Here is a 72,089-nt window from a genome sequence, read left to right on the forward strand (position 1 = left end):
CAATAATAAACAAAGAAGAAAATTAAGATGTCTCGATGCAAACTTTCTCAAAATATATTTGTTTATTTGAAAGCAAAATACGTTTTAAAACAAATACCCAACTTCAAAATCGAATTCTAACAGCTCAAATGTAGCATACAAAATATAGATTAACTAATAAATCAATCCATCAATAAATATATATATATATATATTAATTAGTAAAAATAAAATCTTAAATTTTTTTAATAAAAAAAAGTAAAATTTTCCATATTCAAACTTTTAGATTCAATACACTGATCAATTTAAAATTAGATTTAAATTTCATTAATTTAGAGGGTAAATTTCTACCAATAATATTATTTTATTTATTGAAAATTTTAATAATATTTTAGACTTATTTTTTATATTACTAAAACAATGTATGTTATAAAATTTTATAATGTGTTAATAACATTATATTTGAATGTTATAAATATTGTGGTAAAAACGTAGAATTAACCCTATTTACAAAATTTTTCTAATAAAATAGCTTCCCATCTTGTGAATTTTACATTAAATTCATGCTAGTAGTGTAAAGTATATACTAAAATTAAAAATCTTTTTGAGGATTTAAAAAATCTAGTTATTCTTAAATTAAATATAATACAATTAAAGGTAAAAATAATTCAACTAATTTAGATAGGTAAACTTTTTATATTTCAACTTTTCAAATCATTTTAGAATCAAAATTAATTATATAAGTTTTATTAAAAGGATTAAATATATAAGCAATTAATTAAAAATAATTATCGATAGTGACATGTTGTCCTTAAGAAAAAATAATAATAATTGTCTAAATTAATGGTAAGTGACATGTTTTCCTACTCATAATAATAATTCCAAAAATATAAATCTGATTATAGATCTATTTTTCTCTTGTTATATAAATTAAAAATTTTACTAAAAATAAAACAGTTTTTAAATGGTAATATTTTAATGTATTTTTTAGATTTAAGTTAAATATATAAATTACTAATTAATAGTACGGCAAGTGGCCCATTTTGTAATTTAAAATTTTACGGTAGATAAAATAGTTTAAAAATAGTTTTCAAAAATCGTAGCTTAAATATATTATAATTATAATTATATATGATATATTATAAATATAGGTTAATATAGATTACATCAGATAATATAATTCAGAAATATTTTTCAAATATTGTTGTTTTTAATATATTATTTATTTATCAATATAATTTTATTTTTAATATTTTTTTAATCTTGTAATCAACATGTTTTCTTAATTGAAATAACCTACTTTTAAAATGTTTTTGGACAAAATGTCATTAATTATACTAATTTTTCAAACAAAAAATTATAGTAATTTTTAAAATTTATCTTAATTATAATATTTTGATTTTTAGACCATTAATTCTTTTAATTTGTTGGAGGTTTATATATTATTAGTTTGAAAAAGAAAATATTTTCTTATTTCATATATCATATGAATTTAGTATTATTGTATCTAAAATTTGTGCTTGTAATTTATATTTATGTGTTTATTTTTTTTTTTAATTTTTTCTCGATTATATATAAATATGATGGTAAGGTAGAAGTTTTGATAAGTATTTGCTATTTGGCCCTCGAAAATTTTTAAAAAGATATAGTAGGTCTATTTTTCAATTGGACAAATTTTTTTATTATTTTAATTTCACACATGTTAAGTGTATATTTGACATTTTCGTAATTTTAATGCAAATTCATGTTTAAAAAAATAAAAAATAATGAAAAATAGATAACCACATTCAATAGCATTTTTATTAAAAAAAATTAATGATAATTTTGTAATTAAAGTAATGTTTACAAAACTTTAATGACCCGTATATTTTTTAAAAATCTCATATTTCATTTATTCGTGCAATCACCATACCAAATGTCAATCTCTCACCCTCAATCTCTAGTCTTCTTCAATTGCAGCCATCATTGCCATCGTCCTATTGTTCGCTGCCGCCACATTGGTACTCGCCGCCACATTGGTCTATCCAAATCGAATCAAACAATTTAAAGATATTTGTATATTGAATATATTGAATAGTTTATGTAGTTTTTTTTTTATTATTTTAATTTCACATAAGGTAAATGTATATATTTGACATTTTAGCATTGTTCAAAATGTCGATGTCGATGGATATTTCTGGAAAAATAATAGAAATCATGGAAATTGATGGAATTTTCTTGAATTAGCAAAAAAAACTTTAATTGTAGCTTAATTAGTCTATAATTGATCACCTTTAACCATCAAAGGTAAGAATATGACTATTTTACTTATGAAAACATCGATGTCGATGGAAATATCGAAAAAAGATTTTTTCCTTCAATGAAGATTGATGGAAATTATTTGAATATGTAAAGTAAACTTTAATGGTAAACTTTTGACTACTTCTTTACTGTTTTTCATAATAGGATTCATTTGGAAATGAGATAATTACCAACTTGGTTTCCAAACACATTTCTAAATTCCAATTAACTCGTACATATTTACTTTTTACCTACTTTTCTTTTCAAATTTGAATTTACACATTTTTCAAACACATTTTTAAATCAATCATCAATCAAACTTTTCAATCAAATTTACACAATTTCCAAACACCTCAACCTCATGATTGTGTCATTCATCCAAATTATCTACCATTGGGATCCATATGTGCTTCATATTCTAATCATTTGAGTAGCTACCTTCAAAACTTTCAGTCTAGGATGACTCATTGTAATTTATATCAAAGTTATCAAGATAGTGCACTAGATCCTCCAAGATCATCTTTTTGGTATTAATTAAGTTACCTATTATACTTCATATTTCACCACTATTTGTATATAATAATATTTTATTTTTTAAAAATTCTAAGATTATTTCAATCTTTATATATGTCAATATTTCACATATATTGTTCAATTTTGTAACTAAGGACTAGATTAGATTAGAAATTATCAATAAAGCAAATTCTAAATCTTATTAGTTATACTTTATACAGTATTAAAATGCGAATGTTTCATTGAATAGACTAAGATTACAATCATCGGGTTGTGAGAAATTATAGACTATAGTGACATAGTACGAAGAGGATGAAAATAAAATAACCTTAAAAAAAGAATAGAGAAAAAAAAAGATATATCGACATATCGACGACATAGGGGGAAAATCGACTTTTCCCCCCTATGTCCATGTCGAGCGACATTTTGAACCCTGCATTTTAGTAATTTTAATGCAAGTTCATGTTTAAAAATCTACAAAATAATATATGAAAAATAGACAATCACATTCAATAGCATTTTTTATAAAAAAAAATTAATGATAATTCTTGTAATTAAAACAATGTTTACAAAACCTTATTGACCCATATTTTTTCTGAAAATCTCATATTTCATTTCTTTGTGCAACCACTGTACCAAATGTCAATCTCTAGTCTTCTTCAATCGCAGCCATCATTGCCATCGTCCTATTACTCGCTACCGCCATATTGGTGTTCGTCGCTACTACCCATGAGTGCCATCATTTTTTGTAGCAACTTAGTCACTCTTGTTTTTTCAATAGGAAAAGAATCTAAAACAAATTTAGTAAAAAAACATAGATCAAAAAAATGTAGAGAAATTGCATATTGGTGTCAATTCACTAATTTTAGATTAAAAATTAGTTTGAGTTTATTTATTTGTAAAGATAGGTAGATTTAACAAATTGAGAAACAAAGAGACTCACCTTAACCTGTATTTTGTATTTAAGAGTTGTCGGTTTCGGTTGTGAGTTCGAATCTCTTCCCCAACATGTTGTGCTTTTGGTTTCACCCAAAAGGCCTCGTACCGAGGGAGATAATTGTCCTTCTTTATATACCCATGATCACCTTCTTCCCTAGCCAATGTGGGACAAAATGCATTGTTAAGTACACATATTATTTGTTCCCCACATGTTGTACTCAAAAAAATAAATTGGTTGCAAGTCCTTTTGAGTTATTGCACTTTGATATTTGGGGCCCTTATTTTTAGGATTGGTGGAGCCAAAATGACGTCGAAACAAGCTAGGGATGAGCCGAGACACGTAGGGATCGAAGCAGGGATGAAAAAAGGAAAGCGGGACGCTGCAGGCCACACGGGCCGAGAAGGCAGCGACGCGGCACCGCTGTAGGGCGCTGCGGGCACGCTTTTGTGTCTGTAACTCCATGGTGCTGTTTCGAGTCTATAAATTCGCAGTTTCAGGTTTTCGGGTTTTCTAAGCCAAACAATGGGTTTTAGCAGCCGATTTTCAGAGGGTTTTGGTAGCTAATTAGTGGCAGCGGCTCGGGTATTGACGTTATCGAGGTAATTGTATCATTATTCTTGTGAGTTTTTCATTTATGTACCTAAGTATTATTTGTGTTAAAATACTTAGAAGCTATGGAGCTTTTGTTGGGACCTCTAGAAGGTATTTTTTAGGAGAGCTTTGTATTTCAATCCTAACATTATTAGTGAATTACCCACATTTGATTGGAAGATTGAACATAGCCTTAGTAGTGAACCGGTATAATCTGTTGTGTCGTTATCTTGTGCTTTATAGTTTTCTTCCTCATTTGCATATTGTGGTTGTGTTTGGATATTTTTTGTGGAAAGGAAAATTATACAGGACCATTAATTTTCCAACACTTATCGGGTGCCTGGACCATACTGGATATTATTCTTTTCTTACACTTCTTGATGGTTGCACCTGTTATACTTGGCTCTCTCCTCCGACAAAAATAAGATGCTTTTAATACCATTCCTTAATTCTTTCAGTTTTTGAAGAATCAATACAATTTGGGCATTAAGCAACTTCTTTCTGACAATGCTCTTTGAGCTTGCTTTCACATATTTATTTCAAGCTAATGGAGTGATACCTTAGTTTTCTTTTGATGGTCGGTCAGAGCAAAATTGTGTCGTTGAAATTAAGCATCAACATCTCTTGAATGTGGCACGAGGTTTGTTCTTCCAATATCAAGTCCCTATTCGTTTTTGGAGTCATTGTGTTATCAATGCCGCTAATTGAATTAATCGCACTCCCTCCCATATTTTAAATTAGAAAACTCCTAATGAGCTTTTACATGGCAGCCTTCTTATTCGCACGATTATAATTGCAATTTGGTCATGTAGTATTTTGCCCCGAGTTTATGATTTCACTCCCTCATCCATGATTATTTGTCTTATTATTGTGAGGTGTGTCTTATTATTGTAAGCTTTCACCTCTGTTTCGTGTTTTTGCTTTGAATGTCTCGATTCACCACGAACCTCAACTTTATCACTGTTGATGCATGGATTTTGACCCTCCGACTCTTCTTCTCGCACACACCTAACTCGATGGTAAGGGAACCGATACCTGCAAAATCAAACCGATCTAAACCGGTGCAACCTTAGTCAAACGGGCTCCGACGCTTAAGTTAGCGAAGGAGAGTTGAGAAAATAGTTAGCTAGGGATAAGTCACTTGCCTCCTCAGGGTTGGATCTCACTACTACTTATGGCCGTGAAGATGATTCCAGAACCTCCGTAGCCAAACCCTAACTCAGCGTTGCAAGGCTCGAGAGATCGTTAATCGCAGGCGAGAGATTCACGGGCTGGGTTGTGGGCCTAGCAGGGGTCGAGACCAAACAGGGGTCGGGACCGAGAAGGGGTCGGGACCGAGCAGGGGTCGGGACCGAGAAAGGGTCGGGACCGAGCAGGGGTCGGGACCGAGAAAGGGTCGGGACCGAGCAGGGGTCGGGACCGAGAAGGGGTTGGGACCGAGCCCTCTCGGCCCGGTTGGTTCTTCGCTGGTCACTTTCCTCGTTCTCTACCTCGATGCTAGGTCGTTCTTTGGGCCAACTCGTTATGTCGCCGGCTGGTCTCCCCCAATCGATGATCTCAGGCTTCAACTCCTTGTCCCATTTCGGGTCGTTTTTGTTCTCTATAACAATGGCCCCCACTCTCAAAACAAAAGAAGAATAATTGTGTCAAGATCTTTGTTTTGAGAGTACTTGTCGCTTGTCGTTACCACGAGATCATTGTATATGAGTGGCTAATAATGTCAAAGTTTCTAACGCACAGAGCTTCTACCAAAAGCTTTTGATCCAATTTTGGATTTTAGTGCTTGGTTCCTGCCACTGGTTTTGTGCCTTGAGCTTGTCGATACTATTCATGAATTTGAAGTTTTTTCCAATTTTCGTTGACCACAATCAAGTCTTGTTAGCCTAGTTTTATTCTCATCTGAGTTTAAACCATTTACTTTTGACCTTGGGATCTAACTTTAACCGAACTAATGTTGATACTTTGGGTTTCTAACCTATTTGGCTTTTGCCCATGTTTTATACCTCAGGGTTTACTCTCGGGTTTCTAACCCACTTGGCTTTTGCCAATGGCTTTTATACCCTTAGTTTAGTCTACCTTTAGTTTAGTCGGCACCCTTAGGTTTCTAACATATTTGGCTTCTGCCAGTTTTTTACCCCAAGTTAAATCAACACCCTCGGGCTTTTAGCCTATTTTGGCTTTTGTCGTATGGTTTTCTACCCGTGGGTTTCATTGATTGGTTAGGCTTGCCTGTTTTTTGTTTTAACCTTGATGGGCCTATACGCATGCCTTTTTCAGCACCTCGGGATTCTTTTCCCTGGTTTACTGATTGGCTTTTAGCTTATCAGCCTGCTTCTAAGTCCGTCACAATTTAGAGTTTCTTGATTGGTCGTAGATATGTAGATATCCAGGTCGTAGATATGTAGATATTCATATGATGCCTCCTGCTTGAGAAATTTATTTCAGAATGCACATAAAAACTCAAGTATCACGTCGAATGTCAAAGATTTTATTAGTAGGAAGATCCCCCTGTCGAAGATTTAGTTACAATAACCTTCGAGTTGTAGTATCGAGCTATTCGACTTTTGTATTCAGTCGTTTGTAGCCCTGCTGTTTCTCGATGTTCTTCTAATAGGTCGAGGTTGAGCTGTACGGATTCGTTGTTGTCAAGTAGACTAAACTGCTCTACCCGTGGGGAGGGGAGTCCAATTTCGACTGGCACTACCACTTCAGAGCCAAATAATAGTGAAAATGACGTTTCTCCTGTCGAGGTTCAAGGTGTTGTTCTGTAGGCCCATAATGCGTTGGGAAGTTCCTCTGCCCACAACCCTTGGAGTTTTTCTAATCTGGTCTTCAGAGTTCTTTTGATAATTTTTTTTTACTACTTCAACCTGCCCATTAGCTTGCGGATGTGCTGGCGAGGAACATATGTGCTTAATGCCCAACTCCTTGCACAAATCTCGAAAGGCAGCATTGTCAAACAGCATCTCATTATCACTGATAATGGTGTAGGATATTCCGAAGCGGCAAAATTATGTTCTTCCAAATGAAGTCGGTGACCTTTTTCTCAGCAATTGTCACTAGGGTTTTGGCTTCGGCCCATTTAGTAAAATAGTCGACTACCACTACTGCAAATTTGGTCTGGCCCTTTCCTAGTGGGAGAGGCCCTTTAAGGTATATTCCCCACTGAGCAAAGGGTCAAGGACTCATTATGCTTGTTAGAGGCTCTGGCGGTTGTCTAAGTACTGTTGCAAACCGTTGGCATTTGTCGCATTTTTTGGTGAATTGCTTCGTGTCGTTCAGCATGGTCGGCCAGTAGTACCCTTGTCGAACTATTTTGTGACTTAGGGATCGTGCTCCAGGATGGCTCCCACAAACACCCTTATGTATCTCTCTCATGACGTAGTCAGCTTCGTCGGGTGTTAGACATTTTAAAAGCGGCAACGAGTAGCCTCTTTTGTACAGATTGTCGTCTTTAAGCACATATCTGGCTGCTCGTCGTTGTAGCTGCTGGGCCTCTATCTTTTCAATAGGCAGGATCCCGTCTCTAAAATATTTGATCAAAGGGCTCTTCTAGTTTTCTTCCGGTTGCCCTTGCTCGTCGATATCCATTGCTTCCTGAGCTTCTATGCTTGGCTCGGGTAGAATTTCGACCGGTACAGTTCTGCCTAGGTCGGTTTCATAAGCTGCATCTAGTCGAGCTAACGCATCGGTGTTGACGTTTTGAACACGTAGAATTTGTCGAATCTCATATTTTGAGAACTGGTCGAGCTGGTTTCTTACCTGTGAAAGGTATTTCGCCATTCGCGGTTCTCTAGCCTGGAACTCCTCTTTCACCTGACCTATAACCAGTTGTGAATCACTTAGTATCAATATGTTCCTAACCCCAACGTACCTAGCCACTTTAAGTCCTGCTAGTAGAGCTTCATATTCGGCTTCGTTGATGGAGTTGACTTTGTTGCTTTCATTTTTATAGGTTTCTAACCCTTTGGCCATAGCCACTGGTTTTATACCCGCTGTCGTTTTTACTTCATCTCATGTTTTAACTGTGCTAGGTCAATCGACCCACTTCTGGTTTGGCCGTGTTGAGATTGTTTAATTGTTCTTTCCAAATTTGTCGATTAATGTAGATTCTGCTTTCAAAATCTGTCGATTAATGTAGATTTGTGCCTCATTGCACCTGGTCGGCGCCGAGCAAAAATGTGCTTGGCTGGGTCGGACCCGAGCCCTGCTCGGCCTGCTCGGCTGGGGCTAGTTCTACCAAGCTTGCGTCGCTGAGTCGGTCATGACCTATTGCCCCCTACTCTCAAGGTAGTGTATTGTCGATATCCTTTGAGAGTATATTTGTAGACGAGGCAAAGTGTTTTATCAAAGTCGCTTGGCATCCAGTTTTGGATTTAGAAAACAGAGTTGGTAGGGAACCAAGCTAATATATATTGAAGGGAGTTGGGCATCCATGAAACTCAATCTTTCATGTCCTACAGTGGCATCAACCAGTTGATCTATTCGAGGCAAAGGAAAAGAATCCTTTGGATAAGCCTTATTTAGGTTCGTGAAGTCGATGCACATTCTCCATTTGTCATTTGGATTCTTTACCAACACTACGTTGGATACCCACTGGGGATAATGTACTTCCCGAATGAAGCCTACTTTCAGTAGCTCCTGCACATGTTCAGTTACAATCTCGTTCTTTTCTTGGTTGAACGCGCAACGCTTCTATTTCACTGGCTTACAACTCTCGTCGACATTGAGTCGATGTACCATGACTCCTCACTCGATTCCCAACACGTCCTCCAGCAACCATGCGAACACGTCGGCGTTGCTTCTGAGGAAGTTTATAAGGCTTTCTCTTTCCTCATTCCCCAACCTGGTTCTGATGTTGACCCGTCGATCTTCGGCTGTCAGAGAGACAAATTCTACCTCCTCAACCGGTCTCCCCTGTCAAGGGTGGTCGAATTAAGTCGATGACCAAGACTCGGTGTTACCCCACCCGAGAGGTTGATCGCTTCATTCAGGCTCGTCATTGGTTCTCCCCTGCCAAGGGTGGTCGGATTAAGTCGATGACCAGGGCTCGGCCTTGCCTCACCCGAGAGGTCTGTCGCTTCATTCAGGCCCGACGCTGGTTCTCCCTTGTCAAGGGTGTCCGAATTAAGGCGATGATCAGGGCTTATTCTTACCTCACCCGAGTGATCGGCCACTTCTTTCAGGCTCTTCTTTTCGAAGCATTAATAGCTCTCATCAGGATTCATGTCGCTTTCAGATCAAGTTGATAATCAGGGCTCGGTCCTACCTCACCTGAATGGTCGACTGTTTCACTCTACACGCCTCGAATCAGAATTTCGCTCGAATCGGGATTTCGCCTCGGATCGGGATTTTGCTTCAACGAAGCTTGCTTTACTGTATCGTCCCCACAAACGGCGCCAATTGTTGATGCATGGATTTTGACCCTTCGACTCTTCTTCTCGCACACACCTAACTCGATGGTAAGGGAACCGATACCTGCAACATCAAACCGATCTAAATCGGTGTGACCTTAGTCACACGGGCTCTGATGCTTAAGTTAGCGAATGAGAGTTGAGAAAATAGTTAGCTAGGGATAAGTCACTTGCCTCCTTAGGGTTGGATCTCACTACTACTTATAGCCGTGAAGATGATTCCAGAACCTCCGTAGCCCAAACCCTAACTCAGCGTTGCAGGGCCCGAGGGATCGTTGATCGCAGGCGGGAGATTCACGGGCTGGGTCGTGGGCCTAGCAGGGGTCGGGACCGAGAAGGGGTCGCGACCGAGAAGGGGTCGAGACCGAGAAGGGGTCGGGACCAAGCAGGGGTCGGGACCAAGCCCTCTCGGCCCGGTTGGTTCTCCGCCAGTCACTTTCCTCGTTCTCTACCTCGGCGCTAGGTCGTTCTTTGGGCCAACCCGTTATGTCACGAGCTGGTCTCCCCCAATCGATGATCTCAGGCTTCAACTCCTTGTCCCGTTTCGGGTCGTTTTTGTTCTCTATAATAATCACCATGTTGTTATCCACGAGCATTGGCGCACTGCTATGGCTTCTGAATTCGAGATCACTAAGGTGAACAAAACACATGGTCTGTTGTTCCTCTTTCGGTCGAACATACTCTATTAGCTGCAAATGAGTTTCTAAGGTCAAGCACAAGTATGACGGTTTCAATGCTACAAAGCTCGTTTACAAGCTAAATGTTATACTCAATAGAGGGCGTTGATTTTATTGAAAACTTTTCTCCTGTCGCAAAATTGGTGATTGTAAAGGTCTTTCTCACCATTGCCGCTTCTCTTAATTGACTTTTGATTCAACTTTATGTCAATGCTTTTCTTCATGGTAACCATTTTTTTTATAAAGTTTACATGAACTTACCTCCTGGATATAAATCTCGCGTTGCTGTTTAGACTAATGGGGAGCGTTTGGGATGTCATCTCTATAAGTATCAGACAATGGTTTTCCAAATTCTCTCATGGACTATTATCACTCTAAGTTTTGTCAACTTCGGTTTAATTATTCCTTATTCACTCGTGGAAATAGTTCTTCATATACATTGATCATCTTGTCTATGCCAATGATATCATCATCACTGGGGACGATCTTTCATATATTAATTCTTTGAAGGATACTTTTCATATACCCAATTCAACTTAAAGGATTTGGGTCCTTTAAAGTATTTTCTTGGTCTCGAACTCGCCAAATCAATTGACGACATATCTTTATCTCACCAACAATATGAAATCTTTTCACAAAATGTGAAAGTATTGCTTTATTCCCACATCATTAATTCATTGATACACCAGAGTATTTATAGGAAAATAATACAACAATATATAAAACTGCTATTAAACTAATTTTGTAACAGAAAAACAGAACTGATAATACATCAGTTAATATCCTACCGCAAACGAATAGCAGCTAAGCCATGAGTTTGGACCGTAGTAAACAAAATCGAGCAAAAGGAAGAGGCTTAGTGAATATATCAGCAAGTTGAGAAGCAGTGGGAATATGCTGAAGAAGAATATCTTTACGAACAATACGTTCTCGAATGAAATGATAATCAATCTCGACATGCTTCATCCACCCATGAAATATAGGATTATGAGCAAGTTGTATTGCAGATATATTATCACACCAAATTCAAGGAGGTTGTGATCCAAAAATACAATGATCACGCAGAAGCTGTCGGAGCCAAAACAACTCAGCTGCAGTGGAAGCAAGCGCTCGATATTCAGCTTCAGTAGAGCTCCTCGAGACTGTAGATTGCTTCTTGGCTGCCCAAGATATGGGATTATGACCCAAAAAAATGATAAAACCAGTAGTAGAGCGCCGATCAAGAGAATCCCCGACCCAATCAGAATCAGAAAAAGCAGTGAGACTAAAACAATTCGAATGACCCTTTCTAAAAAGCAGTCCAGATGATAAGGTGCCATTTACATAAAGTAAGACTCGTTTGGCATCAATTAAGCTGGCAGCAGATGGAGAATGCATGGATTGAGACAATTTACTCACACAGAATGCAATATCTGGGCGAGTAAACGTTAAATACTGAAAGGCACCAACAATAGAACGAAAAGATTTTGCATCCTCATCAGAACAAGGACATTCAGCACCATTTACAGCAGAGGACAAAGCACTGGGAGTGTTACAATATTTAGCAACAGCCATACCAAACCTTGCAAGAATATCTTTTGCATACTTGGTTTGAGATACACTAATTCCAGCAGTATGGGAGACCTCAAGGCCCAAAAAATACTTGAGACTTCCAAGATCACTCATATCAAATTTAGTTCGTAATTGAGCAATCAAAGCAGAAATATAAAAGGGACTATTACCAGTAAGGATGATATCGTCCACATACAAGAGCAGATAAGTAATAGTGTCACAAGTATGCCGAATAAACAAAGATGAATCTGCTGTGAATGCAACAAAATCAAGAGACAAGAGATGAGATGTAAAGCACTCAAACCAGACTCGTGGTGCTTGCTTTAGACCATAAAGAGACTTAAGCAACTGACAAACATGATTAGGATAGGTAGAATTGACAAAGCCTCGAGGTTGTTGCATATAGACTTCCTCTTGAAGTTCACCATGCAAAAAAGCATTTTTGACATCAAGCTGCCTAAGATCCCAACCATATTAGCAGCTAATGAAAGAACGATACGAACGGTAGGTTTCTTTACAACGGGGCTAAAGGTCTCTTCATAGTCAATACCTTCTTCCTGATGATACTCCTTAGCAACAAGCCTTGCCTTATAACGAGCCACACTACCATCTGGATGTCGTTTGACCCGGTATACCCATTTACAACCTATAGCAGTTTTACCAACAGGAAGTGGAGCAAAAAACCATGTACTTTGTCGAAGTAAGGCATCATGTTCCTCAATCATAGCATGCTGCTATACATGTAGTTTAGATGCCTTGACAAATGAAGTAGGTTCCAAAATGGGATCAGTAGAAGAAACAGTAGCAAGAAAGACCTTCTTCTTAGAGATACCGGACTTGCCTCGAGTTTGCATAGGATGGGCATTAACAATAAGAGGAAGAGAGCCACCACCACCATTATCAACAACATTATCAACATTAGCAACACCAGCAGATGAAGAAGTAACATGTGAAGGTGTTATGGCAATAGTATCAGAAACATGAATAGTAGTATAAGGGGCAGAAGATGATGGTGAATGAAGAGTAGTGGCTGAAGATGTATTAGAATTAGTACACAAAACATGACCATCACCAGACAATTGTGGTACAGATATTGTAGGAGGAGAAGGGGAACTAGAGTGAGAAGTAGAGGAGGCAAACAGAGGAATTGGAGAATCAGAGGAAGGGAATAAAGGAGAAGTAGACGGAGGGATAGATTGAGAAGATGTAGCAAATGGAAAAACATTTTCATCAAAGATAACATGCCGAGAAACATAGATTTTGCCATTGCTCATGTTATAGCATAAGTATCCCTTGTACTCTAATGGATAACCAATAAAGACACAAAGAGAGGTCTTGGGCTGCAACTTATGAGAGTTATATGGTTTGAGAAGGGGATAGCACACACAACCGAAGGTTCGAAGGTTCGAAGGTGAGAATAATCAAGAGGTTTATGAAACAAAATTTCAAAGGGAGATTTGTGATTAAGAAAGGCATAAGGGAGTCTATTTATAAGAAATGTGGCTGCAGCAAAGGCAAAGGACCAGAATTTTAAAGGTATAGTAGAACGTGTCATAAGAGATAAAACAACTTCAACAATATGACGATGCTTTCGCTCGGCGACACCATTTTGCTCGGGAGTATATGCACAAGACTTTTGGTGGAGAATACCATGAGTATGAAGAAAATTAGAGAGATCATGGTTAACAAATTCACCACCTCCATCAGAACGAAGAGTTTTAATGTGCATAGACAACATATTTTCAATGAAAGGTTTAAAGCGTTTAAGGACAGCAGATACATCAGATTTGCGTGCAATAGGAAACATCCAGGTATATTTAGAGAAATCATCGATAAAAGACACATAGTACTTGAATCCATTAAGAGACATAACAGGAGCAGGGCCCCAAACATCACTATGTAACAGTTGTAAGGGAGAAACAGAAAATGTCTGCGAACGAGGAAAAGGAAGTTTGTACATTTTTCCATACAAACAAAATTCACAGACACAATAAGCATTACAAGTAGGTATATGTAATAGCCTAAGAACATTATTAAGAGCTTGAAGATTGGGATGGCCTAACCGGTTGTGCCAAAGAGTAAAAGAAGACTTAACTCCAACATGAGCAACATAACCATGACCAGCAAAGGGAAGATGAGGTTGAGATGTTAATGGATAAAGTCCATTAACACTAGGCCTGCGGAACATAATTTGACCCGAATACTTGTCCTGGATAAAAAAAGTGGTCAGAATCGAAGACAACAATGCAGTTATTATCGACACAAAAATTATGAACAGAGAGCAAATTTGTGGCAATTTGGGGAACTCGAAACAAAGAAGAAAGAGAGAGTAGGGAAGAAGATGTTTGAATCATACCACAACCAAAATGAGTGATGGGAAATGATTGTCCACTGCCAACAGAGATGTTTTCTTCACCATTATAATCAGAAGCAATAGAAGCAATAGAGAGATTGCTTAAATCTGCCGTCATATGAGTGTTACATTCGGAATCAGCCAACCAAGTAGTTGGAGAAGAATTCCCAACAGCCAAATAGGAATTATTTTGGACAGCAACCATGGCTGCCAATTGTGGTGGAGGATGCCTTCCTTGAAAATGAAAATTCATTCGATTGTAGCAGTCTAGCGCCGTGTGACCAAGCTTACCACAGATTTGACAGGGAGATCGATTATCAGCTTGAAAAGAAGTAAAAAAATTGCCAGAAGAACGACCTCTTCCCTGATTAGTGAAAGTAGGAGCAAAATTAGCTTTACCACGCCCATTGTTCTTGCCACGACCTCTGTCGTGAGACTGATTTGGATGAAAAGCAGATGTACGATTCTGAGACTGCGGCGAAGAGGCGAACAAAGCATTTGGTTGAGTAACAAGATCTTCACGCTTCATTTGTTTTTCGATTGCAGATTCTTCAGATTTCATGAAGACATGAAGTTCCTCAAACGAAACAGATTGAGCTCTGGTTCGCATAGAAGTGCTTAAAGTATTATACTCTGTAGAAAGACCATTTAGGGCATAGATGAGCAGATATTCATCATTGATTGTAATAGAAACATTAGCAAACTTATCCTTGATTTCCTTAATTCGTTTGACATATGCATCAATAGATTCTTCAGTCTTCTTCACAATCGATTGTAAATCAGATTTCAAATTAACAACATTAGTTCGAGAATTTGACGAATAGTGCTTCTCGAGAACTTCCCAAACCTGTTTAGAAGTTCCGCTGCGAACAACATAAGCTAGGGCTTCAGCAGAAAGAGTAGCATTGATCAAGGTCATGAGTGCTTGATCTTTTGCAATCCAATCTTCAAAATGAGGATTGATCACTGGCAAGGAAGTAGTGGTTGTTGGTTGAGATTCAGTCTCTGATGAAGAAGCAAGAAATTGTGACGGTGCAGATACTGATCCATCAATAAAACCAAACAACTTGTGTGCCTTCAAAATAGCAGTAAGTTGAAATTTCCATAGAATAAAATCGGTTGAATCAAGACGAATCGAAACCAAATTGCAGATGTTTGATAAGAGAAATATGGGAGAATGAAGATCTTTCTTTGTGTTTGTTGAAGAAGACGTCATCGCAAAAACGCTTGAACGAAAGAAAGATACACGTGGGAATTGAAAAGTGAATGAGAGAAACATGGAAAAGATCTAAGTTGACGTGTGTCAATAATCCTGCTCTGATACCATGAAATCTTTTCACAAAATGTGAAAGTATTGCTTTATTCCCACATCATTAATTCATTGATACACCAGAATATTTATAGGAAAATAATACAACAATAGCTATTAAACTAATTTTGTAAGAGGAAAACAGAATTGATAATACATCAATTAATACAATACACTCTTCAGATTTTGGAAGATGTTGGCCGTCTTGGATATGTCTAAGCCATCTGCATTGCGTATGGATCCACGGCTTAAGCTCCAAACTAGTGATGGTGATCTCTTATCAAATCCATGCATTTTTTGTCTACTAATATTGGTCTTCATCCTACCCTCTCTCGACTGGACATCACTTTATAAGTCGCTCACAAGTTAGTCAGTATGTTTCTTAACCACGTGTCCTTCATTTATCCACCGCTTATCTTCTTTTCTATCTCAAATCTACGTCGGGTCAAGGTATTATGTTACACATCGTCATCCTTTCAATTATGCACATTTGCAACTGATGATTAGGGCTCTAGCTTAGACTCTTTGCAAATCCACAACCACGTATTGTATCTTCTTTATTTAAAATTTTAAGATAGTTGTCATATGTTTCTGTTTAACAAAAATTAGAAACAAAAAATATATATCAAACACAGTTTTATTTCTATTAATTAAAAAAATTGAAATAAGAAATGAAAAACATAAGCGACCGAACAAAAAAACTGAGACCAAACGAACCATAATTAATACTAGTATTGAATTTTCCCACCTCTAGAGGCAAAATAATACATGAAAAAGAAAAGAAAGATATATAATTCAATGGAAAGTTGAATTTTAAAACAAAGAGACAACACAATTTCTATTTTAAATTGTTAAATGATAGATGAATGATGTAACTTAGCTGGCAATTAATTTGGAAAGAAAGCAAGTACAGAGTACAGACAAATATTTCAAATCAGATAATCAAATCTGGCATTGATTCACCTACTTTCCAAAAACTATTGTTAATTAAAATCATTACTTTCATTGTCAACTCTCAATGAAATGAATTAAAGTGAAATTGTAATCCACACCCAAAAATAAATTTTTATATATTTCAAAATATATCATCTATTTTCTTTATTTTTAAATATAACAAGAAAATTTACTTATATCAATAATATATCAAACACTCACTTCGTATTAGATGTATATTAGACACTCATATCAGTAGTATGTAAATATATATAATATACATATTGAACATACACTCATATATATCACATACATATATCGTTAGTCAGATATATTACAGATATATTACAAATATATATCATTTTGGTAAAGTTGTCATTTTAAAATTAGACCTCTATTTTTTTGTAAGTGTTATATTTGAAAAAACTAAATATAATTATTATTTTACTAATTTTACAAAATATTTTTGTCATATTTGCAATTGTCCCTCAAATAAATGCCACCTTTTTAAAATAGGGATTTTTTTATATTTCATACTAAAAAATTATAACTAATTATTAGAATATTCTAATCCACAGACTAATATTAAAAACAATATATTATTCATTTGCGTGCCTGCCCTTTTAACTTCGTGGACTAAAACCAATAACGCGTAGCTTTTATTTTCTTAATTTTTCATTTGAACCCTCAAATCTGCTTCCCCTCCCCCTTCAGATCTCTCCCTCTAATCCATCATTTTTTAGAAGGTTGAAATTACATAATAATAATAAATAAATAAAAATGGGAAAAGTGGAAGATTTTAAGGAGTGAAAAATATATGATTTGAGAGGATTGCAACTCTCAGACCCACATTATTGTAAAATCAAAACAAAAACAAAAACAAAAAAATACGGAAAAAAAAAGAAATAGCTTTATATTTGAGTGGTGGTTTATATTTTATAAAATATAAATATAGCTTTTCTGCGTCTTTTTAAACAAATATAGAATAGGGAGAAGAATGAAATCCGCAATTATTTTTAAAATTAGTTTATAATTTGTAACATTTTAATAGTTAATTTTCTTTTTATGAATATTAAAAAGAAGGTCCTCTAAAATAGAGATGAAAGACAAAAATTATATTTTTTAAAATATAGCAGAAAGTTAAATTTTTTTAAAAAATAACATTGTTCACATTAGAATCAAAATATAATATATTTTAAAATAAAAATTGTGACATATTTTAAACTACATATTAAATTTAAATTATGCAAAATAGAGATAATATTCTATTTCTAAAATTTTTGAAATATTTTTCTTTCAAAATTTGTAAAGGTATAAAGTCGGTATATAACTTAGAATATAGTTAAATTTTTTAAAGGTATAAAGTGCCAATATAACTGAGAATATCTCATCCAATTTAAGGGTTGAGCTCACTCTCCTAGGCAATTTTGAGAGATCAACACACTAAAGCACATATCTCCGATCAAAATTCTCCTCACCTATTGTGCTTAAAAAAAAGTTAGTATAATAAATTAATTTATTACTAAAGAATCAATTGTTTTTTTTTAACCTTCACAATTGACGAAGACGTACTACTATTAAAATTCTATGAAATAATTTATTAAGAAAATTAAACCACAAGAACAAGAAAATTTATTTTCTAAAATTTAAAGAATAAATAACACATTTAAAACTTAAAAAAAATTAAAATAAAATATTTACTATATTATAAGGTGAGGTAGTTTAGAATAATTTTTATCTATTTGTTCTTTATATAATTTAAAAAATTTCCTTAATAATGATGGCCCATAGTTTTACCTTTTGTATTACTTTTTATTGAAATTAAAAGATTAAATACATGCTTCAGTCCATTTTTGTGTCTTTCTTTTTTTTCAATTTAGTTCTTCTTGTAAAAAAAATTTCAATTTAGACTCTTATTTTTTAACATTTTTTTCATTAAATCCATCCCAGAAAATTAAATTTGTAATTCTTCCTCCAAATTTCTAAGAAATTAGTAACAATTTCAAGTTTGTTCTCATGATGCTTTTTTTCCTTCAAAATTTCCACAAATTTATTAAGCACCTAAGTTTATTATCGGTCAATTTTAATATTCACCAACAGTATCTAAATTAAAAATGTTTGAAAATGTTAAAATTGAAACATTTTTTTTTCCAGTAAAATCAGAGCAGAGGGATTTCAACTCACAACCTATGGTTGGAGATAAAGTGTCAATACTGTGAGCTTAAATTGGAAAAACTAATAATATTTAGCTCTTTTAAACAATAGAGACTAAATTGGAAAAAAAAAAAAAACTCTCAAATAAATTAGTGATTAAAACTCATATTTAGCTAAATTAAAATAATATTGACATTCTACAAATTAAAATAAACCACATTAAGTTAAAAATATTCATAAAATTTTAATAATAAAAAAAACATTAATTCCAAAAACCTATATTTTATTTTTCAAATTGGCTAAAATTTTAAAAGTAGCTTTTAAAACAAAATATCAAACGGATATCCAATAAACTTTAGGTTAAAATACTAGTTTGGTCCCTATATTTTAAGTTTTGATTCATTTTGGTCCCTGTATTTTCAACTTTTATTTCATTTTGGTCCCTATATTTTTAAAAAGTAATAATTTTGTTCTCTTAATTTCATTTCTTCTATCACAATTTTAACACGATATTACATTCAATATATTTCTTAAAATGTAACCATAACTTTACATTAAAACGTTCCCATTATAGGTAGTATTTATGTTAAAATTTTGAAAATAGAGACCAAAATGACAACTTTTTAAAAGTACAATGACTAAAATAAATATTTTGAAAGTATAAGGACTAAAATAAACAAAGTTAAAAATATAGGGATCAAAATGAAGCAAAGTTAAAAAGTACAGGACCAAACTAGTATTTTAAACTAATTGCTTCTTGAACTCCAGTAGGGAGACAAAATCCTAGGAAGACCCGTACAGAGAGAGAAAAAGTTCCAACGCTAGACAACCCGTTTATTCACTCAAGAGATGAGTAAATAAGAATTGCGTATTTACGTGGGTGAGTCTCTATGTTTATATAGGTGTAAAATAGTGGGTCTCGCTCACCTGTTACTTTCGACAATCGTGTAACTCCTGACCTGGATTTCGCGATCATGATTAGTGTACCGTTAAAAATAGTTTTTGGTCATATCTTACTTGTCCCTTATCAATATCGGCACCGAGATGAGGTCTTGAAACTTTGCTCCTCGACCTAGAGGTACAAGGTATTATTCTTTTGACTCTTGAGATCTCATCTCCTTTTGCCACATGTTAGGTGGTTTTGCTCAATCCAATAATCTTAAAAGAAAAAAAAATTTAATCGATGATATATATTTAACCTATGTTGGAAGATGAAAAGTGCCTTAAAAACTAAAAATTTAAAAAGGAAATAGAAAATTGATTATAGCCATCAAATTTCGTTCACTGGGCAAATGATTGAATGTGAAAGGTCCCATTTATTACCAAATCAACTACCCAACTCCACTTTTTTTTTTTTTTTTCTTCATCTAATTTTTTTGCCCTTTTTTTTGGTTGTTGCTGTTTCCCTGTCTCGGTTGGTGTTTTTGCTTCTCTCGACCATCTTTCGATCTTCTTCCATTTCCAAATACCGACATTTCCATTCTGGAAGTTTCCCAAATCTTCCCATTTTCCTCCTCTCCGCCAAGATCCTTCAACGGAATCTGAAGGTAAATTTTCTCTGCCTCTGCAACTTCCAACACAACTCCCCCGCTGCATGATTTCCTTTTTCTTCCGATTCAAATTGGCGAAAATCCGCCGGTTTCTGCATTTGGGGTTCCATTTTTTTCCCACTTATGAAGAAACCCTCATTTCGCACTTCGACTATTTCCTTTAATGCGTTATGGAACAGTTAGATGGTAGCTTTGTGCTTAGATTTTACGCTGGTTCTAGGCTAGGACTCGATCAATGTTAGTTTGGAAGGAAATTTTCTGAATCTTTAAGCACGATGGTTGAGATGATGAGTAATTTGAGTAGAACTATGTCGTTTAATCGGAGTGCTTCATTCAGTAGGAGGGGTTTAAGTTCTGCAAGCCCGAGGAGTCGTGTGGGGTGGATCATTCGCTGGTATCATGTGTTCGTAGTCATTGGATTTCTGGTTTCATCTCTTGTAGTGATTACTGCTGCTTATCTTCATGTGCTCCCAAGTTTTGCTCTGTCTTCTCATGATAATGGTGTTCGGAAATCGAATTATTCGATGAACGGGAGCTGCAATGTGTATGAAGGAAGCTGGATTTTGGATGATAGTTATCCGCTTTACAATGCTACAGAATGCCCTTTTGCTGAGAAAGGATTTGATTGCTTAGGTAATGGTAGGGTGGATCAGAACTATCTGAAATGGAGGTGGAAACCCGTGGATTGTGATGTCCCGAAGCTTGATGTGCGGAATGTACTGGAAATGCTGCGGAGCAAAAGGATTGTTTTCGTTGGAGATTCGATGAGTAGAACGCAGTGGGAATCATTGATTTGCTTGCTTATGAGTGGGGTTGCGGATAAAAGGACTGTTTATGAAATGAATGGGAATAAGATTACAAAACGGATTAGGTACTTAGGCGTTCGGTTTAGTTCGTTTAACTTCACTGTTGAGTTCTTCCGCTCGGTTTTCCTTGTGCAACAGGGTCAGATGCCAAAACATGCACCTAAGAGAGTGAGCTCAGCCCTTAAATTGGATGAGATTGATAGTATTAGCAGCCGGTGGATAGATTCAGATGTTTTGGTGTTCAACACTGGACACTGGTGGGTGCCCGGGAAGTTATTCGAATCGTAAGTTCCCTTTTCGTATTGTGATGTTTGTTTGAAATTAATATCAACTTTCTGATATGATTTATATCACTGCAACTTTAAGAGTAGAGAATAACTATAATTTTCAATGTCATGAAAGAAGCATGGTGGCTTTTTCTACTAAAGCGAGGATGAGTTTTTCTTTTCTAGCATCGAAAGAAAATGAACCTTGAAATTTTTGTTTCACTTGTGCACATGCAAGAGAGTAAGAGCGTAAAAAGACCATTTGATCTGTGGACAAGATTTATTCAGTATTTGGTTTGATTATTTGAGATTTAGGTCTCTGCCACACAATGATTATTTATGTGAAATGGTTTCGATATCCAACAGTCAGATTAGAGCTTGTCCTTGGATATCATAGGTTAATAATCCTTGGTGTGTAAAACATGCATTCCTGACTAAAGTAAAGGGAGAATGATAAGGGGAAGCGGGCATATGGGTGTGAAGAAGATTCTAGTTTCCCGAAACTTACCATTAAATTACGCATCATTTTTCCACACATTGGGAGTCCCATGATTGTCTCATGCACTAAAAGTCAAAGTTTAGAAGCAGGGTTTGTGTTTATACAGAGAGAACAGAAAACTGCGATCTTTACAATTTTTTTGTTTTGGTTCATATGACATAAATAATCTTACCATCTTTAGAACCTCTTGAAGGCTTCTAAAGGTTTGTTGGACAGTGGTTGCTATTTTCAGGTTGGAAATTCTCTAAAACTTGGAATGTCAATTCCCACAGCTTTTGAAGTAGCTGTTCGCACATGGGCATCCTGGATTGAGAAAAATATCAACACAAACAGAACCCGTGTTTTCTTTCGCACTTTCGAGCCATCACATTGGAAGTATGTGTTCTTTTTTTCTTGAATTAATGTAATTTTCTCAAAATTGGGTTGAAGAACTGGAAATGAATTTTTCTTGATGCATTTATTAGGTGCATTTAAGGCAAGTTATCTTGTTAAATGATGTTTTCTTGATGCATTTGATGTATTTATATCATGAAATTCAGTGTCTTCAGGTTGGCAACTCTCCCAAGTTTGGAATGTCGAAAATATTCTTGATGCATTTGATTTTGCTACTTGCAGTTTTTTAATCAAACTTATAGCCTTTACGGAGTCTGGTCTAGTTAGCTTTTATGTTAGTAATTCACTGACTGTAAAAGCGTCAACAAGTTGCAGTTTCTTAATGGAATTAGATATTCGATGGCAAGTGAAGTCATGTAGAGAGAATATGTCATCTTGATGAAATACTCAGCAAGAATGAAGGGCTTCCTCAACACTGGTAAAAAGGTTTGGAGGATTAATGGAGAATTTAGTCAACCTGCCCCAATCGAAGGCGAGAAACTGATATGTCAAAACTCTGTTATAAAAGTTGATGGCTGATCTTTGATAATTTCTTGTGATAGGGCATTAGTTTGCAATTTGCTTGACATAGATTCAACATCATGTAAATTAGGTGCTTGATCTGAATCTTTAATTGATTGTTGACCTGCTTTATTCATGCATCAGGGACCACACTTTCAAATATTGCACTGTTACCGATCAACCTGTGACTGAAGCCAATGGAAGGGACAGAAGCATATTTTCCGACACCATATTAGAGGTGGCAAAGAATATGAAAGCTCCCATTAATGTTTTACGCATAACTTCCATGTCTGCTTTCCGAAGCGATGCACATGTCGGTAAATGGAGCGCTAATCCATCTGTTCCGGATTGCAGTCATTGGTGTCTACCCGGAGTGCCTGATGTGTGGAATGAAATTTTGCTCTCCTACCTGCTTTATGAATATAATTTTCCATCCAAATGACCAAAACATATACAAGTAAGTTGCTTATCTCGACCTGCAAAAATAAACTCTCAAAAGAATCATTTTCGGTTTCGGTTCTGAAGAGTGAGTTCATCTTTTTCAAAACTGAGGTAACCGTCTCCTCTAAAACTTATGCAGAGTGGATTAACAAGAATTTGCTAACATCTGAGAAAAGCTTATGCCGAGGATGGAGCGACGTGAATTTATTAACGTCGGAGAGTAAGCCATCCTTCAGTGACAAAGAATGGTAATATCGAGTCTGGCTTGTTGCGTATCCTCTTCCTCGGCCGTGTTGTTTCTTGAATTCTTTGAACATCATTCTTTTATTTTCAAGGGAAATGAAAGTGCATTGAGAGTTACAGGAAGTTGTTTCTTTCTTGCCCCTTACTTTTCATCCATTCTTTGGGAGAGGCCAAATTATGGCCTTGATGTGTGTATCAGTATCTATTGTCCTTGTATTAATCATGAGTTTTTTTAAAGGATAAACACCAGTGTTGAACATAAATAGCAAAGATTATTCTACTTCATCATCTTCTCTACATTTAATGCTTTGCTCCTAAGCCTCACTCTACTGCTTCATACTTCTTAGTGGGTTGGTTTTTGAGTTAATTTGTTATTATCAGTGATGTGACGATTGTCGTTCTTTTTGGATTGGAGCCCATTTTTTTAGGTTGGTCTCTCTGCTTTTTGTTTTTGTATGCTTTTGGTACGCTTTATCAGGATGTATACAAGTAGGGGTAGAAGTGGTATTTTACATGTCGACAGCTAGTTAGATCATTAATGGGCGTGGCTGGCAGAGTGAGAATTTTATGTTTTCATGCTTAGTTTGAATAATGAGAAAATTGGAGTGGAGGACCAGCACTGTGTAAAGGGCTGGAATTGCTATTTTGCGGTGAAGCAAGAAGGAACTGTCGCTGATTATCGTGTTGATAAGCAAGCACATTCCAAAACGGGGTGGACCCAGTAATAAGGGCTGAAGTTTTGTGGTTGAGTGAATGATGAAAATGGCCCAGCTTATTGAGGCTTGCAAATTGGCTAAATCCTCGAGTATGGGGGCACTCTCAACCCTGACCCAAACCCTAATCCACCAATGCCAACCATCACCCTTTGTGATACGAAAAGACCCAGTTTTCAAACACGGAAACACAAGGGGCTTTGTTACCACTGAGAGGAGAAATTTACTATCCGCCATCGTTGCAAGAGTAAGGAACTTCGAATACTCCTCATCCACGGACATGGAAGTGGAAACCGAGATAGCAGAGAATCGGGTGGAAGAGACACTGGCCATGCAAACGGCACAAGTCCGAGAGTTAGCGGAACTGGCCTTGGCGTTGAATTCCGTTGTCGGATTCTCAGCTCCGGGTATGATAATTAAAGTCAAACGAAGGGTGGAAAACGAAGAGGTAGTTCCTCTAGTCGACTCTTCTCCCAGCTGGTAGACAAGTTGAAGATTCCGATTGCAGACACCCTCGGCTCTCTTTTGTTAAATTTATTTATTTATTTATTATTATTATTTATTTTATTAAGTTTTATTTAATTGTTTTGGTAAAAATAACATAAGTATACTTTTAAGTTTAAAAGAATTTGATTTATAATTAAAATAAAAATAAATAAATAAAAATATTTGATTTTAAATAAAGAAATTTGTTTTAAATAAAAAGATTTGTTTTTATTTTAAAAAAGGATTTTTTTACTAAAACTGATTTTTGATTTTGTTTCCTCTTTTCACTCGTCAAAGTCTGCCAAGGGAAGGTTTCACACGGAACGAAACATAGGCAACACACACAACAGAGAAGGCAAAGTACTGGCCACTTAGAAAAACTCAATAATTTTATTCCTCTCACTTAAAAAGAGTTACCTTCTTTTTCATCTTCTACATCTCACCACTCTCTCTTTCTCATTCTTCATCTTCTACCTCTCACCCTTCCCCCTTTCTCACTCTACGATAAACTCCAGCGACGAACCCGCGAACTTTGGCATCAACACAATAGAACTCCAGTGAAGCAAGATTCGGACGAACCCAGATTGATGCCAACTTCACGTTCTGCTAGCAGGTACACCCTAATACGAAGGATACTGTACATACTTCATTTTTCTAAAAAAATGTTTAAAAAAAATCGTGAAATATCCCGGATTCTTCCTTTCGAAAAAAAAAATGTTTTTTTTTTAAAATGATTTGTTTTAAATAAACAAAACTTGTCCTCCGAACAAAAAAATAAACAAAACTTTTCAAAATAAGAAATAAAACCTTTTAAAATATGTTTTAAACGTGTTTTTGAAAAATAAAAGATTTCGATAAATGAAATTTCTTTTTAACGAAAAGATTTTTTTTTATTGTAATTCAAGGTGGGACTTAAAAGGAAAGGTTTGTTTTAAGTTTTAATCTTTTTAAATTTAAATAAACTGAAAAGTTCCTTTTTTAAAATAAAGGATTTTGTTTTGAACGTAAGTTTCACTAAATAAATTTCTTAAAAAAAAAAGAATAAAAGATTTTTAAAAGTAAATTGTGTTTTAAATTACAAAGTGATAAAAAAAAGTGTGAATTTTAAAATAAAAGCTTATTAAAGTTATTTTTTATCTTTTAAATTTCTTTTTGGATAATAGGAAAAGGTCTTGTTTTGGTTTTTAAAATAAATGTAATAAAGTAAAACCAAAGTGAGCAGAGCTCAGCGGTAATTTATATATATCTGAATTTTTTTTTAAAAGTAAATGGAAGGTTTTAAAAGAAAATAAGACTTTGTTTTAAAATAAAGAAATTAATTCTTTTTAAATAAATTTTGTTTTAAGTTAAAATGAATGTCAAATTACAAATTAAGTAATAGTTTGTTTTTAAAATAAAAGATTTGTTAAATAAGTTTTAAAAAAGTGAAGAGATTTTTTAAATAAGTTTATGGTTCTCCTAAAAAAGACGAATTTCAAACTCCAAATAAATAGAATATTTTTTTTAAATAAAAATTTTCATTTTTTTAGTTTTTAAAAATAAATTAAAAGATTTGTTTTTTAAAAGAAAATAATATTTACACCTTTAGGTCCTGGTATAGTGGTAAGAAGCTTGAGTGTCAACATTTATGTCTCAATGTGCCCTAATTTTGAAAATATAAATTTTTATTTATCATTTTTTTTACTAAATAATTACTTTGAAAACTCCCATGACCGAAATTGAAACCTTCCAATATTTCTGAGATGATAAAATTTTCTAATGACCTTCGTGCCACTCATAATTATTAGTTCATATTTTATAGTAAATATAAAGTAATAAAGTATGAGACATTTAAATAAAACAAAAAATATTTTTTTGGACCAAATAAAATAATAGGATAGTTTTTGACAAAATGTGGTACCGTTTTCGAACGGGTGTCGTAGGGTGTTAACAGCTTCCCTACGTTCAGTCGACTCCCGAACCAACAATCTGTTTTCGCAGACTAAGTTTTTTAAATATGTGACCAATCACACATCGTAGATGATTGGTAGCGACTCCAAACCGTTATCTCAAAAGAAACCATTCAAGGGATGCCATCGGCCGCTCCGCATCGCGATGACGTTGCGACAGCTTGGCGACTCCATTGGAGACTATTGAGAGTCAAGCCATTTATTTTTGCCATTTACTATCTCTTATTAAAATATTTTGGTCCATTCCTTTTTATTGCACATTTGTCTTTTAATTATTTGCTTTTGTAAGTTTGCATTATCCATGCATCTAACACAAATTCACAAGCTTCCTACCCAGATTTTACCCTTATGATTAGATCAGAGATTGAGTAGTGTGACTTTTGTGAAATTTCGGTTCCCGTGCAGGCGCATGGAATTCTCCACTCAAGTCAACCATACCGTCAAAGCAGATGGAAAGATTTAGGGGTCATTATCCTCTATGACGCATTAGTACATAACTTCACACCATATTCATATTGCATTTTATGTGAGTTGTTATGTTGTTCATGACATATTGTTTTTAAATAAAAAAAAATAGGGCTGATTTGGAGTTTTAAAATGAACCAGTTTTTAAAAATAAAAAGGGAAAACATAAAAAATTATTTACCTTTTATTTACTCCCATTTGTTAATTATTTATTTGTTATCAACATGCATCTAAATCACATTTATTTTACTTTTTTTGAGTCACATATTTAGCCTACATCTAAATGAATTTAGAAGTGTTGCCTTTCAAAGAGATTTTAAATGTTCCTATGTAGGCCCACCAAAAACTTTCAAATTCATTCATTTTTCGATCCGAAACTTAAGAGTTAAACCTTAACCCTAGAATTAAATGTCATGCATATTCGTGTCTCTCTTTTAGGGTGAGTTAGAGTCTAGTATTGCATTTGCATGCACTAATAATTGCGTGAAATATTGTTAAAAAAAATAATAATTGCATGAAATATGTATCATATCATTAAGGAACTTTGTAACATATTTAAATGAGTTTTTTTTCTTCCTGTAAGGAAAATTAAACTAAAAAAAAAAACTCTATCATAAACTAAAAAAATATATCTTCCATACATCATTCCACATGTCCATGACATAAATTAAATAAAAAAAAAAACATCTATCGTTCTCATGCATCCTTTCATCTGTTTATATATATATATATATATATATATATATATATATAAGGTCTATATTTCGTATAACATCATCTCATGCATATCAATTTCATCTGATCACATGTTCATAATCATTTCAAAAATTTCCCCATAATTTATATCCAACATTGGCATAACATCATCTCATGCATATCAATTTCTATTTTAAAAAAAAATCTAAATTTTGTGCATTCTCCATTATATCATCATCAAAAACTTTTATTTCTGTCTTTAGAGAAAATAGCTCAACAACCACATATTTTTCATTCTAAGAATACATGGAAAAATACGGAAGAGAATATTTGTTAATTAGAGTTTATTGAGACGAGCCATGAAAAATCAAATTTTAAGCTAAATGAGATGAGAGATGGGATTTAAAAGCATGTGAGGATAATTCAAAATGTTGAACTAAAGAAGTTGAGATAAAATATTGATAAAATCCAGGAGCAAGTCAGGAAATTTTTCAATGTTTTGAAGAATATTGTTAGCTGGGGCATTTCTCAAGTTAACAATTTAGTTGAAGCTTTTAATTCTAATCTACTTAGATTTGATCTTAAAAAGAATGTGAGTATGTGGAAATCAGACTATTTTTCTTAAAGAAAGAAAAAGTCAAAATCATACATTCACCCATGCATCATTCATATCATATAATTTGTTAAATAAAAAAAATTCTTTGACAATCTTTTGGATAAAATAAAATTACATGTTTTGAGATTTTCAATAATAGTTTTTATAAGGTATACTCTTATCACTCTTGTTAGTTGAGACCTTAGCAAGAATCATAAAGCAATTATAGTAAGTCACTTCGATGAAACAAAAAGAATATATGAAAAATGAAAAAGTTGTGAAAAAGGAAAATGAAAAATGTGAAAAAAAAAGAAAATGGAAAAAAGGTGAAAAAAGATGAATGCCTTTAATATCTTCAGTGGGATAGAAAGCTTGTACTCAACCATTTTACCCCCCTTTTCACAAGATATTTCTCTAAGCTTTGTAGTAAGGTCAAATCCTTGGTTCAAATATCTTGGCCTTCCTATTCGTGGTAACCAACAAACCACCAAATTTCATGCTAGGGCAGGAATGTCCTTTCAGATGAGAATCCATAACTGTTCATTCTTTGTAAAACCGAGCCTAGCCAACTTTTAGACTAGCCTACCTTGAGCTACCAACCAGATATGTGGTAAATATGGTAAACATTGAGGATTGACCATTTACTGTAAAAAATCATTTGCTCAATCCGTCGCATACAATTTTTGTAATGAATATCAATATTTGTCTACTTACCATAAAAGTCTTTTACTAAGTCTGCCACATCTAACTGCATAGTAAATGTCCAAAATTATCCACCTAATGTTACCTTGAGAACTTTAAAAGTAATAAAATAACACTGGACTCTTATGATTAACTGCTTCATGAATTGGTACTTGTTGTTGCTCAAAATTTCCCTACTTTGACTTCCTTCTTTCACTTTCTATTTCGTATTGTTCTCATATCTCAATCATTTGTCTCCTCTTCTTTTGAGTAAAAGTTATTCCAAAACTAAGGATAATAGTTTTGAGAGTTGGAAGTTAGTGACCTGACAAATAGTCCTAAGATCTCAGTCTCTTTTGATGAGTTTCGTTTGAGAGCAGTTTTTACTAGAGCAACAGCAAAGACATAATTTGGAACAGCAGTTAGAGGCGACTATGCATGATCAAATTTTTTATATGTGATTGCACTCTATTTTGTTTATAAAAAAGATTATGTCCGACAAAAAGAAAAAAAAATAAAAGAGAAAAAATAGAAAAGAAAAAAATAAAGATAAAAAGGCCGTGACAATCCTTTAGTTCAATGATTGGGGCAATTAATATAGATCAACAACTACAGTTTCAAAAGCTTCAAGGTCCTCTTTACAAATTTTCAAACTGGGGCAAAGTCGAGAAATGCTACGTTGGGGCAAAATGGTAGCTGCATTGTACAAAGCTTTGAGACAAAGGCCATATTCAAACTGAGATTGTTACATTGCACAAAATCTTTCAATTTTGAGAAGTCTTTCAACATTCACAAAGTGTACTCTACAATATCCATAAAGAGCTACACTTTGAGAAAATAGAGGTCCTTTGCATTCAAAATTGAACTGCATCAACTGCACTTCAGAGAAAAGGCTAAAAAGTAAGTCTTTTAAATTCAAGAGTGGACCGCAACAACATTTCGGTGAAAAATAACATGCGGCTAGAAAAGGGAAGTTTGTCGACTTTCATTCATTGTTAATCTTTAATGCAAAATCATGATCTCCACTCCCACTTGCTCCTATTTCGAATTCGTTGTCTCGTATCCGACCTTCTTATCAATTATAAGGCCGAAGTTATAAAGTAGTTTAATCAATCAATATGTATAATGTTATGAGTTACCTTTGATTGTTCTCTAAACTGGCACACGAGTTACCTCTACAAAAGAAACTCACCAAGCCTGATATGGTTGAGAAATTACCTTGATGTATACATCTCTCATCAAGTGAAGGCATTCATTAAAAAAAAACCAAAAGAAATAAAAAAAATAAAAAAAAGTTGACAAGTTTCCTTCAATGTCGACATTATTGTTTTCCTTTGCTAAATATTTGCTAATAAGAGGGATGAGAGTAGATAAAAGATAATATCTTTGCAAAATATGGAAAAACTTCTTGTTCTCTCAACCATATTTTCACAAATCATGCATTCACATCACTTGCATATATATTCTTCAAAAAATAAATTGTTTTCATATCATGGTTAGATTATGAAAATTTAAGTATCATGCATTGTTCATTCATAATCACATTTCATTGAGCAAAAACAAAATGAGTATCATGCATACATGCTGCAACCATCTAGCTTTCAGAAGGCGTATACATTATTGCATCATGCATACACAGTAAAATAATTGGTTTAAGCTAAATATATATATATATATATATATATATTTTCTTTTTCAATTGCATGGTTTTATCATGATATACATTGTCAATTGCATTCTCGCTCTGCAAAGTTAATTAAGAAAAATCATCACTGCTTATCATTCATGACATTGGGGCAATACACATTTGTATATGCACCCATCAATCATAGGATATAGTTGCGCCAGAGGTTGCGCAGCAGCTTCCCGTGGAGCCTCCTACAGATCTCTTTAGCTTTACCTCGACCTTTGGAGTTAGAGCTAGTTGATAGGCCACACTCAATTATCAACGATAGGGTACCCGATCTTCATTAGCTATTTCTGGCAGGAGCTCTTTCGTTTACAAGGGGATGCAATTTAATATGAGTACAACTTTCCACTGGCTCCATTCCTATCCCATTCTTTATGATCTCTGGGCATTCTAGTCGTTAACTCCTCACGTCGCTGCGGTCGTTTCTAGGACCAACCGACGCCTCACCTACACAGCTACATACGTAATGTAGTGTCGGTTGTCTGGATGAATTGGTTTGGTCTGACCTCTCGCTCAGATATAAATACTGCATACTGCCATTGGAAGTTCGTATTCGCATGAACATGTGGTTTTTGTTAGTCTTATCGTCATGCGTCAAGTGTGCATCTCATGCATTTAGGCAAGTTTAATCCTCCTAAAATGAGAAATTGCATTTTAATCTGTTGGAGCTAGTTTTCTACCTCACACGTGGCACATCCTTATTGGAAGAGACAAATACGTGTGGTTTTAAGTTTGTGAAGCCAAGTTTATCACCTCGGTATTTCGACTATCTACCGAGCCAACGTCCGTTATGGCCGAGCCGACCCATATCTCCTTTGGTCGTTCCCTTTCTTTGTTTGAACCGACTTATATGTGCTTTGATCCTATTCCAACAAACTCTACGACAGCATGCCGTGGTCCACGCTTGCCTTAAAAAGTCGTTGAGCACTTGGGGGGAATCCTATCGGAGACCATGCCTATATATAGAAATCATTTGCCTCTATCCCAGGTACGCAAACACTGTATTTTCCCTCGAATACAGCTCAGATTCTTCCTGACTTGGATGTCAGAGTGTTTTCTTTTGCAGGTCTCCTACTCAGCACATCTCAGCTCATCCTCAAGGTTATCCTTCCGTCCGAGCCGAGGTCACAAGCTTGGTCATTTTTGTGATCAAACATTTATCATTCGGTTAAATCGAACCCTATCCAAGTCGAGGTCAAAGCCTGTATTAAAGTCACGTCCATTGCATTATATCACTCGGTTAAATCAAACGCGATCTAAGTCGAGATCGAAGCCTGTGTTAAAGCCAGGTTCGTTGCATTATATCTTTCGGTTAAATCGAACCTAATCCAAGTCGAGGTCGAAGCCTGTGTTAAAGCCAGGTCCGTTGCATCTTATCTTTCGGTTAAATCGAACCCGATCCAAGTCGAGGTCAAAGCATGTGTTAAAGTCAGGTCCGTTGCATTATCTTTCGATTAAATCGAACCCAATCCAAGTCGAGGTCGAAGTCTATGTTAAAGCCATGTCTGTTGCATTATCTTTCGGTTAAATCGAACCCGATCCAAGTCGAGGTCGAAGCCTGTGTTAAAGCCAGATCCGTTACATTTTATCATTCAGTTAAATCAAACCCGATCCAAGTTGAAATCGAAGTCTGTGCTAAAGCCAGACCGTTTTATCTCATTTTCGATTAAATTGAACCCGATCAAAGTCGAGGTCGAAGCTTGGGTTAAATGCAGGTCAGTTGCATCTTATTTTTGGTTAAATGGAACCCGATCTAAGTCAAAGTCGAAGCCTGTGTTAAAGCCAGGTCCGTTGCATTTTATCTTTCGATTAAATCGAACCCGATCCAAGTCAAAGTCGAAGCCTGTGTTAAAGCTAGGTCCGTTGCATTTTTTCTTTCGATTAAATCGAACCTGATCCAAGTCGAGGTCGAAGCCCGTGTTAAAGTTAGGTCTGTTGCATTTTATCTTTCGATTAAATTGCACTTCATCCAAGTCGAGGTCGAAGCCTGTATTAAATCCAGGTCCGTTGCATTATCTTTCGGTTAAATCAAACCCAACCAAAGTCGAGGTTGAAGCTTGTGTTAAAGCCAAGTCTGTTGCATTATCTTTCGGTTAAATTGAACCCGATCCAAGTCGAGGTCGAAGTCTGTGTTAAAGCGAGGTCCGTTGCATTTTCTCATTCGGTTAAATCGAACCCGATCCAAGTCGAAGTCGAAGCCTGTGTTAAAGTGAGGTCCGTTGCATTTTCTCATCCGGTTAAATTGAACCCGATCCAAGTCGAGGTCGAAGCCTGTGTTAAAGCCAGGTCCGTTGCATTTTGTCATTCGGTAAAATCGAACTCGATCCAAATCGAGGTCGAAGCCTGTATTAAAACCAGGTCCGTTCTATCTCATTTTTGGTTAAATCGAACCCGATCTAAGGCGAGGTCGAGACCTGTGTTAAAGCCAAGTCCGTTGCATTTTATCATTTGGTTAAATCAAACCCGATCCAAGTCGAGGTCGAAACCTATGTTAAAGCTAGGTCCATTGCATCTCATTTTCAGTTTTCGGACCCTTGGTTTCATTGTCTGCATCCTCAACATTGTCCCACACAAATGAATAATTAGTTTATTTTATTTTATTTTTTATTTTTTATAGTTGGAAGGTTAAGAAAGGTTTCAAATCTACCTTCATGATATCGACCTCTATTTGGTCCATGACATCACAATCAACTCCTGCTCCACTAAAACTGCCCGTTCCATCTTTAGGTCCAAGTCCTTCGCTATAAAGTTGCCTGCTCCATCCACACCATTGGGTCATTTCTCAGGTCATTTGGCTCAACGATTAAACCCTATAAAACAAGTTACAAGTTATACTGACAACATTTATAAATTAGTATCACAATTATTAAATATTTTTTACCCTAGCAATCTGCCGCAAGTATTTTCCGATTGCTTTCAAATCCACCTCCACAACACCCAGCAGCTCATCCATTCTTTTCAATAGCTTATCCATACTCTTCAAACGAGCAAGGTGCATTATCTTCTTCCTCTTGCTCTTCTTCTTCGGAAACGTTAACTTCTTCATGTGCACCCTCATTGGCATGCATTGTAACATCGCACCAAGTCGATCCAACTTCTGGTACTTCTATCTCAGGTTCGACATAATCTATTGAAGGTGGTTCAAATGACCTATTCAAAAAGGTGGTCTTTGTTTCAGTTTGGACTATCTATATCGCAGTAGTCTGTATAAAAGAATATATTAGCAGTTTGCAATTGAAACCAATTGAATTATAAGTTATAGTCATTGTCACTTACAGTAGTAGACCAGAAAATATTTCACTCCAGCACATTCCATGCAGTTGAATGGCCATACTTCCAAAGGAGAATGCACAGTACAACATTTTGATCCACCTTGTTAGCCATACAACCACACAAGGAAGATATCGTCATGTACGCCCACACCTATATGAATGATCTAATGATGTTAGTAAACATTACCATTTCATAAAGTACGTATGATTCAATGGTTTAAAATACAATATTGTCGATACCTGAAAAGGCCATGAGAATCCATCAGACTGTATGATTTCCTTATACTTCCTTCTTTAGTCTTCCTTGACAAGGCACACTCAAGGCTTCTTATTGTCTTCTCAAACGACAGCGTGCCCCAATCATAATTGCAGTATACTTCCCAATCGTCGACTACTTTGAGTAAGCTAGTGTCAAATTTCAAGCTTCTCACTCGCCCATGCAATACTAGCTCGACAAAGTATACAACCGATATCTTGACAGCATCAAAGTCATCCTCAACCACAATGCTTGGTACCTCTTCCCCAGATCACTCAATGAGATGTCAACATTATCACCAAAGTATAAGCATCTAAGCCTCACATGAAAAATGTCTCTCCTAATGGGTTTCCTTGAATATTTTAGGCCGCTAAAGAGATCAAATTCTCTACGACCAAAAGATACTTTGGTTCCAAAACGATTAATGCTAATGGTGTCTCTTCTACTCTCTTCCACCTTCCTAAGCAACACGCTATGTACAAGTGGCTTTTTAAATACGAGATACACATCAAGTAGATGACCAAAAACAGTCTTCCTAAACATACTAAGTTGTCTTGGGGTAAGTTTCTGCTTAATAGCTTCGGATGTGTTCGTTATGTGCAATAAACATGTTAGGTTGGAAGAGACGTACATATCTAGGGGATCTTCGGTACCATATCCATCTAGTAATCCTGGGTGCATGAACAAATAACCCACACGCTAAACCAAAAAAGGAACAAGCAAAAGGCAAACATAGAGCTAACACAATGATTAAAATTCCAAATATTCCCTCGTCTATAAACTTACTGCTTAATACCTCGGTTTACACCACGGGCAAAGATTGGGCCTGGTCGGAAATTTGGCAGAGGCTAAACCACTCTATAAATTTAGCGACCTCGCTCGAGGGTTTTACATTCTGATTGATTCTTCGGGCTAACCTCGATCGAGTTGGCACCCGAGAAAAAAAATAATATGAAAGCCTCGATCGAGGTTCCCACACTAACCTCGATCGAGGTTCCCACACCAACCTCGATCGAGGTACCTCGACAAACCTCGGTGAACCTCGCTCGATATACCCACATCAACCTCGTTGAACCTTGGCGAACCTCGATCGGGATTGTGTGCGGGAAATTTGACAGACGTTACGAAATTACCTACCCTGTTTTCAATCTTTCGCCTTATTCCATCCCATCATCTCAACAAACGAGTACAATGGAAAAAAAACTCATTCTATTCTAAAACTTAAAAACCCCAAACCTATGATTCATCAGTGCAAACACCATTGGAACGATGGAAAACCATAAAATCGAAGGGGGAACTTGCCTCGTTGGAACGATTGTTGTAATCCAAGCGAAAGAGAAAGAGAGAAAGACCTCGCCCTAGAAGAAACGACTTCAAGAGAAAGAAAGGGAAAATGGCGTTAAGAAATGGGGGAAATCTGGAAATTGAAGAGAGAAACTGGGGTGGGATTGCATAAGGGGTACAATCGTCTTTTCATAGACATTTAAATTGAATAAAATAAAAAATTGGGTCAGATGAGCATTTTTTTGATACGTGGGTCAAGAGCAAAACCAAAACTAATCGGGGTTATTTGAGTAATTTTTCCACGGATCGGGATAAAAGATAAAATACTTTGCTTGGTGGCATAATCACCTACAAAAGCCTGTATGCGTGCTTTCATGATCATGCTCCAATAGACTTCATGAGCTGCTATTTGGTAGGTTTTTAAGGTGCCCTAATGACCGTCCCATGGGTTAGAATGAAATTCCTGCAAAATCGATGGAATATAGTAGATGAAAAGGGAAGACTCAATTTACCACGATAAATATGATATCCCCTAATGAGCAGACCCAACCTCAGTGGACCTTTTGAAGTAGAAGTAGAAGCCGAACTTCTGAAGAACAAGCAAACCCTACCAAGCGGACTCGACGCTCTCATAACAATAAGACCCCCTACCGTCTGACGTATTATCTGACTTATTGTCCGACGTCCGACCTACTATCTGACCTACCACTCGATAAGCTAACTCCCGTGCTATTATGGTTCGAACTACCTAATGTATTAATTGATGATCTACAAAAATACAAGATCAAGGGAAGGTCATCTATTGAAGCACTTGAGTGCTTTGCCTACTGTCATATTAGTCTCTTCACCTTCTAACGACTATAATTTTGCTAGCTCGGAAGCCAAGAGCTCTTCCCACACACGAAACACCAAACTCCTAAGGTCTCTCTACTAAGTCGGAACACTTACCTATCAAAGAGGGGGCCAATGCTAGAGGGTGAAATATGACGTGTCATGTGGATAGCTAGGAAATATCAACATGTGCATGTAAGGTCTTTCCCCATAATCTTTGAAAAACAATATGGCCAACCTTGAAGCTCGACAAACTATGACTTGTAAGTTTGGTCAAACACCTATTGGTTGAAGGAAATGTTATGTGCAGTGCTATAAAGTTCAACCTATGGTAACCGCTTAACTATTGGTAACAGTCTAACAAATTAAAACGCGAGTTAACGAAAATTCCTTCACTTGACACCCTATAAATAGAAGTACCATTTTGTCCCTAAGCGTATGCAATTTGAACCTTGATTTGAGATCAGAGATCGGTTTCTTACTGACTTGAGCATTAGAGTGTTTGCTTCCCTTGTGTAGGTCTTCCTCACAAAGCTAGCTCCTGAAGCTCGACCATATTCAATCTTACCAATTCTCAAGTAGATTAGTGTATTCACTGTAAACATATGGTTACTTATATGCTTTATCATGTGGAAGGAAAAAATCAAATAAATTCTATTGGAAACTTATAGGAGGATCAATTGATCTATATTCTTTCCAACATATTTGGTATGTATATACATATATATTGCATACCTACAAAAATATTCATACAAATACCACATGCATCTCAATATTTTTTCATTCTATATTATGAATTAACTTTTGGTTATCATACTCTTAATCATTCTATCTTTTCATGTCTTTATGGGATTATATGTGGTAAAATACAAAGAGTTTTAACAAAGGATTGAATTATATCTAAATTATGGTAATCTAAAGAGCAACAATAAAAACATAAAAACTGTTGAGGTTGAATGGAAGCAATGAAATTAATTTTGGATTTATGGACATGTATGATCTTTTCACTTTTCTTTTTCTATAAATATTACTCTTTTTTTTTTCATTTGCTATGCAATATTTTAAAATAACAAAATTATAAAATCATTTTATAAAATTTCGTTTTTCTAAAGGAAAAATGATGTGAAAAGCACCTGAGAAAAGACTCTTAGTAATCTCAATCATAGGGAACTAACATTCATATATCACTAGATAGAACATTCATATATCACTAAATGTTATATACTATTAAACTTTACCTATGGAGAAAAAAGTTATTCAGCATCATCGTTAAAAACATGTATATGATGGTCAATATGAATATAACTCAACTAGTTAAGACACTTATTTCTGACTAGATGATCATAAGTTCGAAAATACACCCCACATGTTGTACTTAAAAAAAAACATCTCTGTGATAGGTGATATGTTGTCATTATATATACATACTTCTAATCTGGATTATTTGTGCATTTTTTGTTATATTAAAAGTTGTCATGTGTATACTCGTTTAAAAAATAATAAAAAACTTATTTGATGACAATTTATAACTATCACTAAAATGATCAAAGATTTTGTTCTTCTGTCCAACAAAAACTTAATGATGACAGTTTATAATTGTCACAAAATGTTTTTTAACGACATTTTATGATTGTCATGAAATGTTTTTAAACAACTGTTCAAAATTGACACGAAATATTTTTTAACGTTTGTTTATCAACGTCAAGAAAAACGTAATAATGATTATTTATAACTGTGACGAAAACTTTTATAGTGATAGTTTTAACGGTCAATATTGACAGTTTTAACTGGCATGAAAATCTTTATACCAACCATTTTTTATTGTCATGAATAGCTTTAAATTTACAATTTTAACTATATGAAAATGGATTAATTATGACAGTTTTTTTTTTGTCACAATTTATGTTTAATAAAGGTTTGAAATGTCAAGAAAGTTTATATATGACAATTTCGTGACTGTCACGAAAAAAAATTAATAACATTGTACACATTTCGAAAAAATTCTCTATACCTGTAAATTCTAAAATGGAACAACGTCGCATATAATAAGATCAAAATCTTCGTGTACAAACTAAGGATCAAATTTGTATATTACGATATCTTATACAAATATTATATTATAATAACTACAATAAGAAAATGAAACCTATGTGTCACACACTAACCCAACCAAAACTATATTCACATTACATCAAGGGTTGGATGGGGGGTTTAGGGTTGAGCGTTTTTTCAGGCGCCTTCCTTTCAAAAAAAAAAATTTAGGGAATTCCTTTTCTTGCATAATTTTTGTAGTGTTTTTTTACTTTTATTTTTATAAAATGTTACGAAAAGTAATATTTGATATAGTTTTATTTGCAACCTGATTGTATAAGGTCCCATGCATTAATATTCAAATAAAGATTCCTAAAAAAAATAAAATCAAATAAAGATATATTTCCCAAAATCTAAAAATTTAATTTATAAAAAAAAGTAAAACTAAACTAACTTAATTCAAGGCTCCTAATAAAAATATAAAAATTCGAATTCACGATGAGAGATATAAATTAGAAGTTTAAGTAGTCTGACTTGAAAACGTAGGGCATTACAAATGAACGGACATAAGGGGTTGATTAAAGCTCGATAAACAATAAAACATTCTCATAATAATAGTACAACACAGTAAAAATTCAAAAAATCCATAAAAATCGACCTAAATAAGTCTTTTTCGTACAATATATGGGAGTGGAGGATTCGAACTCAAGACCTTCTAGTCGAAATTTTCCTGATCATAATGGTCGAAAATTCTTGATCAGAATTTCAAAGTAAATTACTTATAACGTTGTCATATTTTTATTTTTAAATTATAAATTTAGATTAAAATTAAGCCTAAATCAATGAATTTTTTATTTTCCTTTTATTTCGTGGGAACATCCAAACAACTAAATTTTATTTTATTTAATTCAAATTATTCTCGTTCCAAACAAGATAAAGAACTGTAATCATTTTTCTAACTTTAAATCACAGAATTTAAAATCATTTCTTGAATATTCTTGATGTCAAACAGAGGGTAAACATATGTTTGAACGAAAACTATATTCACATTACATCAAGGGTTGGAGGGGGGTTTAGGGTTGAGCGTTTTTTCAGGCGCCTTCCTTTAAAAACAAAAATTAGGGAATTCCTTTTCTTGCATAATTTTTGTAGCATTTTTTTTAAATGTTATGAAAAGTTTTTTTTTAAATGTTATGAAAAGTAATATTTGATATAGTTTTATTTGCGACCTGATTGTATAAGCTCCCATGCATTAATATTCAAATAAAGATTTTCCTCAAAAAAAAAAAAAATCAAATAAAGATATATTTCCCAAAATCTAAAAATTTAATTTAGAAACAAAAGTAAAACTAAACTAACTTAATTCAAGGCTCCTAATAAAAATATAAAAATTCGAATTCGAAGATATAAATTAAAAGTTTAAGTAGTCTAACTTGAAAACGTGGGGCATTACAAATGAACGAACATAAGGGGACGATTAAAACTCAATAAACAATGAAACATTCTCATAATAATAATACAACACAGTAAAAATTCAAAAAATCCATAAAAATCGACCTAAATAAGTTTTTTTCGTACAACATATGAAAGTGGGGAGTCGAACTAATGACCTTTTGGTCGAAATTTTCCTTATTAGAATAGTCGAAAATTATATTCTTGATCAGAATTTCGAAGTAAATTACTTATAACATTGTCATATTTTTATTTTTAAATTATAAATTTAGATTAAAATTAAGCCTAAATCAATGAATTTTTTTATCATTTTATTTCATGCAAACATCCAAACAACTCAATTTAATTATATTTATTTCAAATTATTCTCGTTCCAAACAAGATAAAGAACTGTCGATCATATTTCCGACTTTAAATCACAGAATTTAAAATCATTTCTTGAACATTCTTGATGTCAAACAAAGGGTAAACATATGTTTGAACGAAAACGATATTCACATTACATCAAGGGTTGGAGGGGGGTTTAGGGTTGAGTGTTTTTTCGGGCGCCTTCCTTTAAAAGAAAAATTATGGGAATTCCTTTTCTTGCATAATTTTTGTAGCGTTTTTTGTTTTAAATGTTATGAAAAGTAATATTTGATATAGTTTTATTTGCGACCTGATTGTATAATAATAGTACAACACAAAAATTCAAAAAATCCATAAAAATCGACCTAAATAAGTTTTTTTCGTACAACATATGAAAGTGGGGCAGTCGAACTCATGACCTTTTGGTCGAAATTTTCCTGATCAGAATGGTCGAAAAATCTTGATCAGAATTTCGAAGTAAATTACTTATAACATTGTCATATTTATATTTTTAAATTATAAATTTAGATTAAAATTAAGCCTAAATCAATGAATTTTTTATCCTTTTATTTCCTGCAAACATCCAAACAACTCAATTTAATTATATTTATTTCAAATTATTATCGTTCCAAACAAGATAAAGAACTGTCGATCATTTTTCCAACTTTAAATCACAGAATTTAAAATCATTTCTTGAACATTATTGATGTGAAACAGAGGGTAAGAGTGTATTTAATTGTTGAAAATAAAAATACACCCGAAACTATTTTTGACAATTTTTTGTTACATATAGTTTGAAATGGTTAAACAAAATTGTGATGGTTAAAAAAATGTATTTTTGAAAAACGAGCTCTGGACTAGATATTAGGTTTTTTTAATTGTAATGAAATCCAGAAAGAAGAAAAAATTAACTGCCATTGAATAAAAAAAAAAACAAGTTTTCGTGATAGTTTTTAACTGTCATAAAATTATACAAAATCCGAAAATTTGCATTTTTTCCCACCAAAATCGTGTTGTCATCATTTCGTGACAATTTTTAAGTGTCATATTAAATAAAAAAAAAAATTCAGTTTTCGTGACAAGTTTAACTGTCATAAAATTTAAAAAATTAGGTAACATTTTTCCCAAAAAATGTGCCCCACAACTTCTAACCGTTTTTTTTTTCCAAACTTTTTTAGTGTGTTATAACTGTCATAGAAACTCAATTTTCTAGTAGTTATTGACAGAGCTCTGAAATAATATATAATGTATATAAATTACCAAAAATTTGTCTCTTTTATAATCTAGTAGGAGGAACGAATAGAACCATGAGGCCGATTCCCCTTAGATTGTAATGTACAAGTTATAACATATGTTCTCTGGATAAATAGTTGATCTATTTTATATAAACTGTATAAGGTAAAAATAGCTTAATATAACAAACCTAGCAAGTTTTGGTGATATAGTCAGAAGCAATACAAAGAACTAACGGCCGCCAGATTTAGAATGTCATGAATTTTGTATTCTAAAGAATAATCGTAGATAAAGTAACATTTGATATTAAGAAGCACAATTTGAAACATAAATCTTAGGATATATAAATTAAATTTGATAAGATTTGTTGTTTTTTCCTTTCTGTTTTTTGTTTTGTTTTTTGGTTTTTTAGTTCGTCTCACTCACGCGCTTCCAGCGATTGGTGGGCAATTTGGTTGGTTTCTCTCTTCATATTTGTAATTGAGCTTACTTTGTTATCATCCACAAAGTTTGTAATTTCCTCCACAAAATTTACTTCAGCAGCCTTTTCACTTTTAAGGAATCTGTTTTAAGGTAAGTTCTTCAAACCTTCTAAAATAGTCATTACTTTCATCTAGGGACGACATAGTACGATTTTTCACCATTCCAATATATGGTCACCCAATTGAGCCGGCGATCATCGAACCAGGCAGCATCCGTGTTCATGTCTCGAATATTTTTTTGGGAAAATGTTCACTTTGTTATTGATTAGTGCATGCTGGGCAGAGGTTTTGTAGACTTCTTTGAATCTGGGATGATTTCCTTTGCTATTTTTGAGCCCCAGGTATTTGTTTTCCAGAGGCAGTTTTGTCTTCCAAAGGCAATTACATCTACCACTTTGCTTATCCATATTAGATGAAGATGTCTCCACCATGGTTTAGGTTTTTTTTTTTGTCGGGGCTCCAAATGATATCATCCTCCATATATCTCTTTTTAGCAAAACGAATCTATAAAATTCGGTCGGCCTCCGAATCAAAGAAATTAGTTCGTGTTATCTTTTTCTCATTCAAAATTCCCTTTATGCTGGTAAGATGAGCAGAATTCTGAGAACGAATCAACTCTTGGATAAAAGTATGTTTGTAATCCTTTATAAGGGAGCTAACATTTATATCCCTTTTCAAAAAGTTTTCTTCCACTAGCATGTTTCTCTCTGCATAAGTTGAGTTATTTCCCATGTTGGCCTCGATTAAATTCTCTATTTTAAAGTACTCGCCTCGAGGATCATGGTAGGGAGGCTATTTGAGTTTTTATATATCTTTCTACTTTGTTTAGCTAGCATATCATGATTTTAGAAAAATAACAGAGCATTAAACACAGATCGCTTCCAACTTTCTCAATGAATCTTCATTGCTCTAAAAAATTTGTTTTATTATTATAAATTACATACTATAAATTTTCATCTTTTGGGGTCTATTCTCATCTTTTGGAGTACAATTATTGTAATCCAATATATTGGGCTAGATATAGCAAATAGTATTTGTTAGCTATTCTAAATTTTATCCTTTTAAAATTCTCAATTTTATTGTCAATAAAATCATTCTATAAAAAATTTATTACAATATATTATTAAATTATTATTTATGAATGTATTTGTTCACCTTTAGACATGTCATTTGGACCAAAAGAGGAAAAAAAAAAGATTTCGTTGATCCACAGGTTAATTTTGCTATTCAATGACAGATATTTATATGTCAAACCATCAGTTGACAAACTAATATATTAATGATCTAGCTACGCAGCTACTCTAATAAATTTATTTATTTTAGTTTTTATTTTGCCTTCAAAAATTTATTTTAGTTCCTCTACGTCAGAAAAGTCATAATTTTAATTCATTCGTTTTGATTTCTATCCCATTTATTTCCTTTAGAATTTTAGCATATATTTCATTTATAAATATAAAATTTGTATTATGTATGAAATTTTGAGTTACAAAAGAATTAATAGAAAAATGAAATTTGCAGTTCGTAAGACGACAAAAGAAATAATAGACGGACATTAATAGCAATCACAAGTGCTCGCGTCGGTCCAGAAGCTGACACTGACACAGATAACTATAGACTGACGTGGCCAACGCCCTCCGCCGTCGCCGCCGCCGCCGCCCGTGACCTCTCTCTCCGCCATGACCATTACACTCCAAAATAAGTCCATCTTCCCTCTCTCCAGATCTGCTTCTCTCTTAATTTCCATGGTCTCTCTCCTCGCTCTCTCCCTCTCTCTTTATCTCTCCTCCGCCACCCACCACCGCCGCCTCCAATCTCTCCGCCCTGATATCGCCGCCGCCTGCGCCGCCACCCGTTTCCCGGACCAATGCGGATCCTCCATTTCCCAATCCAACCGCCTCCCGCCAAATCCGACGCCGCTCCAAATCCTCCAAGCCGCCGTCTCGCTCTCGTCGGAGAATCTCCGGACCGCGCAGTCCATGGTCCAGGCAATTCTGGACTCGTCCGCTGACAGCCGGAACCGCAGCGCCGCGGCGCTGGCCTGCCTCGAAGCGCTGGGCTACTCGGAGTATCGAATTTCTCTCGCGAACGACGCCGTTCCACAGGGACGTAACAAGGACGCGCGCGCGTGGCTGAGCGCGTCGTTGCTGTACCAGTCCGGTTGCCGGTCCGGGCTGAAGAACGTGAATGACACGCGCGCGGTGGGTGATACGATGTCGTTTCTTGACTACTTGATTGGGCTGTCGAGCAACGCGCTGAGCATGGCGGTGGCGTACGACGTCTACGGGAACGAGACGGCGGTTTGGCGGCCGCCGAGGACGGAGCGGGACGGGTTCTGGGAGGGTAGTGGGCCCGGCGGGTCGGCGTTCGTCGGCGGCGGGTTTCCGTCGGAGTTGGCGGCGGACGCGACGGTGTGCAAAGATGGGAGCGGCGGGTGTTACAAGACAGTGCAGGAAGCGGTGGATGCGTCGCCGGAGAACGCGGCGGCGCGTAGGTTTGTGATCCACATAAAGGAAGGGGTGTACGAGGAGATCGTGAGAGTGCCATTGAAAAAGAAGAACGTGGTATTTTTTGGAGATGGGATGGGCAAAACCGTCATTTCAGGGTCACTCAATGTGGGCCAGCCTGGGATCTCAACCTACAATTCGGCTACCGTCGGTGAGTTTGTCATTGTTAAAAGCAAAAATTTACGATCGTTTTTTTTTCTTTTTTGGTAGAAAATATTTATGATTGTTATGATCGTTTAGTAGAGTTTGAGAAAAGCAAAATTTATGGTTTTTATGATCGTGGAGTGTATAATACACAAGGTTGTCGGTTTGTGTCAGGATAAAGGGTTTTTTTTAGTGAAAAAATTAATTTTAACCTTAAATCGAGATACAAAGGTATCAACTTTTATCTTCAATTTTCAATTTCAGCCAAACAAATATTGTAATCTTTACTTTAAATTTTTAAAAGCATTACAATTTGATTGATTTTGCAGGAATGAAACTTAATTTTGTTTATATATATAAAAAGTAGATTGATTTTTATTGAGTGGGTAAGTTTTTGGACTTTCTTGATTTTTTTTTATTAATGAGTAGATGAATTAAATTGAATAGGGAGTAAAAACTGGAGTACTTATCTTAATATATGTCTATCTTTTTTTCTCTCTATAATTTTAAATTTACTTCAAAATAGTATACTTAAACATTAAGTTTGATAATAATTTTATATTTAGTTTTTTATTCTTAAAAATATATTTCAACTATTAGCCAAAATTCAAAAACAAAAACTAGTTTTTATTTTTATTTTTTTGGATTGTTTAATAACTATTTCGTTTTTAAAAAATAGGTTTGTTTGGTAACAAATTCAATTTTTTATTTTATGTTTTCAACCTTTTATTTTAAAATTCTATACAGTTTTAAAAATAAAAAAATGAAAATTTATTTTTTAAAAATAGATTTCTGCTTTTGATTTTTTTTCCCTGCTCAACTTTTGTTTTTATACATTATCCCTGACAAAATTCTTTTTTATTGTAAAATTTTTTCTTGTTTAAAATTTTCTCGAGAAAAAATTTGTTTTGATATACTAACTATTATTTCTCTCTCAAAATAAAAAGTTAAAAAGAAAATAGGTTTCAAATGGAGTTTAAATTGTTGCGTTACTTTAAATTTTATGAGCAGTAGTAATAATTTACAGTTTCTAAAAGACTAAAAGAAAAAATAATGGTGAGTTATTTCAGCACTTTTTTTTATTTTTATTTTTTAAATCATTTTCAAGTTCTTAAACTACAGTAGTTATCGATTACTTTGAAGTAATTTTTTGGCTAATCACCCTGTTTCTTAAAAAACACATTTAAAGTAATCCAACTTTTTTTTAATAGCTTTTATACCGAAATAGTAGATTTAAAAGAAATGCTTTTAATTATTTAAAATCACTTAAAATACTATACTAAATATTTTCTAAATTAATAATTGTTTAGGTTGACTTTTTAAAAAAAATTGAAAAGTTATTCCAAATAACCTATAAATGACTTGCACCAAATGAATTAAAGTCAGGGTGGTTAGGTCGAGAAATACCAACTATTTTTTTTGGTTCAAAATATAAATTTAATTTTAAAAATGTTTATTTAAAAAATATGAACAAAATAGTACATAATTAACGCCCTATTTGTTCATTATTTTTATTTTTAAAATCATGCTTGTTTCTTCACAATTTATTTGGTCACGTTTTTTAAATAATACATTTGATTAAACGTAAAAACTTTTTTGAAATCTATTATTTTAAAAATTACAGAAAAAAAAGTAATACATTAATGTTTACAAACTTAATTTTTAAAAACAAAAATGTTATCCAACCAGAAGTAGGCCACAATTATTATATTTCTTTTTTTTTTAATTTTCAAATGTTTCTTTTTAATTTTTAATTTTTTTTTTGAAAATTAGGTTTATAAACAATACTTTTCGTATGAAACAGACTTAAAAATTTGATAGGAAATTATTGCAGGAGTTGCTGGTGACGGATTCATGGCCAGTGGGCTGACCATTGAGAACACAGCAGGGCCTGATGCCCATCAAGCTGTGGCCTTCAGATCAGACAGCGATCTCTCCGTTATCCAAAACTGTGAGTTTATAGGCAACCAAGACACTCTCTACGCCCATTCCCTACGCCAATTCTACAACTCCTGCCGAATCCTAGGCAATGTGGACTTCATCTTTGGAAACTCGGCCTCCATCTTCCAGGACTGCCACATCCTACTCCGCCCTCGGCCCACCGGTGGCGACTACCCCGTCACTGCCCACGGTAGGACCGACCCCGCCCAGTCCACCGGCTTCGTCTTCCTCAATTGCCTTGTTAACGGCACCGAGGAGTTCATGTCCTTGTACTATGCCGATCCTCGGGTGCATAGGACCTTCTTGGGGCGGCCCTGGAAGGAGTATTCGAGGACGGTTTTCATACATTGTGATCTCGAAGCTGTTGTTTCCCCTTTTGGGTGGTCACCGTGGAGCGGGGAGTTTGCTTTGAACACTCTGTTTTATGGGGAGTTTGAGAATTTCGGGATCGGTTCGAATTTGTCCGAGAGAGTCGGGTGGAGTAGCCAGATCCCAGCGGAGTATGTTTCTACTTACTCGGTTGAGAACTTCATTCAAGGAAATGAATGGATTCCATTAAGCTCGTGATAATTTGGACTAGACTTAAGTAGTATTTTCGTCCTTTGTAATTATATATTTACATGTACTTTCAATGGAATTATGGATTGAACCTTACACATATTTGTCTAGAAAAACTGCAAGAACACACTTACACTGGATTTGAATTTTAGAGGAGATTTTCTACAATTATAGTAGTTAGGGGAACAATTTTATTTTTTTATTTATTATTTATTTTTTGCTGCTGAGCTGGTCAATTCATATTTAGCTAAATGTTTAAAAGTTGAGTTTGGTCCTTAAACTTTGCTAAGAAATTTGTGGGACAAGGCATCTTGATTTCCATCAAGAAGCCTAAAGAAGATTGCAAACGTTCCATAACTCCCCCAAGGTGTGAAGACCGACCTCCCATAATCAATATAATTTTCGAAGGTCCAGAGTGGGGCCTAATATGAAAAAGAGCTTGCAAGGGAAGCTTGACATGGGGTATGCACGATAGTCACCAAGGCCACCTGCCCCATATCGTTCTCCAATTCCAATCTTCAAGGAGTCCATTAACCGCTTAATGATACTCGTCATTACGTCAATGATTGACCATGTGCAAGTTTGGTGTGTCTTGGTAAATTGAGGAGTTCCGAAAATCATCGTCTGTCTGACTGTCACCTATGTGGTCTTGGGATGAACCTTGGTGTTGGAAATTCTCTACTTTGATGGAGAAGAGACAGCGTGCAAGCACACACGACCACAAGTAATATAGGGAAAAAAATATTCAAAGTTCGTATTCTTAGGGATTTTTTAATTAAAAAGTAATGTTGTGAAATGTTTCAAACTGCAATTGAGTTTATTGGTAACAATAGTTGTGAAAGTTGTGGTTTGGTTTTAAAAATGTCAAACTTCTAATAAGGGACAACCCCTCTGCTCCCAGGCGCTACTTTGACTCTTACTGGAAACTGTATTTCTACTCCTATCACGAACCGCTTTTGGTTATTTCAAAATCTAGGGTAACCACTTGTCATATGTCTATGCGTGATTACAACTTAGAAATTACTATCAACTCATCTACTTTTATGGGTGAGAAGACTTATGTCTAGAATCATATTCTATGTATCTGCTTATGTCTAACCTACATCGTATATTAACTCCCTATTAAATACTTAACCTAACCCTTTCAGCATTAGGCTTTAGTTTAGCAAAAATCTTTAGCGACCAACTAATTAAGAAATTACTTTAAAAATAAGTATGTTGAAGAGTTAACCAGTAATTCGCCAGACGACACTACTTGAGCTTTTTCTTCTGTGTTCAATATAAATAGATTTTCCTAAGGCATTTCATAGAGAAGTTGAAACCCAATTTAAAAATAAGTATGTTGAAGAGTTAACCAGCAATGCACCAGACGACAGTGCTTGAGCTTTTTCTTCTGTGTTAAATATAAATAAATTTTCCTACAGCATTTCATAGAGAAGTTGAAACCTAATTTAGTGCATGATGAAAGTGTGGAAAAATACTCATGAAAACATATAAATTTCTTGTCATTGATTGAAATTAAAGCTTAACAAAAGTATAATGAGCCCCAACTTAACCTTCTTCGATTCCCTTTCGACCTTTGAAGGTGTTGGAAAAAAAATATAGATCAATCGATCTTCTTGTAAGTTCTTAAAACAGGAACTATTTGATTTTCCCATTCCATAGGCTAAAAGCACATAAATAAGTAACAATAACAATAGAATAAGAGATAGGGATAGAAAAGCTTAACACCACAGGGATTATGATGGTTTGCCCCTATCTTGGGACTACGTCTAGTCTTTTGCAAAAAAGCAGGTTCAACTATAGTTGAAAATATTACAATGGAGATCTTAGTCAAGATATTACTATCTTGCTTCTAAGTACCCTAACAATGGCTACCTAGGATTACACAATTGAAAATACCATCACTAAAACCCACGGGATACAAACTCCTTTTTTCACACATTGCCCATAACCACTCAAGTCTCTCTTATTTGAATTTTGTACAAATGAAACCTTAACAAAAAGGTTCTAATTATAAGAGGTCAAACATCTCAATCCTTATAGGAAAACAATATTGTAATCCTTATAAGACAATAATATCCTACTCATTGTAGGAATTGGTAGTAGTGTTGAAAAATCCTTTTTCCTCATAGGACATGGGTCATCTGTTTTGGCTCCATTATCCCAACAATCTCTCACTTGGAGACAAAACTTCGATCTTGCCTCCCACTGCAACAATAGTCTCTAATAATCTTGGAAAACTCAAAGGCTTCTACAGCAACAACTTCTAATCTTCTTGAAAAAAAAAAAAAATCTTCAAGGCTTCCCCTGCAAGTTTAAAAACTTGTAAAACAAAATATCAGAAATCACTGGTCTCATCTGTCTTGTCGGACAATCTACGTGGTCTTGTCTCCCAAACGTAAAAGACACAGCCACGTGCTCCCACTCAAACTAAGTGGCGATATATGAAGCTTCCTTCTTCGTTCTCAAACACTGATTCTTGAATAAAGAACTTCCCACTGATGACTTGACATCTGTATTCATGCCTGCTGCAAGAATTGAAACTTCATTCTTTACCTCAACACCTACTGAGTTCATTTTCTCTGATGCAACTGTTCGCTGGCGCGACTTCATCAATTCACCCATTCGTCTGACAACTGGAGATAATCCCAGACAACCTAAAGAACTTGTTCCCGTTCTTTAACTTCCCAATTGTTGTTCCTGAATTGATGGAAGATCTTCCTGATCTATTATGGTTGTTTTTGTTGCTGGTTCAGTCCTACCTCTTTAGACACCATATGCAACTTGCATCCACTGTTTCAATGATTATCTGGCAACACTCAATTGCGACATGTAAACTGTAGATCCTTTATGGCCAACTGCCACCAACTTGGATTTGGTGAGCTTCCACTGGTTCCCATCAAACTCACTCTGATAACTATCATCGTCCAACTTACCTGTAGAGATAAGGTTCATTCTGATACTGGGTACATACCTGACATCTTGCAGTAATAACTCAGTCCCACTATCGGTCTTCAATCGTATATTTCCAATCCCTTTAGTCTTGGAAAGTCTTCCATTCTCCATCCTCACGTGGCCGCGATTGCCTCTTCTGAAAGATGTGAATAATCTTCTACTTGAAGATATGTGTACTGAAGCTGCACTGTCTATTACCCACTCCGATGGCTGGTTTCCTATTTCTGTGTTGCTTTCAACACAGACGAAGGCATCGTCTACAACTGCATTTGACTCTGCCATATACCTCTTCAGATCCTCTTTTAATATTCTACAGTTTTTCTTGATGTGGCATTTTTTGTGGCAATGAAAACATTCAACATCTCTGTTCCAATCCCTCCTACTATGCTTCTGCTATCTGTCATCAGACGCAACCTTCTCTTTACCTTTTTCGACAGACAATGCTAAGCCTTGTACAGAAGTAGATTCTTTTCCACTCCCCTTTCTGCGAATTTCTTCAGCAATTGCCGCATCACAAATTTCTGAAAATTTCAAAGATTTGTCTCCTAACGAATTGGACACTGCTGTCTTCATCGTTTCCCAACTTTCAAGTAAAGATGTTAGCAACTGAATAACATTCACTTCGTCATTAAAAGTAATCTTAACTGATGCCACTTGGTTGATTAATTTTATGACCTCATTTATGTGGGAATTGACAGAAGTATTCTCTTCCATTTGAATGTTAAAGAACCTTCTAATGAGATAGACCTTATTATTAGCTGAGGGTTTCTCGTACCTATTCTCCAGTGCTTTCATCAGATCTATTGCTGTCGTTTCGTTTGCTACGAGACTAGCCACATTCATCGATAAACACAATCTGATAAAGGTAACTGCCTGTTCATTCGTCTCTACCCAATCTTTATCTTTCATCCCTGCTGGTCGTTCCTTTAAAGCTTTATTCAACTTCTTGCAGGTCAAGTAATCCTTAATTTGCATATTCCAATATTCGAAATTGCCCCCATCGAACTTCATGATTCCTTCAAAACCTGACTTCTATGCTGATCCCATGATCTCTGAACCAAACTCTCTGATTCCAATTGTTGGAAAAAAAAATATAGATCAATCAATCATCCTGTAAACAGAAACTATTTGATTTTCCCATTCCACAAGCTAAAAGTAGATAAATAAGTAACAATAACAAAGGAATAAGATATAGGGATAGAAAAGTTTAACACCACAGGGATTATACTGGTTCGCCCCTATCTTGGAACTACGTCCAGTCTTCTGCGAAAAAGCAGCTTCAACCATAGTTGAGAATATTACAATGGAGATCTCACTCAAGATATTACTATCTTGCTTTTAAGTACCCTAACAATGATTACCTAGGATTACACAATTAAAAATACCCTCACTAAAACCCACGGGATACAAACTCCTTTTTTCACACACTGTCCACAACCACTCAAGTCTCTCTTATTTGGATTTTGTACAAATGAAACCTTTAACAAAAGGGTTCTATTTATAAGAGGTCAAACATATCAATCCTTATATGAAAAGAATATTGTAATCCTTATAAGACAATAATATCCTACTCCTTGTAGGAATTGGTAGTGGTGTTGAAAAATCATTTTTCCTCGTAGGACACGAGTAATCTATTTTGGCTCCATTATCCCAACAGAACGAAGTTATAACTCGCTATAAACTGTTTAAGGATGAAAATAAATGAAACACAAAAGAATTGAAAAGAACTAAATGAAACTTAACAAATGAATTGTGATAAAGCTGTTGGCTTTTTGGCCTTAATCTCAAATTAATTAATTTTAATTAATTAATTAATTAATGTTTTGATGATAACAAACTTAATTTTATTTATTGACATTTTTTGTATTTTAAAGTGTCCACAGTGTAGAACTCGTTACAACGATTCCAACTACTGTTAGATTATCCAAATGGGAGCTCAAACGGAGAAGTTACGATCGAAACAAATTGAAAGGAAAAATACCTGAGAAGATGACGTGGACAGTTCGTAAGCTGACAAGTGACAAACTATATATATATATATATATATATTGAAAAAGAAAAGAAAAAGATTAAAAAAAATTAAAAAAACAAAAAGAAAAAGTCAAAAGTTACCAGGTAACTTTGTTAAAAAAAAAGTCACTTCACATTAAATGCTGTCAGTTTAAAAAAAAATAAAAAAATTTTTTTTTTGAAAAGTTACCGTTTTCTCACACACACACACATATATATATATATATTATTAATATTATTATTATTATATATAATTAAAATAACTTGTCACATCACTTTTTTATATATATATTTTTTATTTTATTTTACCATTATTATATATATATATATATATATTATTCTTAATTTTTTTTCAAAGTTATCTCAACCCTTCATTCTTAATGATTAAGATCTAATGGTTTAAAATTAAACTTGATTTTTTTACCATTTTCTTCCCTCTATTTAAACTAAACTTCTCATTCAAAATTATACAACAATTCTTTTATTCTCAATCCTCCATAACTTCAAAATTTTCATTTTGCTAATCTCTCCAAGTTCTCAATTTTTCTTTCCATCTTATTTGTGAGAGAAATTTTACTGTTGTGAGGATTGAAATTTTTGTGAGCTCAAATTTGTATATTTACTCTATTTGAGAGTTTGTAAGTGTGTGTTTCAAAATCTTCAACTCATTGTAACGGTGTGATCCTCATTGTAACGGTGTGATCCTCACCGTGGAGAGGATCGTTTTTGCTCTTGTGAAGAGCAGTGTACCGATTTGACTCCTACCGTGGAAAGAGTCAGAATTTCAATTTACAACCCAAGAGGTGCTTGGGAAGTGGAGTAGGACAGTTGTGTCGAACCACTATAAAAATTCCCGGTGTCAAATTTCTCTAACTCTCTCTCTTATTTATTTTTGCAATTAATCTTAGAATTTAATTGTTTGCTTTAAATTTCTCTTGTTTGCCTTAGAATTCATTTTATCTTACTTTGTTAAAATTGCATATCTCAAAAAGTGTATTATTTTTGTTTAAATTGGGCCCATTTATTAAAAAGTTTATATTTTGTTAATTAAACCTTATTCACCCCCCTCTAAGGTTGTCATACCCATCCAACAAAAACTAGGTTCAACGAAACATTAAATTGTAACAAAGTAAGAACAAGCTGGTTCTAACTAAAAATTAGGACTAAAATGGAATAAAGACTGGATGAATTGTGCTAAGGGAGACCTTCAATTTATAAGCATGGAGATGGTTACAACTTGCCACCAAAATAGGACGGGACTGGAGCTTAAGTAATGGGATTTTGTTCAATTGCATGAATTCTAACACTAACACAGGGAAGCTGACTTTGGAGATGTCCTTACTGCCTTTATGCCAAAAAGTGTTTTTCATCAAAAAGCCCCGAAAATAGCGTTAGACACTACTTACCTGCAATTTGAGAAAACATAAGTGTCTGCTATATTTTTCCCACAAAGTTTGTATTTTTACCACAAAGTATTCTACTTTCAATTTCACGCAATAATAGTATTCTCCTCCAAACTTTTAACAATATGAAATCAAATTATGCAAACGGCTCATCGTCCACATAACTCCTCTAGAAAGAGAGGATCGTCAAATTGGGTCGTCTTGGCACTTTGCAGGGATAGTTGGCACTACGGGTGTAAGGATTCAAACCAACGCGAAATTTTAAGAAAAGACTTACCCTACCTTGCCTTCTTTTATCACAAAGGCTACAAAAACGCCATCCCTTTCCCTATTCTTTTATAGCAAAACTAAAACAGATCCACGTCCCACTCGGATTGGATCTCTCTCCCTCACTCGGTCTTAAAACGACGATGATCCCTCATGACCACCGCGACAGTGAAAGAGATCGACGACGACAGCATTGAAACAGATCTGTGGCATCGACAAAATGGATTCACGATGTCTCCCTCCCCTTTCTTTCATATCTGGTTTTGATTTTGAAAAGGTGAGTTTTGATTTTGATGGAGGTGGGTTTTGATTTTTATCTTCATTTTTATTTTGAATGTAAGTTTTGATGGACGAGGATTTTAATTTTGAAGGTGGGTTTAAGGAGGTGGTTTTTATTTTCACCTATCTTTCAAATCCAAGTTAAATTCGAAATAAAGAAAGAAAGAAAAAGAATGAAAAGAGAAAAATAGAGGAGGGTTTTACTTTTGATTTTTTCATTTCTTTTTTATTTTAAAGGGAATGGTTTTTCTTTTCATATGTTTTTTGAATTCCAGGTTAAATTTGGAAACAAGGAAAGGGAGGAGGAGACAGAAAAGATTTTGGAGACTAAACATTTAGAAGACTTGTATGCTTGAAGTTTCTTCAAGCCCCCCATCACGGTCCGACCAAAGCACCTACAAGCTTAGCAAGGACCCCGATCATGGTCCGACCAAAGCATCTACAAACATTAAATTAATTACAAATTAATTAATTTAGTGTTTTGATGATAAAAAACCTAATTTTGTTTATTGAAATTTTAATATTTAGAAGTGTTCACACCTTATAGCTACAAACAATGATTCTATCAAAATTTGAATTACACAAATCAAAGATCAAACAAAGAAGTTAGGGTAAAATCAAATTCAAAGGAAAAATACATGTGGCGATATCCTTCGTAGACCAATTAGAAATCGACATTTACTGAATTTAACCAATTAAAAAAAACGAAAGAAATAAAATAAGAGAAGATAAAATAAAATAAAATAAAGTGAAAATAATAATAACAATAAAACAGAATTGCTGAAAGAGTAGTTGGTTTGTCCAAAAAAAAGGAAAGAAATATCTCTGATATGTATTTGATGCACGTATTATATCTTTAATATCAACCTTCTAATTTATGATATATACTAAATATATGTGTAATTGGTATATCAAATATAAGGTATATCTGTTGTTTAATTTCTAGTGGTATATCAGTTATTTAAACTATAGTTTATCACCGCTATTTGTTGATTGTAATATTAGTGGCTATATCACTACTATTTATTCTATATTAATATTGACTAGTTACTATTAGTGATGTCAAGTGTCGATATGTTTAATGAAGTATATCAGTGAGGTATATATCACACTGATACTAATTCATATTAGTTATATTTGTGACTGATATACTAAATCTAAGGTATATCAGTTGTTTAAATTCATAAAGTCTATTAGAATTTTAACTTCTCTTTTTGGACGTGCATGGTTTATATCAACCTTATCTACAATAACTTTAAATTTCTTTTTTTTTATTTGCACATTTGTTTTCATATGAAAAAAATTAGTTATTATATTAGTATTATATCAACACAAATATATCAGGGTTATATAAGAGGTGTTCATACAGGTTTGCGATGCGGATCGACTGACTTTCTTCCCGAGAGAAGAAAAATGGAATCACCACCAATGTTTATTTACAAGGTGTGATTGACCACTCAAATGTATGGATAAGTTGATCCGTACAAAAACAGATTTGGAATTGAGGATCTTTTGTGTATGAAGAAGGTATTAGCACTCAACAACCGTTCAATGAACTATAATTTATTCTCATTTTAATTTCAAGAAAAATGACATTCAAAAGAAAATATTTTATTTTTATTTTTAAATGTCTCGTGTTTTACTAATCATTATTCTTAAGCTAAATGCTAAATAATGAACAATAATTATGTGTGGCTAAGGCCATTAAGAAAAATTTTATTATTTGAATTTAAATTAGTTTCCCAAAATAAATTCATACCTTGAAGAGAATATTAGTAAATCAACCTCTTGAATCCACAATTTCATCATAGGATTAGTTTTTTTGGAAAAATATTAAAGAAAGATTTAGTTTAAATTTAAAAATTTTTTCTTATGAAAATATATTCATTATTAAACTTATTTTACGCACATTTTTTAAAGAGAAAAATATTATACAAAGAAATGAAGATTTTTGTTTAAAATAATTTATGTATACTATATTATGGTATATCAACGGTACAGAGATAAATTTGACCTTTTATTATTTGGGCTTCCCTTATTAAAATTTCTTTTGTTATATTTGTAAAACTAAAATGTAGATACTAACTTGTCCCAAGGAATAGTTTGGGTGGCTTGAGATATTCCTTGAGGTCTACTTCACCCAGGAGACAATGCGCAGGGCAGCTGACTCATGGATTATAAAAAAAAAAATCGTAGATGCTTATTCATATTACAGTTAATTTATGTTATTTATAAACCTTATACAAATAAAAAAAACTATGACGAGGGTTATTATATATATATATATGTATGTGTGTGTGTGAAGATTATGACTAAATAGAGGATGAAAATAGTGTTGAAAATAGACCACTTTTGTTGAAACATTACAAACTGAAAACATACAAGAGGAGCAAATACTCTCATTTCTCATTTGTTAAATTTGATGAGGTATGAAAGGTTCAATGTTTGCAAAGATGTAAGGTTATCCAACCATTCTGGCAAACTTTGGATGCTACTTGGATCTTGGCTCCCACTCTCCAACTCATCAACCAATTCAAGCTCCTCACAATCTCTATTATAGAACCGATCATACTGGATGCTTCCGTAAATGTTTAGTTCCAAGTTAGTGCGGTGGGCTAACTTCTGCGGCACCATGATTCTTAAAGAAGAAACCATGTCTACGTTTTCAAACTTCAGGGTCAAACATGACAAGCGCATTACATTCAAATATTGGATTGAATGACAGTATTTTAGTCCATTGGGAAGTTTGTCTAATTGTATGCAGTCACTGATAGTAACAGTTGTAAGGTGGTAGTCACCATTCTCATCACATGAGCCAAAAACATCATCTGGAAGGTTCAATAGTTGGTGGCAGTCAGAAATATACAAGACTTCAAGACGAGGAAACAAAGTTGTAACATTTGATGCAACTTTCGAGTCTTCCCACTGCACTAGGCTTCTCATCTTTTCTACTCTAAATTTCTTCAACTTGGAGAACAATGTCTTTTGGTTGGAGTCACTAATTCCTCCATAGAATTCATTGCCTATACTTCGTACCTTGGTTAATTCAATGATACAAAGGCTGTCTAAGTTGGGTAGCTCCCCAAGCATTGGAAGCCTTTCACAATTTGAACAAGAACACAGACTTATTTCTACTAAATTCTCCAGAAAAATCTTGTTTGGAAAACATTCGCCTGGAAAGCGCCTAATGTCCAACGTTTGTAGATTTTTGGGAGGCTGAAGTCCTTCCAACACTTCAAAATCTTTGTGATTGTTCTCATTATTTCTTTCGCCAGGCCAGCTCCAAGACAAGGTTAGCTCATCTAAGTTCTCCTTTTCCACCAATTTTGAAGACTTGGCTTCCTCCTTACTTCCAACTCGCTCTAGATGAAAAATCTTCAAACTACCTTTCAGATTTTTCAGAGGTCCAAGTTATGTAATTTTACAACCCTTTCCAAAGCCTACTAGAAAACAAGACAATGTTTGGAGTTGAATCAATTGGCTCAAATATGGAGGCATTTGCTCGACAACATAAGTGTAAGAAAATTCCAAATGTCTCAAACTAATCAATTCTCTTAAATTCTTCGGAAGAAGTACATTTGTGTCTTCCGCCCTTAGTGTTTGCAAATTATAAAGCAAAACAATAGATTCTGAAAGCTTTTTTATAACACAACCTGAAATGTCGAGATATCTCAAGTGTTTCAACTTATGAATTGAGTTTGGTAGTTCTTTAATAGAATTTGAATTCATTATCAAAACACGCAAACAGAAAAAGTTCATCATCTTATCATGAATCGCCCTCTCTATTATGTGAGGTATCATCTCTTTGTAATAAATGATGGTGCGTAACTTTCTAGCAAGTTTTTGATTCTCCTTCGTCCAAAGTTCCCCATCTAAGGAATTGCTTGAATAATCTAATTGCAATTTGTTTTCATTTGAAACATCACATGCAATATCATGTATAAGATCATGCATCTTACACTCTATAATTCTCCCTCTGTCATCTTTAACAACATCTTGAAATAAGCAACGAGACAACAAGATCTTGAAGTATCTATCTCCTTCATCTTCTATTGTCTTGTTGCTTCTTCCTTCTTGTAGATGAATAAATCCTTGTGCCATCCACATTTGAATTAGTTGGTCTTTTCTAAACACAAAATCTTTGGGAAAATTTGAACAATAGGCAAAACATTGCTTTAAAGAAAATGATGGTAGGCGATCAACACTTAATTTCAATATGGATAAAGCAAAATTTTCCTCTTGAAATAGAGTACTTATTTCACTTTCCAATATCGTCACCCATATATCAAAGTTTCCTTGAAATTTTACTGTCCTTCCTAAAACTTTTGCAACCAATGGTACGCCACCAATTTTTTTAACCAAACCTTCTTGAAAAACTTTCAAACTTGAAGTCATTGGTAGTCCATTTGCATTTGCACTTTCTTGAAATAAGTACCAACATTGATCGTCAGAGAGTTTACTTAAATGATAACTAGGAAGTGTTTCCATAATTTTCGCAACTTCAATACTCCTTGTAGTCACGAGGATACTATTTTCTGATTCTTCAGTGATCCTCGTCAAACAATTCTTCAACTCATCCCACAAAGAAGGATTTTCATTCCAAACATCGTCAAGCACAAGAAAATATCTTTTTCCATGCATCTCTTTTTTAAGTTCACAGAGTAAGACCTCCTTATTATCCAAGCGATCAGAAGTACCTCTTAGAGTTTCTAAGATTGCTCCCAAAATCTTATTGACAAGAAAAGGTTCAGACACGCACACCCATATAGTTTTATCAAAATGTTTTCTTATCCTCTCATGGTGGAAGACCAACTTTGCCAACGTCGTTTTTCCCAATCCACCCATACCAACAATGGGTAAGATGGATGTAACATGTCTATTTGTAGCATCCATCACTTGATTCACTATGCTTGAAACTTCAACATCCCTACCCACCACATCAAAATCATCCAACTCGGAGACTGTCTCTCGAAGTTGGCTAATATCAATCTCTGTTTCTGCAGATTCACTGGCAACAAGTCCCAAAGAACCTGCCTCATGATAATGTTTGCATAACAAGTCCGAAATGTTCTTCATTCTATTTGCCATCTTGACGCGAAAGACAAAAGCATTATTAGAAGGGGACAGAAAGTTACGTACCTTCTTCATTTTTGCTGTTTGAACCTTTCGTCGAAGATCTTCATAAACAAGCTCGTCTAATAGATCCTCAGCTTCATGAACAAGATCTTGAAGTTTGTCGACCCACAGCCTCACTGAATCACTATGCAATTTTCTTTTGTTGATATCACGTAAGAAAGCTTCAGTCTTGAGTAGCCATTCTCTCAGCTCCTCAAGATCCTTCTCCAACCCCCATGCGAGCCCAATTTGCTCAGCAGCAACTTTCACCACTTTCTTCAACACTTCTTCTGCAGCAAAAGTCAATAGAAACTCAGCCATCACTCTGATCTTACTTGTTGCACAAAATTGCAGCGTGAGAAGATTTGGGGAAGTAGATCCAAAATCCAAAATCCATTGGGTTTATAAATCAAAAAGTCTTTGCAAACCCATCAACGTACAGCTCGCAACCAACTGTGTTTTCAATTTTAAATACAGTTTTGAAATCAATGCATTATTGAGATTCTCTCCCAACAATTATGATCCCATAACTTTTCTTTTTTTTCCAACAGCTGGCAACCAACTGCTCTCAATTTTAAATACAATTTGAAATCAATGCACTGAGATGCTTTCCAAAGAATTGTGATCCCATAATTTTGTATTTTTTTTCAACCATTGCAACTATCCATCTGGGACTATAATTTTATAATTTATCATAATTTATCTAATCCCTGTCAAGAAAGATAATTTAGAGGGACCTGCGGTTTGGGTAGTGACAATTTGGTCTTTGAAGTTTTAAAATGAACAATTTTTATTCTTGAGATTCGAAATAAGTGTCAACTTGGTCCTTAAGTTTCAAAATAAACATTTTAGGTCTCTAAAGTTTGAAAATTTGTTCTAAACGGTCCCTAAGGATTCTTTGACCGTTAGTTGACTTAACTGAAATATGACGTGGCAATTAACAAATGATTCAACCTTTTTAATGAGAGGTAAAAAAATATTAATTTTTAAACAATTTTGTTATTTTTTATTCCTCATCTCTTCATTTATGTCTTCATTTTCTTGCTGCCATCCACGACCAGTTCTGTTGCCTGTCATCGCCCTCGACCATCGTCACCCGCCGTCGCCATCTACCAAAGAGAGGGAAGAGCTCTTCCTATCTCCCTGTCACAGATCTGTAACGAAAGAGAGAGGGAGAGCTCTTCGGCGACATCGCTAAACAGAGGGAAGATCTCTCCCTCTCTCTTGTGGGCAGCAACATGGCAACGACAGACAGCAGCACGACTATGGGCAGCAACGGTAGTAGACGATGATGGCAACGTGGGAGAGAGGGAGGAGCTTTCCCTCTCTCCTGTGGGCAGCAACAGTGGCGACAACAGACGGCGGCACCGCGATGGGCGGCAACGATAGTGGATGACGATGGCGACGACAATGGCGATTGACAGTATGATGGTAGCAAGAGGATGAAGAGACAAGAAAATAAATGAAAAAATGCCACCTCACACCACAAAATTATGTAAAAATTTATATTTTTTTACAAATCATTAAAATAAAAGCTATTTATAAATGTCCAGTCCCGTGTTAATTGCCACGTCATTTTTCCGTTAAGTCAACTAACGATCAAAGAATACTTAGGGACCATTTAGAACAAAATTTCAAACTTTAGGGACGACCAAAAGTGTTTATTTTGAAACTTATAGCTCGTTCGGTAAGGTTCCTGTTTCTTCACTTTTAATGAAGAAAAATGAATTGCATTGCTCCAACGTCCAAGAACTCAAGTATAATAAAACAATCTCTTTATTTATGTTTTGGAACAAATTGAAAATGGGAACAACAAACAAGAAACTTGTTTGGGTTATTTCCAAAATTTTTATATAATTTTGAGAATGTGTTCTAAAAAATGAGAAACAAGAAACATAGTTAGGTATAAAATACTTAAATTTCTTAGAAAGGAACGTTACCAAAGGACCACTTAAGACCAAATTGACATACGCTCCAAATCTCAGGGATCAAAAGTGTTCATTTTGAAACTACATGTACCAAATTGACACCTACCCCAAACGTTAGGACCAAAAACGTATGTTTCCCTAATTTATAGAATCATCCATTGAATCAAATACTTTTTAACTTTTAACTTTTGTAAACCTTCTAGATCGTTGTTCTAGACACAGGAAAAACAAAAACCTCCACGAAGCCCTCTGATTTTTCCTGTTCGACTGCTACTAGCGATTGAGAGGACGAGAAGTTGGTGTATTTTAAAAAGGCCCCAAAAATCACAACAGACTTTTTGGAGAAGTAAAAACTTCACAAAATAGCTTTCAACCTTTTGAAATAAATAAAGAATTATTTAAGGAGGTGGCTAAATTTGGAGACTCATTTTAATATCTCATATTACACAAATTACCAAACCAATTTTTAGGAGTTTTAATAAATATATGATTTTTCAACTTTGCTCTTAACCATAATCTTTGTGTGGTGTCTGGTTTGGAACCACGTAACACAATACAGTTTAACGGATTTGAACCAACTCTCTTTTTCAACATTTAACAGATTGACTAGATTTATAAATATATTTCTACCAACTAGACTCTTTTATAGATTATGTCATATAATCGTTTTTTATAAAATATCTCTCAAGCTCTCCCCTGAAGATCATCGACCTGCCATTCTTCCAAGTTTTCTCCTTTGCAACTATCATTTGATTGGATTGACAATATTGCTCAAAGTGGTCTATCTCTCATTCTTTAATTGACGAAAATAAAGTTTCACGCCTATCGTTGTTCATGAATGGTGTAAACAAGTCTATTATTATTAGGCTATTTGAATATATGAATGTGATATGGGTTTTAACGATTCTATCGAATGAGTTGAGCATCGTTTTCAATATTACTTCAATAGACACGAATATTGGCTGGAGGGATAGGAGTGTGACACTAGTGTAAACCTATGTAGATACTGACATTGACCCTTAAAATAGAAGTGCAACACAAGTGTAGTCCATTGTGGATACTCATATTGACTCCATAAATGGAAGTGTGACACCAACGCAAACGACGATAGATATTGATATTGACCTCATACACAATGTCAGTACAAACAATGACTATAGATACTCAAATTGACCCCATACACGATATTAGTACAGACCACGACTATAGATATTCATATTGACTCCACATAGATGGAAGTACGAAATCAGTGCAGACCAGGACTATAAATATAATCACATTGACTCCATATATGAAAGTACGACTATAGATACTCACATTATTAACTACACTTAGAAGAATAGTGGGATTAGTATTAGTTATTACAAAGTATAGAGAGGAAGTGAAGAATAGTGGGATTAGTATTAGTTATTACAAAGTATAGAGAGAAAGTGAGAAGGTCTTAGAATCAACTATGGGGTCACCCATACAAAGTTGATTGCGAAAAAAATCCAGGTATCATCTATACATTCATTGATACTTTATATTTGTTGTATATTTGTAAATTTGAGAAACATTATTGTCGCAACGTCATCGCGACACTGAGTGGCTGACGTCATCCTCTGATGGTCTCTTTCAGGATAAGGGTTTGGAGTCTCCACCAACCATCCACGAGGTGTGATTGGTCACCTTTAAAAAAAATAGTCTGCAAGAAAATAAATTTTTGGTTTAGGAGTCGATTGAGTGTAGGGAAGGTAGTAGCAGCCTACAACACCCGTTTGGAAACGGTTACCAAATTTTGTCAGAAATGATCTTGTTATATTATTTGGTACAAAATAAAATATTTTTGTGCTTTTATTTAAATGTCTTATATTTTATTAATTCATACTTTTTTTTATAAAATATGAACTAATAACTATTAGTGACACGAAGGCCATTAGAAATTTTTATCACCTTGATAATATTGAAAGATTCTAATTTTCGTCCTTGGAGTTTTTGAAATAATTATTTAGTAAAAAAAATAAATAAATAAAAAATAATTTTTATTTCAAGGCACACAAGGGCCTGATCTTAGGTTATGGACGTTAACACATAAGTCCCTTGCCTTGCCAACATGTCAACAGGTGTAAACTTAAATTTATTTTTTTAAAAAAAATATCTTTTATTTTAAAACTTTAGTTTAAAGATTTTATTTAAAAGAAATCTTTTTGTAATTTAAAATTTCATTTTATCTAAAAACAAAATTTATTTTTAAAAAATAATTTTCTTTATTTCAAATAAAGTGTTATTTTATTTTAAACCCTTCTATTTACTTTTTTTTTAAAAAAAACTTTAGTTTTAAGATTTTTCTTAAAAAAGATTTTTTTCTTAAAAAAAAAACTTAACTTTACTACTTTTAAGGATATTTATTTAATATTAAAAGAAAATATTTTATCATTTTCTAAAAGAAACTTAAAAGGAAACTAAAAAAACTTTTATTTTAAAATTCAACCTTTTTACCGCCTTGCGATTTAAAACAAAATTTATTTTAAAAAATCTTTTACTATTTGTTTTAAAATATTTATTTAGAAAAATTTTATTTTTTAAACAAAATCCTTTATTTTAAAAAACAACTTTTTATTTTATTTGAATTAAAAAAAATGTTTAAAACTTTAAACAAATCGTTTATTTTAAATCTCACCTTGATTTACCAATAAAAAAAATGTTTTTGTTTTAAAAAGAAATTTTATTTAACAAAATTTTTTATTTTCTTTTCAAAAATATATTTAAAACGTATTTTAAAAGGTTTTGTTACTTATTTTCAAAGGTTTTGTTTATTTAAAACAAAACTTTTTTTTAAACTTTTTTTTAAAAAAGGGAAATATCCTACCTAGGATACTTCGAACTTTAACCAAACTTTTTTTTTTAAAAAAGACGATATGTAATATCTTGCGTATTCGGGTGTACCGTATGCCAGTAGAACGTGAAGTTGGCGTCAATCTAGGTTTGTCAGAATCTTGCTTCGACGAAGTTATGCTTGGTTGTGGAGGTCACCGAAGCTTCACGTGGATTGGTCATGTGTGCTTGCCGATCTTCGAGACAATATCTGCACCTTGGGATTCCATCATCATCTGTTGCTACTGTTCGAGCGTTCGTTGGGGTTGTGTGTCACTGCAGTTCGCGGGTTCGCCATCGTCGGTCTGTTGTCACCGAATATGCTGGAGTCATGTTGGAGATTCTGTTTGCCGCCGATCTTCAAGAGGAAAAGGTGTCTTTCCTAATAAAAATTGTAAATGGCCCTCACTGCTACCTTTTCTACTCTTTGTTCTATGTTCTTTCTGTGAGCTATTCCCCCTCTTAAATACGCAGAAACTCAAACGATAACAAATGGTGAGTCAATAGAAAGTTAAAGAAAAGTAAGGGAAGAAAGCCACGTTGTTAGAGGAAAAAATCAAACAGCTATTTTAAAAAGTAAAGCCTTTTTATTTATGAAAATAAATCCTCTATTTATTTACTTAACAAACCAATAATAATAAAACCAAATCCAATCAAATTATTTAAATAAAATCTTAACATTTTTTTTAACAAGATTAATTAAATTATACTTTACCTTAAAAATAATAATAAAGTAAACTTATGTTATTTTAAACCAGAACAATTAAAATAAAATTTAACAAAGTACAAATAAAATAATAATAATAATAATTAATAACAAAAATTAAAATTAAGCTGGACCAAATACGGTGTCTATAGCATGTCTTTTTTGTGTATCCTTGCAGGACTGAAAGGGTAGACAAAGGCAAAAAGACAAAGTATTTGGGAGGTATAAATTTTATTCAAATTAAGCTGGACAATAATGTACATGCCTTCTAAAAGCTACATGGTTGCAACATGTATGCATGATACTCCTTTTTGTTTTGGCTCAAACAATGGAATGTGACTATGAATGCACAATGCATGATTATTTAAATTTTCATAATTTAACTGTGATATGACAACGATTTATTTTATGCAACTCATATGAATGCATGATTTGTGAAAATATGGTTGAGAGAACGAAAAGTTTTTCCATATTTTGTAAATATATTGTCATTTGTCTACTCTCATCATTCTTATTAGTAAATATTTGGCAAAGAAAAAAAATAATGTCGACATTAGACGAAACTTGTCAGCTCTTTTTCTTTTTCCTTTTCTTTTGCTTTTTTTATTCTTTATTAATGAATGCCTTCACTTCATAAGAGATATACACAAGGTAATTTCTCAACCATATAAGATTTAATGAGGGATTGTTTGTTAGATGTATCTCCTGTGCTAGTTTAGAGAACTATCAAAAGTAATTCATAGCATTGTACTTCTTGCTTGATTAAACTACTTCATAAACTCAGTCTTGTAACTAATAAGAACGTCGGATACAAGAAAACGAATTTGACAGTAGGAGCAATGGAGGATGGAAATTATGATTTTGCAATAAAGTTTAACAATAAAAAAAAGTCAGTGGACTTTCAAAGAAAGTGAAAATATGTGTACAGGGATATTTTTGTCAAATCTCTTGAACAATGAGAGTGAAGAATATATATATATATATGTATATATATATATTTTAAGCTTTAGTAAGAGATTATGATCAAGTGAATAGAAGAGAAAAGAATTATCCAATTTTTTTGGATAAGTAACTTTGAGAACTGGATGTGCAACTTGCCAAGAGTTTATCTCGTGTACCTCACTCCTTCTTTGAGCTTAGCTAGAGACATCTGATGGAATGACCTTTCTAGCCACATGTTAATCTTCACAAAAATGTTGTTGCAGTCCACTTAGTGCAATTGATGTAGTCCAGTTTTGAATGCAAAGGACCTTATTTTTTTATTTTTTATTTTCTTTCCAAAGTGTAGCTCTTTATGGGAATGTTGCAGAGTACACTTTGTAAATGTTGTAGACTTCTCGAAATCGAAAGATTTTGTGCGAAGAGAAATGTAACATTCTCAATCTGAACTTGGCCTTTGTATCAATATGCTTGGTATAAATGATGAAGTAGCGACAACTTTGCCCCAATGTTGTAAGGACGTAAATCCCGCAGCGGAAATAAGGATCTTGTTCTTGAATTTTGAGGAACAAAACCCACAAATAGAAAAGAGGAAAAATACAGGGGAAAGTTTTCCTTAAAAAACCGTTCTTCAAGGAATCACCAACGAACACCACCACTGATCTTCCCGCTATCCTCTAGGAACGATGATCTCGCTTGTGGGAGCTTTGATTTGGGAAACAAGAGGGAATTGAGAGCAAGCACTTGAGAAAAACCTTGGATTTTTCTGGTTCTATTTTTTTTTTCCTTGTAGAACCCTTCTGCAACACAAAATCGACCAACATGACGTGGGGAGTTACCCCACGTCATTAAACTTCCCCACTCCCCTGAAAAATTGCAGGGGAGTGTTTTAATATTAATAATTATAATAATATATATATATATTAACTAAATAAATAATTAACACTTAATTATTTATTATCAAAATAGAATCATATTCTAAAAGCATTTGTCTCGTATAACCTATAGTTGTAATCCACATTTTATGCACATTACTTTTTACCTATAGTTTTAACATGAATCATATTCATAATAATTTTATTTGGATCTCATTCAAACAATTTCTCTCATACTATATAGTTTTAATTAGAATTAACTATATATATTATAATGTATCATCATACATATAAAATCTCTTGAGCAATTTGAACATTTCAAGTTTTTTCTAAAAACTTGATCCTCGTTTTACCCAATGTGAGCTAGCAAGCAAACCTAATGGACCTACAAATCAGAAGCTCCAACGATATGAGATTAATCGGTCAAACTCATTAATCGAGTTAATCAACATTAGTTAACTATGGGCCACTCCACTAACGACTTGTAACTGCACTCTTCTCACTGCAGAATGTTTTTGTGTCCACGGATATATGACCATTAATGGCAAGTCAATCCTTCACGAGTGCTCGTAACTCAAGTTGGGTCAAATTATCGTTTTACTCCTGAGTTACATCTTACTCCTTAAATACTACTGCTCCTCTAATGAACAACTTGGTTATGGTTCAACGAATAACTAAAAGTCCTTCTCGGGCCAATGAGAGGGTGGGCCCTTTGTTCAAGTCCTGGAGTCAGCATTTAAGAGAACAGTCATCCACTCCCAAGGGAGGAGTGAATTCCATCTCGTGAAGTTATGTTCCCAACTCTCCACTCGGTCACGTCCCTAAAATGGTAGGAATATTGAGTTGGCAACTTGGGCCACTATCAGCCATACAGATCAAAGGACGAGCCCTCACGGGCATGAGTCCATAACTTACTCAGGATTGAGAATGAGCTACATGGTCATCCTATGAAATAGCAATCTGTTAGTCAACGACGTTACATCTAAAGATTGACTATTTTGTGGTCTGGTCTTATACAAACTCATAGTATAGGATACCTCACTGGCATGTCTCCACACGAACGACCTGGATCGGGTCGTCTGTAATATTTACAAAGTGGGCCATATTCATAGTGTTGCCAGGATAAGGTACCTAACCTTATCCATATACTATAGACCCTTTAGGTTATTCCCGGGACATTATCCACTTGTATATCGAGAGTATATCAAACATATACCCAGTAATATATATTGTCCCGGTTAAATGATAATAACCTTGGATGTTTAGTTTATTGGATTTAGACAATGCAATGCAATGAATTCAACAACAAATTGATTGAATAAAACTTTATTGAATATAAATTTTGTTTTTACATAAATACAAACTATGAGTTTAGGGCAACACACCCAACAAACTCCCACTTGAACTACACTCGAGTGGGATGTACATAATCATAAAACAAAGGGAAAATTCATTAAACTAGGGCATACACTATACCCGATACACTTTCTCCCACTTGCCCTAGACTAACTGTACAATGCTCGTAGACCTAGACTTTCTAGATGGTCCTCAAACACTTTAGCTGTGCGTGCCTACGTAAAAGGATCAACAATGTTCTTTGGAATTTGCTACAGCACCACTGTTATCACAATAAAGCGTGATAGGCAAGTTCATATTTGGAACGACTTCCAAATCGGTTAAGAACTTCCTAAGCCAAACCGATTCTTTTGTTGCTTCACAAGCTGCAACGTATTCAGCCTCCATCGTGGAGTCTGCTATACATCCTTGTTTGACGCTTCGTCAAACTACCGCTCCTTCGTTAAGAGTGAACACTGACCCCGACGTGGATTTCCTTTAATCCTTGTCTGTTTGGAAGTCAGAGTCAGCGTATTCTATAAGGATCAAATCCTTAGAGCCATACACGAGCTTGTAATCCCTCGTTCTCCTAAGATACTTTAGGATTCCTTTAACAGCAGTCCAATGATCATATTCTAGGTTGGATTGATACTTACTAACCATCTCCACTACATAGCAAATGTTAGGCATAGTGCACATCATAACGTACATCAGGCTGCCCACTACTGAAGCATAGGGTATGAGTCTCATATCTTTAACTTCATGAGGTGTCTTAGGACATTCTTCCTTAGACGGATGAATTCCACGCCTGAAAGGCAATAAGCCCTTCTTGGAATTCTGCATCAAATATCAAATAAGCATCTTGTTGATATAAGTTGCTTGACATAGGGCTAGCATTTTGCTCTTGCGATCCCTTTGAATTTTGGTGCCAAGAATATACTGAGCTTCTCCCAAATCCTTCATTTGGAACTCAGTAGCTAGCCACTTATTTATATCAGTGAGGTATCCTACATCATCCCAATGAGTAAGATAGCATCCACATACAACATTAAGAAGGCTACGATGTTGTTGATGATCTTCTTGTATACACAAGGCTCATCAACATTTTGGTCAATACCATAAAATTTGATCGTAGTATCAAATTTTATGTTCCAAGATCGAGATGCTTGTTTCAATCCGTATATGGACCATTTAATCTTGCAAATCTTTTGCTGTTGACCTTGAACTATGAACCCCTCGGGTTGAGACATATAAATACTTTCTTCAAGATTGCCATTCAGAAAGACAGTCTTGACAGTTATTTGTCAAATCTCATAGTCATAATGTGGCAATGGGCAAAAGTATTCTTATGGACTTGAGCATAGCTACAGGAGAGAAGGTTTCTTCATAGTCCACCCCTTCCCTTTGTGTGTAGCCTTTCGCCACAAGCCTCGCCTTGTAGGTCTGTACTTTTCTTTCGGCGTCTCGTTTTCTCTTGTAGATCCATTTGCACCCTATGGGTCTTACCTCGTCAGGTTGGTCTACAAGTTCCCAAACAGAATTGAAGTACATAGACTCAATTTCCATGTCCATGGCTTTGACCATTTGTCATTGTCCAGATCTTCCATTGCCTGTTTGTAAGTCAATGGATCATCGACGCCGTTATCAGGTATGACAACTTGGGTTTCAGTTAAACCCATATAGCGGCTAGGTTGTGACAAAATCCTCCCATTACGTCGAGGCACCCTCAATTCTTGAGGTGGATGTGACTGACGTGACGTGCTGACTTCATCAACAACTCTTGCCGAAGTGTCAGCTTGATCAACAACTCTTGTTGACTTATTTGTAGCCTCTTCAGAAATATCGTTCATCACTACCTTATTTCGTGGTTTATGATCTCGAACGTGGTCTTTTTCCAAGAAGGTGGCTTTGTCGATACCAACACTATGTTATCTTGAGGATCGAAGAAGAGACCACCTCTCGTTTCTTTAGGGTAGCCTACGAATAGACATACTTTTGAACGAGGTTCCAGTTTCTTTGGGTTAGTCATGAGCATGTGTGCTAGAAATCCCCAAATACGGAAGTGACCATAAACTAGCTTTACGACCCTTCCATAGTTCAAAGGGTGTTTCAGAAACACTCTTCGATGGAACAACGTTCAAAATATAAACCGCAGTCTCCACTACGTAACCCCAAAATGAGTTAAGCAACTGAGCATAGCTCATCATTGAGCGAACCATGTCTAACAGGGTTCGGTGTCTCCTTTCTGATACACTGTTCTGTTGTGGTATACTAGGTGTTGAGAGTTGGAACATGATTCCATGTTCTATCATATAGTCCTTGAATTTCAAGTCCATATACTCTCCACCCCAATCAGATCGAAGTGTTTTAATGGTTTTACCTAATTGATTTTCAACTTCGGTCTTATACTTCTTGAACTTTTCAAGGGCATCAAACTTGTGTTGCATCAGGTATAAATAACTATACCTTGAATAATCATCTATAAAAGAGATGAAGTATTTGTACCCTCCTCGAGCTCTAACATTCATCGGACCACAAAGGTCTGAATGTATAAGTTCTAAAGGCTCTTTGGCTCTATAACCTTTTCCAGTAAACGGTCTTTTAGTGTAATGACCCCAATTTTTATATGTCATTAATAATATAAGATTGAGATAATTACTCATAAAACATAATTTTATTAAAATAAAATAAGATAAAAACTTGTATTTTTCATCTAAAAATGAAAACGATAACTTAATAAGACTTAACTTATAAATCTTTAGCAGCGGAAATCACAAAGTTACTATCCTTAAATAAAACAAGTAAAAATGTGGTATAGTCATAATTAAAAGTATAGATTATAAATAAAATTCAACTGTGTCTCATATCTCCTCCTCGTTAATGCCCAGGTCATCCTCGACGTTATTCTCGTCAACTATATAACTATCTGTAAAAAAAATTGAAACAACATGGAATGAGTATAAAAAAATACCTAGTAAGTAGTTCCCATCATAAGGAACCTTTCATGCTCAAACACACACATCATGCTTATATGCATGCATACCTCAACCTAACATATAAACCAACGAACAACTTAACTTAAGATACTTGTGCTTGCTAGCATAAACTTACATATCTAAATCCTTAACTTGGCGCCATGCTATACAGAAATACCCCATACCATAATCGTCAATTCCGCATGTAATATTTATAGGGTAATTACCCCCCATAAATACCATTAACATGAACTAATTTGTTTCCTAGGGCCCAGCCTTTAGCAGAAACCATACATGTCATATCATACATCTAGTTGCATAACATAACTGCTTAATTTGGGTATTTCATGCATAACATTAATCTTACCTAAATCCATGACACATAAGACTACTAACTTCACTACGAATGCAATGCATCACATTATGTCATGCTTTACCTAAACATGATTTGCTATTAAACATACTTAAAATGACACGAGAAAGCTATAGAATCATAACATGCTTTGTAATACATAAAATTTAACCACAATCACCATTCAATAGTAAAATATATTTAAGCAACATGAATAACATAATTCATTAACAAACCAAGGTAACATATCACATAATTCACTTAAAATCAATCAATAATACAACAGAACAAACAAGGCAGTAACTTATGATAGAATCCACCTACCTGAACTTCGCAAACTAAAAGAAATTCCTTAAAGCTTCCTAATAACAATTAATACAACTAAAATTAGGACTCAACTACCTAAACTAAGCTCTCTCCAATAAGTTCTCATAACTAGATATGTTCACTATTCTACTAGTAGAAATCCCTTAATAATTAACCTAGTCCATAATAATCATAAAATATATATAAATTTGTGAAAAGTAATTTTAAATCTTCATATTAGCCTCTGATTTATATACCATAATATCGATAAAAATAATTTACTGATTTTGCAAATTTACAAAAAACTAGGGAAACTAGTTTTCACAATTTTAAACCGTAGGTAAAACTAATCATAAAAATCAATTTTAATGCATTCAAATACATTTTAGGTTAGTTTAAAGGTGCTGGTCATGGTCTCAAAAATTCAGAATTAACAATCCAAAATTTGATACTAAACAAGCTAAAACTATGAAAATAACATAAACCGTTAAAAACCGTTATGAAGCAATTTTATAAACATTTTTAGGACCTTTAAATTCAGATTTTTAGATCTCAAATCAATAAAAATAAGGCCTAAACAGTACCTATTTTATCTTAATAATGAACTCTTAAAATAATTTACACAAGGAAGAATGATGCTTACCGTTGATGTGTTTTCCTCTCTACCGTAAAGAATAAAAAGAGGAAATTTTCCAGCAACTAAGAGAGTTTGAAATGATGATTGAAACCTTAGAAAATGGATATGAACATGCTTAGGTTCTATAAAAATTATTAGGAAAAATCT

At 34.4% G+C, this 72,089-nt stretch overlaps 3 protein-coding genes and 1 pseudogene across 4 annotated transcripts; 2 read left to right on the plus strand and 2 right to left on the minus strand.

The window, feature by feature from the left end:
- Window positions 1-13,774: 13,774 nt before the first annotated feature.
- On the minus strand, window positions 13,775-15,916 carry LOC111018892 (retrovirus-related Pol polyprotein from transposon RE1). The gene is made up of 2 exons (XM_022295153.2): window positions 14,302-15,916; window positions 13,775-14,154 (listed from the first exon to the last, which is right to left on the minus strand). Exons 1-2 carry the CDS (start codon window positions 15,575-15,577, stop codon window positions 14,117-14,119), a joined length of 1,314 nt encoding a protein of 437 aa, XP_022150845.1. The 5' UTR covers window positions 15,578-15,916; the 3' UTR covers window positions 13,775-14,116.
- A 4,117-nt stretch (window positions 15,917-20,033) lies between these two features.
- TBL7 (TRICHOME BIREFRINGENCE-LIKE 7) lies at window positions 20,034-23,678 on the plus strand. Of its 2 annotated transcripts, XR_002602455.2 has the most exons (5): window positions 20,034-21,334; window positions 22,032-22,190; window positions 22,854-22,947; window positions 23,064-23,166; window positions 23,290-23,678. XR_002602455.2 is itself a non-coding variant. In XM_022295176.2 (4 exons), the coding sequence occupies exons 1-3, from the start codon at window positions 20,520-20,522 to the stop codon at window positions 23,149-23,151; spliced, it is 1,272 nt and encodes a 423-aa protein (XP_022150868.1). In that variant the 5' UTR covers window positions 20,043-20,519; the 3' UTR covers window positions 23,152-23,166; window positions 23,290-23,678. The 2 variants fall into 2 exon arrangements, 1 of the variants encoding a protein (XP_022150868.1); XM_022295176.2 differs by having other exon boundaries at window positions 20,043-21,334; window positions 22,854-23,166.
- Window positions 23,679-43,332: 19,654 nt separating this feature from the next.
- Window positions 43,333-47,102, plus strand: LOC111018911 (putative pectinesterase/pectinesterase inhibitor 51). The gene is made up of 2 exons (XM_022295172.2): window positions 43,333-44,512; window positions 46,340-47,102. The coding sequence occupies exons 1-2, from the start codon at window positions 43,534-43,536 to the stop codon at window positions 47,011-47,013; spliced, it is 1,653 nt and encodes a 550-aa protein (XP_022150864.2). The 5' UTR covers window positions 43,333-43,533; the 3' UTR covers window positions 47,014-47,102.
- Window positions 47,103-53,385: 6,283 nt separating this feature from the next.
- On the minus strand, window positions 53,386-59,484 carry LOC111018890 (disease resistance protein RGA2-like; annotated as a pseudogene).
- Window positions 59,485-72,089: the final 12,605 nt, after the last annotated feature.

Source organism: Momordica charantia (genome assembly GCF_013281855.1).
Source record: "Momordica charantia cultivar OHB3-1 chromosome 2 unlocalized genomic scaffold, Mcharantia_2.0 BLBB01000002.1, whole genome shotgun sequence".
Taxonomy (NCBI): Eukaryota; Viridiplantae; Streptophyta; class Magnoliopsida; order Cucurbitales; family Cucurbitaceae; genus Momordica; species Momordica charantia.

What these genes read in the sequence shown, in the direction of transcription:
- LOC111018892 (XM_022295153.2), bottom strand. Translation starts at nt 15,577, where the DNA reads ATGTTTCTCTCATTCACTTTTCAATTCCCACGTGTATCTTTCTTTCGT. An exon ending in CATCACTCATTTTGGTTGTG is followed by an intron (nt 14,155 to 14,301) that starts GTATGATTCAAA and finishes TTTTTTATCCAG; the next exon opens with GACAAGTATTCGGGTCAAAT.
- TBL7 (XM_022295176.2), top strand. Translation starts at nt 20,520, where the DNA reads ATGGTTGAGATGATGAGTAATTTGAGTAGAACTATGTCGTTTAATCGG. An exon ending in CCCGGGAAGTTATTCGAATC is followed by an intron (nt 21,335 to 22,031) that starts GTAAGTTCCCTT and finishes TTTGTTGGACAG; the next exon opens with TGGTTGCTATTTTCAGGTTG. An exon ending in TTCGAGCCATCACATTGGAA is followed by an intron (nt 22,191 to 22,853) that starts GTATGTGTTCTT and finishes TTCATGCATCAG; the next exon opens with GGACCACACTTTCAAATATT.
- LOC111018911 (XM_022295172.2), top strand. Translation starts at nt 43,534, where the DNA reads ATGACCATTACACTCCAAAATAAGTCCATCTTCCCTCTCTCCAGATCT. An exon ending in CTACAATTCGGCTACCGTCG is followed by an intron (nt 44,513 to 46,339) that starts GTGAGTTTGTCA and finishes AAATTATTGCAG; the next exon opens with GAGTTGCTGGTGACGGATTC.